Genomic DNA, 70,229 nt, shown 5'->3' with positions numbered 1-70,229 from the left:
TCTGATTTTGATGTGCTAATAGTGAGTTGGGATCCGCTTTGCAGCTTAATAATTTCACTTCTTTGTGTTTTTGCTGCCCGTAATGCCCATACATAGATCCTTAAATAGGTAACAGAGATTTAGGTTTGTTTGGGATACTTCTTAATAGCTGCATGGTTAACTTAGTCACATTTAGAATTTTGATATCAGGTTCTTGAATTATTATCAGTATTACAGTGCAATTTTGTTGTCAATTGCACTGCTAATGAGGCATTGGGTGTTCTTTATTGAAGTTACCCAATTTGCCTAATTTCAATGTGCAAAAATTGAAAAGGGATCCGCTTTGCAGCTTAGTAATTTGTGTTCTATGTGTTTTTGCTGCCTGTAATGCCCATACACATGTGTCAATTTTGTCTTATGAAATTTATCAGGAATGTGAACATATCTACTATTAGAATGTGACCATAGGTTATTGAAGTATTATGATGTTGGTCTAGTCATTTACATTTGCTTTAGTGCATTTGGAGCTCATTTTGGTTTTTGTTTTTCTATTTTTTGGTCTCAAAGTCTTTCATTTAGTGCTAGGATTGACTAGGTATAAAAAATATATGCTTTTGCTGTTCTTTTTATGCCTTTGTTATTCACATGTATTTTATATTTATCAGTCAAGCTATTACCTGCTTTATCTTTCTCTAATCTCTCATAACGGTCTGTGTTGTTGTCTTTTATAGGACAAGAAGTCACTGAACTTGGGACCTGAAAATAATTTGCATGTGGAGGGATTTGCTTTAAATGTTTTTGGAAAGGCAGACAAGCAAGATCGAGCCGGACGAGCAGATTTGTAATATGTTTCTCTTAGCTCATACATTTAGCCATATTGGTCCATTTGACTATTATTGACCTACTCTTTCAACATCAAGGTTCTTAATGGTCATCTTTTTCTGTCATGCCACAAATCTGATATGATGGACCTAATTATTCAGTGTTGGGAAACCTGGGTCATGATAGTGGTCCTTACCTCTGAAATTCTAGGACATGGCATGACAATCATCATTTAAATGGTCCATTTTGACTATTATGGACCTAATTAGTGAGGTCAATTTATGATCGTAATAGTCAAATGGTACTCAAACTAGATATTTATATTTGATTTGCTGGGTCTCTCCAATTTTATGTAATTCGTGTCTATTTTAGATTTTTTTAATTATGTTATGTGCTTGCTTACAGGAATACTGCAAAAACATTTTATGCGGCGAGCATTTTCTTTGAGATTTTAAACCAGTTTGGTCCTCTTTTACCAGATGTGAGTTTCTTGCAATCTAATCGCACATGAAAGCCTAATTTGCTGTTCAAAGTTCAAACAATTTAAGGGCTTGTACATCCTGAACTCGATATTTGTTACATTTATATACATATTATACATTAATATGTATGTAAACTGTATTTAACTTGATGATTTTGATAAAGGAGAAAAATAGATGGATTTATTATTGTGCTTATTCTTTTTACGTGATCCACAGCTTGAGCAGAAACAGAAGTATGCAGTTTGGAAAGCTGCAGATATAAGGAAAGCGTTGAAAGAAGGAAGGAAGCCCAATCCAGGTCCTCCTTCTGGTGATGATGATTTATCAATTCCATCAAGTACAAGTGGCGGAGGCTATGTATGTATTTACTATGACCAGTTTGAGCTTCTAAATAAAGTTTCCAGTAATATTTTTTCTTTTACTTGATCTCTTCAGTGTACCCAATGTGAACAAGAAAAATGTGTCATACTTGATCTCTTTAGAATCCCCATGAAGTAGGTGTGTGAATTTGTTCACCTGTCATGGTCCACTTATTCTTGATAACCATTATGGAACCTTTACGAATTTGTTGTTCTAGTGATATTGTAGCGACTGATGGAACTTTCTAATTCATTCTTGTTTACTGATTCTTCAGCCAAACTTAGATAATTTTGAAAAATCTTAAACCTGTGTTTGTCCTTGCAGGATGTTGGGACTACTGAGACAAGAGCTACTAGTCATCGACCAGAATCTGATAACCAGTCTCCGCACTTCAATGATCAAGTGGATCGCCATTCTACAGGTACGCCACCATCAGCTATGTTTCATGAGAGGACGAACAACCACAATTCTGCTCACATGGGTTCACAGCCTTCGTTTCATGACCCGGTAAACAACCACCATTCTGCAAGCATCCCGCCAACTCCACCAGCTTACCCTTCTGGTGGTTATTCTTCCCATGATTTTCATCCACCACCTCCATCAAGTAGCTCAGAAGAATCTCCATATTCTCAGCCATATCATCAGCCCTACACACAAGAACCTCCTCAACAGCATGTACCACATAATTATCCATCCAACGAAATGCCCTCCTCCTACTCACTTCCCAATTTCCAGTCTTATCCCGGTTTCACAGAGAGCAGTCTTCCATCAGTGCCAACACATTATCCTTCGTATTATCAAGGTTCTGAATCTCCTCATGCTCCACAATCGGCTCCTCCAAGCAACTATCCATCGACTGCCCAGTACAGTTCAAGCAGTAGAAATGGAACCAATTTGGATCCTGCCCCACCTGCCACTCAAGCATATCAGTATGACAGCAATTACCAGCCTCCACCTGAGAAAATTGCAGAGGCACACAAAGCTGCTAGATTTGCAGTCGGAGCATTGGCATTTGATGACGTGTCAATTGCAGTGGAACACTTGAAAAAATCCCTTGAATTGCTGACCAACCCATCATCTAGTCAGTAAGTTATTTTATCTTTTTTTTCTCAATTCCAATTAAAGTCAGATTCCAGTTATGTTTCTATCAATTTGGTTTTGGCTTTTGAATCGTGTATTATGTAAATTGAGTATATATATCTGTACAAAAAGAGTTGAAGTTGGTCATGTTGACATACTGAACGAATGAAGTTATTGATATTCCTCCGAACATGGCCTTAGTTCCGATTTGTTTCCAGCTTTAATGCCTAATGATGCATTGTTGCTACTTTGTTGCTTTTTTCTGGAGATCATCATATCTCACTATGTTCAACTTTAGTATTAAATCTTAAACTTAACTGTATCTAGGTGTCTTTATCCTAGTGGATGGTTCATGGCTTTTGTATTGGAGTTGTGAATCTGCATCTTTTACTATATAAGTAGATTCTGTTTGTGGATGGTATCAATGTGATCACAACCCTTACAAGCCAATGAAATGCCTTTCCTCTTAACTAAGCATTATGGATGTTTACAAGGAGATGCAGATTCTAAGATTATCAATGCAACTTTATTCCAGCTTTGCATTGAATAGTTGAACTAGTGAGCTGCCAGTCGGATAGGCCAAGAAACACCATGCTTTGGGATATTTGGTACCATGATTTTGTTCATCTCATTTTTTTTTGCACTTTTTGAAAAGTTTGTTTGATAATAGTACAAATTATTTCTAACTTATTTTATTCAATTAACTGAAAAAATCATTTGAAATGATAACTCAATTTTTTAACTTGAAATATTTAGACATTAACTTCTTTAATTTTTTTTTTATTTAAGGTGATTTCAAAACTATTCTATTATTGCTCCTTCAGTCCATAAAAAGTAGTCTTGTTTGATTTACATATTTATTAAGAAATTTAGTTTGTTTAATTAAAATGATGCTAACTACCTACTCTATTAAATAATTGATGCATTTATTTTTTAATGTGTTTTTATTAATTAATAATTTAAAATTACTGATAAAATACATTTAATTTTTCTTCTAACTATAAAACTATCAAAAAATATTAATTATCGTTGTTATCAAAACCGTTATCAATGTAATTTAGTTGACCAAAATTAATTTAATTAAGGGCATTTTAGATATTTAGCTAGTTAACTATTTTCTAAAAATGAAAACAAAGCAATATTTTCTCACTATTATTATTTTTATTCGTAGTTCTATTTATATATTTTAATAGCTACGATCTATAAAATTTATATTGTATTATCGTTATAACTTGTGCTTTAAATTTTGATTTTTTTTTAAATTAGAGTGTTAATGCTTTAATTCAACATTCAGTCTTGAAATTTTAATTAATGTATACTTAGTGCTGAGTTTTCACATATAATAAATATTAATTTAATTATAATTGTCACTAGTAATTTTTTTGGGAAAAGGGGCAAATATACCCCTATCGTTGAGGGTATGGAGCAAGTATGCCCTCTTTGAATTTCAGATCTCAATTAAACCCCTAACGTTTTAAAAACAGACCATATAAGCTCCTGCTTTTAACAACGTTAACGAAACGTTAGTTTCCGCCTACGTGGAATGTCCATGTATATTCCACGTGTTCAAAAGGGGGAAAATATGCCCTTATGGTTTAAGACGGGAGCAAATAGGCCCCTATGGTTTAAGGTGGGAGCAAATAGCCTCTTTATGAATTTTTAATCTCGATTAAGCCCCTAAAGTTTCAAAATCAGCATATCCAAACCCCTTTATCTAACATTGTTAAACGAAACGCTCTATACTGTTACTTCATGCCTACGTGAAATGTCTATAACATTTAATATCTCAGATAAAATTTTCCACGTGTCTTATTCATTTTTAAGTTTAAAAGATATTTTATTTTTAAAAAAATTTAGGAATCTTTCAAACTTTTTTCATATAGGGGGCTTCAGACTAATGGTAACATATATTTTTATTTTTATTAAAAACAGTATGTTTGGACCTAGCTGAATTCGAACAAACATATATATGTTGTATTTGTTAGTTCGAAGCGACAAACATAGATATAACGTTGTAAAATGATGTGACAGGGATAAAAAGACGTGGTAAATACGGTGGACAACCAACAGAAAAAAGGAGAAAAGTCGAAGAAAAAAGATATAATATAAAAAAAGTTTGAAAAGATTCCTAAAATTTTATTTAAAATATAAACTGTTTTGAATTTAAAAATGAGTAGGACACGTGAAATTTTTTATCTGAGATATTAAATGATGTGGACATTTCACGTAGGCATGAAGTAACAGCATAGAGCGTTTTGTTAACAATGTTAGACAAAAGGGTTTAGATGTGCTGATTTTGATATTTAAGGGGCTTAATTGAGATCAAAAATTCATAAAGGGCCTATTTGCTCTCGCCCTAAACCATAAGGGCATATTTACTCCCGCCTTAAACCATAAGGGCATATTTGATCCCTTTTGGCCACGTGGAATATGACATAGACATTCCACGTAGGCGTAAACTAACGTTTTGTTAACACTGTTAAACGGAGGGGCTTGTATGGTCTGCTTTTAAAACATTAGGGGCTTAATTGAGATTCGAAATTCAAAAAGGGTCTACTTGCTCCATACCCTAAACGATAGGGGTATATTTGCCCCTTTTCCCAATTTTTTTTAAAATTTATTATTTTAGTATGTTATTTGCTTCTTCTTTTTTACTTTGTGTTTTCTATTTCAACAAACACAAACACAATAAAAAAAATCACCTTCATCAAAAAAACTTATAATCTCTTTTTAATAATTTATTTTATAGAGAGCTCATTATTATCAATTTATCATATTATGTATTTATTCCGACCTATTTTGTTGGTCATATTTTCATTTTTACACATATTACGAATACATTATATATATATATATATATATATATATATATATTCAGAAACGAAGCCACACTGTAACAAAGGTTGGCAATTGTCCCCCTTTGCTCCAATTTTTAATTTATTTTACATGTATTTATATTTATATATGTATATTTAACTCTTTTTATACAATGAATTGCCCACCTTTTTAGTTCGACATTAAATTTTGCCCCCCATTGTAAATATTTCTAGCTTTGCCTCTGGGTACATTTGTTTTCTTGTATTCCTCATATTTGTCTTTAAAATATAATATAGTCAATTATTTCATTAATTTTATCAATTAACCAATATATCAAACTCATTAATGAGGATAAGAAAGAAAAACATGTGTTATTTATACTAATGTGACATTCTTTTTTTGGGACGTCAAAAAGTAGAAAAACATTGACAAACAAAATGAGGTCAATTAAGAAAAAAACAAATTGAATTTAGTTTGACTTTTTAAAGCAATGTAAAAAATTAAGTGCTTAATGTCTTCATCATCTTTAGATCGAATATTTATCCACATTAATGAAAAAAGTTCATCTAGCTTAATTTTACTCTCATCTTATTAGTTACTTGATTGATCATACCTAAGCTCCATTCTTGGACTCTACGTCACCATATATAACATCCTATAAATAGTCTAAAAAAACACCAAACGCTATCATAATTTATCACATAAATCTTAGCTCTTATCAAGAAATGGGGGCAATGTGTTCATGTTTCGGGCATTCAATCCCGAAAAGATTCGATAAAAAGGATACGTACGATCAGAAATCAAGAACGGAAAATACGTATATCAAGAAACAAAAATGTTTAGACCAGCAAGAAATGGTAAAAGATCACAAAGAGTATACTAAAACTCTAAGGGATTGTTTGTTAGCATCACCTTCATTGAACGTTAGTAACTACAAAAATAGAGAAGATGATGAATTGGTACAGCGCCGTGTAATTCTGAAGCCAAACAAGGTTTATCCTTCTTTAACATATCATCATAAACTGGATGTTTCTTCTTCAATCAGAAACACTCAAAGTAAGAAAATGAAAAAAACAGTTAGCTTTAAATTGCCGGAAGAGACTGATATTTTCATATATTATGAATAAAATATTTGGCAATTTGATCCAGTAATTTTGTAATTTTAGCTAGTAAAAGAAAATGAAGGGTCTAATTGATAAAAACATATACTACATTTTTACGATAAAATAATTGGTAATTGGAATTTGAAAAAAAAAATCACGAGATTTTATGAAAATTTGTATTGTGTTATTAATGTGTGTTTGCTATTAAAGAAAATTTTACAAAAAAGTATCTCTAAATATGTATTAATTTATCATAAAGATGAATTAAAATACAAAATTGTGTCTTATTTTTACTAATTAAATTTTTCATATTTTTAATTTATTTTTTGGGTATAATTGGCTAAAAACATGAAATTGCTGGATCAAATTGTCAAGTTATGTGAATTTAATTTTCCAAACTTACAACTTTTAATTTTCTTAGGCAATGAATAAATGTGGGAAATGATTATGCAGGTGGGATGCTTGAAAAACAGTCAAATTTGCATGTAATAGCTAGCGCATTTTGTTGTATTTTTAAATTCAAAAGTGAATGATCAGTTTAACTAATTGAGGCGTTAGTTAGTGATCATCATTAGATTAATTTTTTTAATTTAAATTAGTAACCGTTAAACTTTGATATAGGATGTAAAATAATTACAAGTCAAAAGAAGATTACTTTTCAAAAGAATGAAGATCTTTCCCAATTAGTAACTAAACTACCTATAACTAAAGAATTTAGAGGGAAACAAATTAAAGTAAGTTTTAGTCAATCAACATTGATTACAAAGTTTTGTTCCGACAAACATAACATAATCTAATGGTAGGGATATTGTAATTCCACCAGAGAATTTCTGGTTCAATTTTCCTTCCATTATTATAATAAAAAATCATTAGTTAGAAAGTTTTAATTATATTAACGCCTAACGGTGTCTAAATTTTCCCCATCTACTATTTCAATTTCAGAATTTTAATTTTGCTTAAATTAATTTTTCAACTTTTTAAAAGTATATCAAACAAATACTTTTAGCCGTTTCCTTATCAACAATGTACTACATTTTGAAAAAGTTGAACTACTAATGTAAGAAATAAAAGTTTGGATACTATAAAAAAGTTTAATATTTAAAAGAGATGTAACATACGTATTCAACTGAATATGTTCAATATTCAAAAGAGATGTAACATGCGTATTCAACTGAATATTATTAAACACTATAAACTACTCAAAATACTTCTAAATTTTTGATATCGAATGTTACAATAAAAATACGATATCGAATGTTACAATAGAAATACTAGCACACTCGAATATTATTATAATTAGATAGCTCTAATTACGTATATTTATAGAAAATAAAAAATAATAATTAATAAAAGGTGTAGAAAGCTTTTAATTTATTTAGTTTGGATTCAAGGGTATACAAAGTCACAAAAACCATTAAGTATATATAGAAAGCAAAAGGAAATTAGTAAAAGTAAAGCAACATTTTTTCCTCCTCTTTTTGTACAATATAATACTTTCTTTTTCATACTTCGAAAATATAACATAATAAGAGGGAAACATTAGGACTTTTTTTCTCATATTTTCTTTCAATGTACATACACTTTCTTTTTCTCACCAATTAAGCAAAAGAAAGTGATGCAACTATATGAAAAAATTGTAGTTTTTCTAGTAGCTCTTTAGCATGGCTTGATGCTCGGCGCTCTACTCGTAAAAACAGCTCGTCGCTTAGCCGATCGCCAATGTGGGCATCCACAAGTACTCCCGAAACACTCCGGCAGCTAGTGGCTAAAGCCCGACCCACCTCGGCTGCATCGTCCGGACAATCGACCACTAGAGGGCTGCCTCCTTTAAATACTTCGAGCTTGTTTATGAGAAATGAGCCATTGGCTTCGACCACTTCTCTGAAATCTTGTAGGCTTGGTGCATACACCGGAATATTGAAAGTGTCACGCTTTTCACTATTTATTAGACCCTGCCATTATTATTGCAACATTAGTGATAATTTATTTTATCATCATAATAGAAAACGAGAATCGGATTTAAATTTTTTCAGATCGAGTACAATGTGGGGACAATTAGAATTTGCATTCAGTTGGAACCAAACTAAACCGAACCAAGTCAATAATTTTGAAAATCGAATCAAATTTATAAGGACATGCATCTATTAAATGAACCTATCAATTTGGTCTGATTTTTCTGTTCAATTTGTTCTGAAACTTCAATAAATGTTTTGTTTAAAATTGAACAGAACTCAAAAACCAAACCTTTTATAGTATCAAACTGAAATAAACTGAATATGTTGGTTCAATTAATTCTTAGTGAACATTTATTTAACTCTACTATTACCAATTTTTCTATAGAATGATAATTTTTAGAAGAAAAGTTTTTGTTGGGTAAGTATGATATTAAAATCCAATGAGCTATTGTTTCAATTATAAAAATGAGCCCACACAAAACAAACCCACTATAAATGAAATTATTGATAGAGTGGGATACTTTCAATTTCAACTCTTATAAAATCACATGCATAAAAAACTACATATGAATGAATACCTTATCATAATTACACAGTGAATTTCTGATTAAAGTATGTTGTACTTAGTTGTCCAACATAATAATAAAAATAAAAGTTACTCTCATAATAGTTAAAATGATATTCTTATTTTATAAAAGTTTAAGAAATTTTCAAATTGGCCCACTTTGGCACAATTGGTAATGTACACATTATCAAATTAAATAGAATAATCAAATCGAAGTTAAAAGTTAAAATATTTCAGTTTATTGTTGTTTCAAATTGAAAATAAAATTTTAATTGAATAAAAAATTAATCAAATTCAACTAGTTCACTTTGATTCGATTCATACTAGTTGAGATGTTCGGATGTGTTTTCTGATTTCTATTTACCTATATTTCACTTAAATTTTTTTGGTTTAATTGAAAAAAGTATTAAATTTTAATTAGATTTGATTTAAACCGAACCTATAACCTATAAAAAATGTGTACTCCATTTTTAGCCCACCAGTTTCATTGTTATCTGATAAATAAATGATCAAATAGAATTGTAACTTTGTTGGGTAGTCGCATAGAAGGTGTTTTGCATGATTATGTTTCTGCTTCACAAAATTTTATCAACATATATGTCCTACCAACTTGGGAACATTTAATTATGCTGCCGAAACAGGGGATCAACTTAATGGATGGCTAGATTTCAGTGATGGGAAGACATCAAACGGTTGAGTTTTAGTTTGACTAGGATTAGTAATGACCAATGACATTTCATAATGAGGCCTTATTATTCGAGAACTATACTAGTCTATGTATATAATTAGGTCAAAGGGTAGTTTCATCCCTCAATTTAATAAAGTAGTAAAAAAATTTCAAATTTATTATTTTAACAAAAAATTTACTATTTGTTAATTTTATATCATTTTACAAGTTTAAATTGATAAAGATTATAAACTTTTCTTAATCATAAATTGTAAACTTTGACATTTTTATCTTTTGTCTTAAATTAGAAGATTAGAATAATTTTTTATCGAAATAAATTGAGTTTTTTTTAGCTAAATTAACTTTCAAAAATAAAAATTCAAAAGTGAGCAATTGAACTAGTAAATTCAGTTTTTGTTATTTTATTACGATTTGCACTAAAATTTAACTGAATTTATTATGTTCAAATCAACACGAACCAAACAAGTTAAAAATTTATAATATTAAACTAAACCAAAAATGTCCCTATATTTGATTCATATATCTAATTTTGTTTTGAGAGGTTCATATATTTGGTTTGGTTAGATATAATCATACAATTTTCTACATGTTGATTTGCTTTTGCTTTATGGTCTGCCAAATGGGAAATAGTACTGTACAATTACTCACTCTCAAAATAAGAACAATTTAAAATAAATCAATGTATAGGATAATAAATGATGATGAATTAAATTACCTCTTGCACAAGATCGTCCCAAGCATCCTGATAGTGGGTCCCAAACAAAAGGCCTGCCCCACCTTGGTCTGTGGGGTCCGGCGAAGTTCGACCCAAGCAGACAAGAAACATGGACCCACCTCTCTTGATTTCTTGTGATCTTGCCCTGAGAAATGCTGCCAGGTCACACTGAAACTGAGTCTTGTATGCACTCGCTGTTGACTCAGTTGCGCCATGGATGAACACTTTTCCTTTGTTATATGCACTCGATCTCTTCTCTATCACGCTTTCTGGTACCTATAATACATCTCAACTTGATCATAAATGCATAAAAGTGAATCATTGTTTTATTTTAAATCGAATAAAGAATCAACTCGGTTTTTAAACTTGTAGCTTAAAGTCAAGTAACTCACTCTCAGCTATTTAATCAATTAAGGACTATACGTTTTATTTTTATATTAATTAAGGATAAAACTATATATTATGAAATACAGAGAAACCGAAATGATCTAAATTTATCGTTATTTGCAGGGACGAGAATGAATTATTTGACCTCAAATCATAAATTGAGAGACCAAAATAATCCTTTACTCATATTAAATCTGATAAATTTACTTTTACTTATAAATCTTCAGCAGCTAGTTAATTTATAATACTTTCATTATTTAAAAAAATTTAATGTTTTATATATTAGTATAATAATTTTGAAACTGTTGCTAAGCTAGTATTATTATTTAGGTAGTCAAGAAGTATCAATCTTGAAAATATAAGAGTTTCAGATAACTTGAAAGTAGGTCAAACCAAAAATGGCTTAAAACAAAAACATATGCTTCAATTGACATAACTTCAAATTTAAAGTTACTTTATAAACAAATTTTTACACCCATCAGCAATTTATTTATCCAAATTGGTCTCCATAATAAGGCCGGCACATCTAAGCAATTAAATCTGTGTTTTGACTCTAACTTGCAATATTATATTCACCTATACAATTTAACAGCAATTTACTGTTTTTATACATATATGTACATTATTTTTCTTCTACGCTACCCATAAATTATCTCATTGTGCAATAAATTTCTTGCATAAAGAAGTGGATTTTATTTTAAAAATTAGATCATTTTTAAATAATAAATTATGAAACCTAGCAATCTATAAATATTTATTAAATACTGCATGAAATTAAGAAACTCGTATATACAACGTTGGCTACATATATGAGGCAAAGATTAAGGTAAAACAAAGTTAAAAACACTAATTACCTGAGATAGCCAATGCAAGGAAAATGCAGAATGAAATACATCAATCGATCTTGACGGGAAAAGTCTCCGATAAAAAGATCCCGGAACTCCGGCCGCAAAATAGTTCCGGTGACCACTAGCAGCTAGACACTCTTCCATGCTTCCTCCATAATTAGCCAGAGGTGGAAGGCCTTGAAAGAGAGTGTTGAAGTCATTGCTCGAAAGATCGGAGAAAAAAGCCGAAAACTCGGGCGGGTCTAGTCCGGACGACTCGTATCGCTTGATCATGTGCTTGATGATCACATCAACGATGTAGATTGTGTTGTTTCCAGATGAACATCCTAAGTCCACAACCTGAAACGGAACTTCGTGAGTCCACGAGTTGAGTTGCACCTTATCTAGGGTTTCTTCAAGAAGATGAAGCATGGATCGAGCATGTATTGCCTGCATTATAGATACTTCAATTAGGGTTCACGCACAAAGTTTTTAAAAATAACAAATAATTTATGACTGTCAAATTTGTAACAATTCTTTTTATATAAATTACTACGGAATTGTGATAGAAAATGATGCCATAAAATTTTGTGACAATATTTTCCTTCACAAATTAACAGTTCTAGTTAATGGATCTAAAATATCAAGAGAACCATAATGTCTTAAAATAATAATTAAAAAAAATAATGTTAACTTAATTTACAGGGAACGATAATACGACTACACGAAAAGAAGAAAAACACATGATATATAAATTAAAAAGGTAAAAATTAACCTGAGCTTGTGAGTTATTAGCATAGCTAGACTCTCCTTTACCACCTTTCATGGAAAGCAATTTCTCAAGTTTCAAATTAGACACAACAACGTTGTCTCTTGAAGGAACCATAGCTTTAGTTTTATTTTATGTGTTAGAATGAGAAAAATGTAATGCAAGTTTATAGTTGGAGAAAGGACAATGGGTAGAGGGTTGAATTTATAGTTAAAAAACAGGAGTAGGTTATGTTTGTAATCTTCTTTATTAGGGTAATTATATTAAAAGTTTGTTATAATTAAATTTTAATTGAAGTAATTTGTTAACGCAAATTGAGACTAAATCCACACATGCAACAACAAATTAAAAAAAAGTAGTATATAATAATTAGGCTGGATTAATTATCGCCGGAATTATAAATTTGCCCACTCTATTTATGCTACATACTATAGTAAAGTAGTCTTAATTTGTACTGAATTTGCATAGAATTAAGTATTTTATTGCTAAAAATATATAGTTCCGGTTCAGTTCCGGCCAGTTAAAAAAATTAAATATAATTTTTAATGAAATATTTAGTCTAACATAAAAATGAATAAATATAATTTAAATAATAAATTAGTATTGTTCAACTAATAAAGATAATCTATATGGGTAATGATTGATAATATTAATGATTTAGAGCTATAAGGTAGATATTTGATTAATATATAAATTAAAGTAATAAATGAATTAATATATATTTAGAGCTAATTAGGAAATAGAAAACAGAAGATAAATATTTGATTAACATATAAAAGGAAAAATAAATTAAAATTTATTAACTAATTATAGATATGATTGATAATATTACTGATTAAATCTAATAAAAAAAGACAAACAAATTAATATATAAAAGGACGAAGAAATTTAATAACTAAAGATATATATGGTATGATATATTTAAAATAAATAAATATATATATATATTTATAATTAATAGGTGTAATAATCTTTAGGAGAGATTCTTAGATAGATTCAGTCTATCACGTCATTCGTAGACTAACCTATAATATAATGACACATCATTAAAATGATGGCAATTTTGTAAATTCGTTTATTATTTATTTGCACATTTGAATAGTAAAATTACAAGATTGCCATTAATTTAATAATGTGTCATTATGTGATAGGATTAGTTCACGAATGACGTGATGGACTGATTCTACCTAAGAATTTCTCTAATTTTTAGAAAATAATTAACATCCTCCTCCTAATATTAGGTTAAATATTATTTTCATCTAAAATTTTGATAACTCATTACTGCTCGTTAAATAACTGAACTCTCATTATATAAGGAGGATCTTAGTTAAATGAAACTAAAATATCATAAAAACCCATAAATTTTAAAAACTTATAGAAAATACAGAAATTTTAACCTACCTAATCTTTGGGGAAGTGTAGTAAGAAAATTAAATCAAAAAAAAAATATAGAGATGAGCAGAAAATTAAATTAGAATTAAAACGGTAGAAATTAATTAACCTGAGCTTGTGAGTTATTGGCATAGCTAGATTCTCCCTTGCCACCTTTCATAGAAAGCAATTTTTCAAGTTTTAAATTAGACACAGCAACATTGTCTCCTGAAGGAGCCATAGACAATTTGTTTAATAATTATGTGTTAGAATTTGAGAAAAAATGTAAAGAAAATATAGTTGAAGAGAGTGGGTAGGGCTGAATTTATAGTAAAAAGGAGTAGGTTGTGTTTGTAATTTTGTTAGGATAATAATTATAATAAAGTTTGTTAGTAATAAAATCTTAAATAAAGTAATCAAATTTCATAATTAGGATGATGAAGTGTAGATTAAATCCACACATATGGGGCCTAACATGCAACAACAAAAACAGAAAACAAAAAAGTATATATGAATTAGGCTTGATTACCGCCGGAATTATAAATTTGCCGACTCTATATGCTTACTTGTGGAGTATAGTCTTAATTTGTTGTTTCTAAAGATTTAATTAAAGGATTAATTAAGTAGTTCTAGACATTAATCTTACTTTGACACTCTAAATATATCCGAAACTGAATTTATAGCCTACAATTAAGCTAAGTCTAGAAATATATAGTTAGTGTTATCTTTATAACTATATATAAATACTAGAAAAAAGTAGAACAAGAAGATAAGTGAAAATGAAATTATGGGGTAATTAAGTACTAACTACTACGTGATTAAACATGATAAGTATTAATTAATTATTATTCTAAACTTAATTTATATCTATAACTTTCATTACAGATTAAAAGATGTTAAGATTTTGTATATGTATACAAATAAACAGGCTAAAGAAAGTCAAACAAAAGAAAATGGCTTGAAAAGCATGGTCCAACATTCCTGAAATGAGCAAACAAGCAATCCTTACAGTGGAATATATTATAAAGTTTTTTTTAATGAATATATTATATAATTATCAATTATTCCAATTAGATTGAAACAATAATAATGTTTACCAAATGTATTTTTGCTATATATAATTTCAAATTTTTATATAAAATAAATATAGTTTTTAAATGGGACGGTAGAAATATACTAACTTTGTTATACATATATATTTTACATACTTTATCCATCCATAAAAATAAATAAAATTTATTTTATATATAAGTTTGAAATTAATAAATTAATTACTTTTTAGATTTTATTGACTTTTTTATAGTACTCTTAAATTAATTAATTAAATACTTTTAGTATAATTGTATATTTTAAAAAGTTAATCATTTTTTGAAGTTAAATTTAAATATTTAAAAATTAAATTTACTGTCAAAAGTTTTGTTAAATAAAATAACTATCAATGATGATAATAGTAATAGTATTAATTAAACAATTATAATTAATAAAAAATAAAAACATTTTTTCAGTTTAACTATTCAAATTAGTAATATATATGTTCAAAATACCAAGCTTGTATCTTTACTATACGAAGAGACAATATTTTGCAAATTAATAGTCTTTGGATTCTTTGGCAGATATTAGTTATACTCTCATAAAATATATGGAAATTTTTAACTAATAATCCTAATTAGCACTTAATATGGACAATCACTCTAATAAATATTGTCAAGCAAAAGATGATAATTATGTTTCTTTCTTATTTTATTTTGAAAAAGTTAATGATTAGGAGGTGTCGTCACAACAGTTGAGACCAATAAGCACCCAATATTATAACCTTTTCTTTTTAGATTAATTGTTTTCATGAAGAATAAAAAGAGAAAATCAAATCTAAAATGTTTTTTTTTAATAAAATCAAATCTAAAATGTTCAGACTATATAGTATTGATTAATTTGTTATTTTTGTCATTACAATACAAAAGAAAAAACCGCTATCAAAATATAATATACTTCTATCATTTCATTTAAAAAAATCATATTTTGTTTTACATACGATTTAAAAAAGAAAAAAATCAAATAAGCTTTTAACGTTTAGCCTACGGATTAAATAGGCTTTCAACGTTCGAAAAAGGTCAGATAAATCCTTAAATTTTTTAAATTGTATCATCTAAACTCTCCAGGATCCTAACGTTTGTTAAATCGTATCAACGAGGACACCTAAGGAGGGCTTAAATGATACAATTTAAAAACGTTAATAGTCCTAGTTGAGCCTTTTCAAATATTGAGGACCAATTTAACCCATAGGATAAACGTTAGGGGCTTATCTGACTCTTTTCACTTTTTAAAAACATGAATTTATGCGTTTATATATTTTATTTTATTTTCTTGTTAATTGGTTTATGATTCTACTTAATAATTAAATATCTTGTGAATATTGTTTAAATATTAAAGTAATAAAAATAGTCAAACAATAAAGTTTAAATTAAAAGGTATTAAAATTTAAAGTAAGACTTATTAAAATGGACGGGGGATAATTAATTAACTCTTAAAATTGCAGATGTTAAGAAAATATCAACCTAGTTAAGATAGTGTGTTTCACAGTATTTTTTATTCCGCTATCTTTTTTTAAGATCTTATAATTATTTGCACCATACTATATATTATGAGATAATTAAAGTTATAATTTTCTATTTTATAGTAACTGTTAGAGGGCAATGTCATGGGGTAATGGTGATTAAAGAGGGAGGGAGATCTATGGACTAAAAGCTAATTATGATGCTTAGTTTAATTAGTTTGTTTAAATTTTATTAATTTAGCCATCATCCCAGAAATCAAGGTTGAGTTTGTTATGTACCTAACCCTTTTTTACATTAACTATTATAATAGGGCTTAATACATCATTTGACCCTTAAACTATACACTTTTATTCTCTGAGACTCTTAAACTAATTTGATATTCTATTGGACCTCTTAACTTTATTTTTTGTTCTATTTAACCCGTCAATTGTAATTTTTTTGCCGATCTGACCTTTTTCATCCAACGTGGCAAAAACGCGTGTTTTCAAACGCGTTGAAGCGCGTGAAGGATAATTAAAATGCATAACTTGTTCTATTGAACCCCCGAACTACACTATTTTATTCTATTTGACCCCTGAACTTATTTTATTTTCCTATTGCACCTTCAAACTTTTAATTTTTACCCATTAACCTTCTCAAAAATACAATTATTTAACTTTTATCCATTTAATCTTCTAGAAAAATAAAAAAATATTGAAATTTAGTCAAATAATTACATAATATAACTTCTTGTACATGTATATATTTGTTTACATTTCAATAATGATAAAATAAGTTTTGTCTTTTTAACGATATTATAACATATATAAATTTACTATACTGTGATAATATTAAAAAAAGACTGACTTTTTTAAAAAAATATAATTTTTAGTGTATTTCACGAATTTCCAATTATAAAAATCTTAATACACCAGCTTTTAATTTTTTGCAATTTCAAACTTTTCAAATCAATTCTGAATTTTTAAAATTTGTGTTAAAATTGGAAAACACGGTAAATTTCATGACTTTTAAAGCCTTAAATGATTTTTTCAAATAATATGTAAAATACATCATTTTTTATTTTAGATTAAAAAAAAATATTTAGACTTAATATATTTTTTGACCTCTAACCTTACCTTTTTATTTCCTATGACCTCTAAACTATTTTAGTGTTCCATTGGACCTCTTAACTACTTTTTTTATTCTATTTAACCCCATGTCAGTAAAGCCATGTCAGCAATTTTATCCACGTCATCACGCGTGGTGTGCACATTCCGAATGAGGGGTTAAATAGAACAAAAAAAAGAGTTAAGAGGTGCAAAAGAATACGAAATTAGTTTAGAGGTCGCAGAGAATAAAATGGTATAGTTTAGGGGTCAAATGATGTATTGAGCCATTATAATAGCCTAATTAGTCTTTGTTGGGCTAATGTTGGTACATAGGCCAGCACACTTAAACACTCTTCTAATTAGCTCACTCTCTATCCCCATTGTTTTTTTAAAGTTATTTAAAATTAAATGTTCACCTTAAAGATTTGTAGCGAGTTAAATATATTATTTTAAAACGTCGCATTTTATACTTTAACCTTTTAAAATTTTACATTGCGTTGATAATGATAATAGTCACTTGATAACAAGGCAAATGGACCGACCTCAATATGAGGCACTACAAAGAGAGACATGCATAGTTGAATCAAGTATAATATCCGAATATACAAACCCGAGTATAACACACTCGGATAATCAAATTAGTCTGGCAAACCAAATCCATAACATATTGGGTGTGAGCGGAGTTGGGTTCGGGGACCGCTCGCCCAAGGCTTATGGCTGATTTCTCGATCTGAAAATGGTTTGAAAAATAGAGTCGCCACCTAATTCAACTAGAAAATGCCTTTTAACCGACTAGATAGCCTTACTCACCTCCGGTAAAACTATCGTGCATCAGACCAAAGACTAGGGTTCGTGGACCTCCCCGAGACTCTTGTGCTTGGCTTATCGGTTACCGGCTTTATTTACTGGACATATTCGCATTATATCTCATCTCAACAGTATATGCAGTTCACAGGATATGAAAGCTGCAACAAAAAAATATGAGAGCGGTAAACACGTTTGACGCGCATATGACTTGATTTGGACTGGCATTTGAGGCAAGTAGCAGGTACTCCTAAACATACATCTAACCTTAGAAGTTTCTAGCAAGTAGCATAAGTCTGACTGGTTTGGATTAATTACATGCACAAAGCCTAAAACCGGATGTATAGATGTGATTGATTGATTTTATTAGGTGAGTCTTAAAACACTTATACAACCGTGTATTAGTCCTACGATGTCTAAGTGATGGGATGAAATTGCATTAATGGGCCAATTTTAGGTGATTAATCATTTAACCGGTTATTATATGATTTAGAATACTTTTGGAAAGCAGTAAACATTATCAGCATACACAAGGGACAGTTGGATATACATATAAGGTTAGAAATACTTTTAAACCTCGTTGACTCTGAGTGCTTGGCATTCGGTTCGATTTGACCGTCGGTCCGGTCGGATCTGGATCTCGGTAAAAACACGGAAGTTGACCGGTTCGTCAATACAAAACCATTGGTTCAAACCAAAGTTGATTCGGAGTCCGGTTGAACCTGGAAATCAGTCTGGAAGTTGCCAGTCAAATCAGATCTGGTTCGATGGACCCGGTTGACTGGGCAGATTACAATAGCGGGCTTCAAGTCCCTAAAAATATCGAGTTAAGCCCATTTAATATTACAAACAGATTCTACAACTAAAACAATATTTCTGGAATCAAACTGAGCCTAATTCGGAGTCCGGATGAGCCTGAAAACACGTCCGGAAGTTTGAATCGAAGTCTGCAAGATCTGGGAAGCGAGTTTGGGAGGCTGGGAACGAAGAACACGGCGCCAACTTAAGTTTCCGGCACCGGAAGGATAATGTGGCGGCGCCGCCACCTTATTCTACGGCGTCGCCAATCTGATTGGCGGCAGCGGCACTGCAGGGGCAGCAGACAACAACAATTTCCAGCATCCATTTTTGAGCGTTTTAGCTCGTTTTGAGCCCGTTTTTCATGCAAAACATTCTAAATACGACATGTAAGGAGTATTTACATCATCACAACTATCAAATTGCAGCAGTTATTGAATTAAACATATTATGTCAAATAGGCTTGCAATTAACCTAAACATGCATTCTAAGCAATTTTAGTGTCTGGATTTCTAGATTTAAACATACAAAACATATTAATTCATCTATTAACATGCTTCCTAGTCAATTTTCAAGGCAAAAATGACAACATTGTTAAAACCAGCAATTATGGCAAAAAAATATAATTTTAGCAATTTATAGTAAAATAGCCTAAACATGCAGTCTAAAAACATGAAATCTAGCAATTCTAAATAATCATGGCAAAAAGTGATGGAGAGAAGATTAGAGTCCTCAGAGGTACCGGTCTAAGTCCTTGGCTCGTTTGCCAACGAAGTGGATGTCGAATCCGGCTTCGAATCGGGTGCTTGCTCTGCGTTCTTGGAGAATTAACACGTTCTTAGTTGTTTTTCTGGACCGGAATTGATGTGATTTTGTGTGTGAGTGTGCTACAATATTCGGCTATGCTAGGGTGTTTAGGGGGGATGGTCGGTTTTTCTCTTATATTTTTCTAGGATTTATGTGCCCACCTTTGAATAGGCTGATTAAGGGTTCTATTTATAGTGGTTAGAGCTGAGTTAGGGTTAGTTAGAGGTTAAGTTGATTTTAAATTCTCTTAGTTAGACAGGGTTAGTTAGAGGTTAAGTTGATTTTAAATTCTCTTAGTTAGATTTTTAAATATACAACAATAATCAAAGAGTGTTAAGTAATTTGTATTAATTAATTAATTAAGTGAAAGCTATGTCTAAAAGTGTTATTTGATGCTCAAAAGTATTAAAAACGACTCTTGGGACCCTAAGGGTTTGGGTGTGGTCAATTTCAGTCCATAAGACTTGCAAATTGGCACATAAACGTCTAAGATATAGCAATTAGTCCAATTTCTAGACTTAAATTACAATTTCTTTGGATTTTTATGGCCTGTTTACGCCTAATTACATTTTAATCCTCCAAGTTTGCATCTGTGCATAGATTACGCCTGCTTAGATTCCAGCAAGCAAATCGAAAGCTTGTCACCCGGACGGATTTCTCTGGAAATCATCATTGGACGCTTCAGTTACTTATCACTTTTTACCTGTCTAAAAAATAGGTGTCTATACTCGGACAAACCGAGCATAATAATACTAACCAAAGAAGAGTCTGCTCGGATTGCCGAGCAGAACCTCTCTGATTACCAGGCGATAGACTGACATAAAGTACACTAACAAATACCTTCCATCCCTACACAAACAAAGAGAACAAACAAATTGATGTCGGAGATACACAAACATGTCATTAGTAAACATTAAAAAACCAAGAGATAATATAAAAGGCTTAGGAAAAGCAGGTGAAAAGATTAATATTTTTTTTCTCTCAACTCTAAACTCCCTTTCACTTCTTATTTTTTTTCCCACTTAAACAATTACTGACTTGACTGTCGGAGAGATTTACCGGAATCACCTTCCAGCATCCTTTTAACGGTTGTGTCGTGGTTTTCAAGTGCCTATATTCTGAATTAAAGACTGTCCACGTGATTCATAAGTTATCATCACCCATTGTATTTATCTAAATTACAGTTATACAGTAGATAGCTATTAAACTAGTATATATAGATTTTGTACCAACACCATAGTAATGATTGTCTGAATATCAAATTTTTATATAGTATCAGAGCCCTACAAGGGTTAAACACCTAAATTAGCAAACTTTCAAACAATAGTTCCTGGTAATTTCATGGAATCAATGCATCTTCCTAATGCAAACTTTATTTCTGAATTATCAATCAAACTCAAGACAATAAATTGTCTTCTTCGGCAAGCACAATTATAGCAAAAGTTAAACTACTGCTAATATTATTAATTATAGGCTTAAATGCATAAAAAATTACCAACTTTCGCGTGTTTTTGGTATTTGACACGAACTTTTAATTTTGGCATATAAATACACGAACTATCAATTTTTTGCATATATGACCAAGTTTCCGTTTTAGGTGAAAAACGGTGTCGTTTTAGGTCAAAAACGGTGTCGTTTTATGTCAAAAACGGTGCCCGTGTTATATATGCAAAAACTTAATAGTTCGTGTATTTATTTGCCAAAATTTAAAGTTCGTGTTAAATACCAAAAACACGCGAAAGTTGGTGATTTTTGGAGCAATTAAACCATAATTATATTGACTTAGAATAGAATTATGGTTATACGAATAGTTTAATGCGTAAAAAACCCCCACCTTTTATCATCTTTTTAATCCTATCCTAACATTAAAAATTTATCAATTTTACTTTATTTTATATTTTTTTTTAATTTCAATTGTACCCTGAAGCATAAAATTAACCTTTATTTATTTGACAAAAATTCAAAAAAATCTTCAAAAATGGTCAATTTAATGCAAAATGAATTAATTCAGAAACTTTTAATAAAAAAATGTCAATTTTATCTTTCAGGGTACAGTCGAAATGAAAAATGTAAAATAGAGTAAAATTGGCTGATTTTCAACATCAGGGTAGGATTGAAAAGGGAATAAAAGATCGGGTTATTTTTAAAATATTAGCCCTATACGAACCATATAGTAATAATTTGAACCCAACCAAAATTTTTAAATACGGTTAGGTAAGAATTTGAAAGAAATATCAAGTTCCATTAATGGTTGGTTTGTATGGTACAGTTTTGTATGTACAGAGAAACAAAAAAACATAATTCCATATTAAATATACTAAGTCAATAATTATATATAAAAAATTTATTTTTATATATAGGACGATTATAGGATTATTATGTTAGTGCCCTTTATATTTTATAATATGTAATTATAAATTTAAAAACTATAAAAAAAATTATTATAATTAGAGTACTAGCTAATTAAAATAAACTATTTATAATATTATGTTAAGATGATATTTCAGAGTACTAATTAAAATAAACAATTTTAAATATTTAATTATTATTTAATAATTTAAAGTTATAATTAATGTGAACTACTTCTAATATATTACTATTTTAATTATTATTTAATATTTATATTTTCTATAAATAGGATAAACTATTCCTAATTAACTAGCATTTTAATTATTACTATTTAATATTATATAATTATATATAATTTATAATTATAGAAATAAAAATTAAATAAATATAAATATATAATTATTCTAATTCATAATAAATATAAGGCCAAACCCATCCTCAGGTCCCTCTACTTTTCACCTTTTTTTTCATCAAGTCCCTCTACTTCAATTTGTCGTTTTTGCATCCCTGTACTTTAATTTTATTGTTTTTATATCCTTACACAGATGGACCATCAAGAGTGCGCTACACTCTCCCTTAAATAATAAACTCTGTTAAATAATAATGACAAAACTTGAAAAAAAACCCAGTAATTTAATTAAAATTCAAGGACTAAATAATACATTTCTTCAAAAAACAAGTTACCGGAAATAAAAAAAATTGTTCAATAGTGGCCTTTTTTTCCTCCATTAATGGAGGAAGCACACCTGCTCGTTTCCTCCATTAATGGAAGAAACAAACTGCGAGCAGATCTGCATTTCTTCCATTAAGAAAACACTTATCTGCTCGTTTCCTCCATTAATGGAGGGAACAAGCAGGTCTGTTTTCTTCATTGATGGAGGAAACAAGCTCAGATTCGTTTCCTCCATTATTGGAGGAAACGAGTGGGTCCGTTTCCTCCATTAATGGTGGAGGAAACAAGCTCAGGTTCGTTTCCTCTATTAATGGAGAAAACGAACATACAAAGGCCGCCACTTTCGGTGGTGGCCACCGGATTTATTTCTCTGGAGAGGGAGAAGACCGTGGCGGAATTAAAATACAGACTAAATTTTATTTTTAAATAAAAATTAAATCTTAAAATTAATTAAAATTAATTTTTTTTTAAATTACGGACTAAGTTTTATTTTGAAATAATAAAATTAAATCTCATGCAATAGTTGTGTCATGTCATATTTACCACAAGACAATAATTTTATGATAGAAAATCTTTAATAATTATTTATTTATTATTATTAAATATTTCAATATGACAAAAACCTCCCCTTCAACTCAATTTTTTTTTTGATTTTACATGAATAGTTGGAGCGAATTCTCTTAAGATAAAAATGGATTATGATTTGTTGTATGAATGAACGTGATATAGCATAATTTTTCTTATATGAGAAAAGTTTATAAAGAATTGAGTCTAGTAAAAAAATTTCAATTTATTAATAAATTAAGAGAAAAAAAAAACATTATGAAAAAATGAAGTAAATCTAAGGACCCGGAATCATGTAGTCAATCTTCCTAACTTTGTGTCTTCTCCTTTATGTAAAAGTCTCTTAGTTAACCGTAATAATCGCCGGTTCACGTGATCCTAGGCCGGCCATTATCCATTCTTCTCTTCTTCACCCAATTGTTCTTCTTCTATTTCTCTGCATGTTCCAACTTTTGTAGGCTTTGCTTCTATTTTACTTTTGTTTCTTCATTATGTAGGCCATGCAAATATGTTATCTTAATTTATACCATTTTTAACTTGATATATGAGTTTTGGTAAAAAAAGAAACCTTAATATATGAGTAAATATTTATGATGGACAGAAAACCGATCGAATCAATTAATCGTAAATCAAACCTAATCGATTCAAGAGTTTGAATTTAGGAGTTTGAGTCAAGAAATTTTTTATTAACTTTTTACATAAATCTTTGATTTTACGAATATAGCGACATTTTTTAAAATAAATATTAGTAATTTAGCTATTTTAATATTATTTTTCTAGTTAATACCCTAAATTACCAAAAACAATTATTTCGAATGAATTTTACCAACAAACCGAAATCCATCAATAGTTCTAAGAAATTGTGATGGAATTTGTGACGGATTGGGAGGATGCTTTTAAAATTTTATGACGAATTTACATATTGAAAATAAATTCATATTCATTGTTAGAATCTTATATATATACACATATGTAAAGAATTTAAATATACTCAGTGTACCACGTTATTCGTGCATTAAATGAAACACAAAATTATACAATTAATCTATGTAATCACAGAATTTATCAAGATGAAAATAAATTATTAATTTTTAGTTGAAAATTGAAGTTTGATTTCACTTTATTCAAGCAAACAACAAGGTAATGAAATAAAAAGTTGTGGAATGGTCAAAAAAGAGATGGTGATTAATCTTGTGTATGTCATGTGTTCTTGTCTCTGTTATTTTTTTTTAAAAGCTCTCTCTGCTTTAGTTTGCCACTTTCTTTAAACAAATTTTTAGACTATTTATGAAATGAACCTTCTACCTAATCCCAATAATCGACACAAATTTCTCATGAAATTCAGCTATTTTGTGCCATTGGTAATAATGAAAAAATTCAAGATTTTGTTTCAAAAAGTGCATAATCAAATCCAAGATCTCTCTTATTATTTTGAGCCTATAGATTTCTTTACAAAAGTTTTACCCTAACTAAGCCCTAACTGAAACAAAATAATTGGTACTATTAAATAGAAATAATTGGTAATATTATCGAGTTGATTTTCAAAAAAAAAGTAAAATAAATTACGAATCTTAATATTAATCCGTTCAACTTTATAATTCGAATTTTATAATTCGAAAAACTGAACAATTTTTCGATAAAAGATGTTGATATGGATGTCAGAACAATAAATATGATCGTATATTTCGTCATCCACATCAATTATATTTTTACTATTTTGAACCTTCTTTATATTAAGAAAGGGATAACATATTATATTTGTTCATGACTTAATAAGGAATAACAAAGAATAACAAGAAATAATAAATTTTTTACATTAAGAAAATAATAACAAAGAGTAACAAAATTGAACCGTCTTTATATTAAAAAGGGAATAACAAGAAATAACAACTTTTTTCAAAAATTGTTCAATATTTTAAATTGCAAAAAACCGATGGTTGCATTTTAAATTGTCAATGTGAAAAATTTGTATTAAAATTGCAAATTAAAAAACACGCTAATTTTTTTAATTTATTTTAAACTAATCAAATTAAATAACAATTAATAGACTACTTATATATATATTCCATAAACTTCAAGCAAATCCATGTGATCATGTGATTCTTGATTTGCTACCTATGAATATTCATCTAAATGCATTGAAATGTGACCCTTTATGCCCTATAGCTTGATAGCTTGATAATATATGCATAGCACAAAAGGTCCTTAACTTCCTTTAAATATGGGCAATTTTTGAATTATAAACACCTTATCCAATGAATGGTTTTGTAACACTTACAAGGAACAATCTTCCAATAATCAATCAAGCATAGTAATATCTTGGTTTTGGATTTATCAGGCAAACTTAAACATGCCTTGGATTGGATTTGCGATCACAAAAAAAAAAGTTAAGACATTAAGAAATTAACTTTCAATAGGCTATAACATAGGGTCTACTTATTTTCTACACTAAATAATGTGATTTGTTTCACCCATTTTAACTTCTCCTTTATAAAACTATTTTGGGGATAATGGACCAGTTCACCCCGGAACTTAAATGAAAATCTCATTATTTCTATTTTTTAAATAAATTATGAGTTTACGTATCAAAAAAACACTAAAAAATGCTATTTAAATTTTTTTAATTTAAATTGAGAAGTGAATTAATTAATTTTTTATTATTTCAAAATAAAATATGAAACGATATCTCCAACACATAAATAGTATGAAATTTCCGTTTCCATCTTCTTATAAAAATAATACTCCTTCTGTCCGCAATTGATTATTATTTGACTCTCACTCTCACATATTTTAAGGGAGATTTAGTTTTTCTAGTTAAATTATATTATATATAATACTATTCACCTTCACAATACACTTTATCAAATAGTGATTCAAAATGATATATAAATCCATGTAGAAGTATTTATAATATAAAAATTATTAATTTTTTTTGTTATTAAATTATAATCAATCTAATTTAGTTGATCAAAACTAATTTAATTAAAAATATTTTGTTTAGTAATCTAATTTCTAAAATAAAATTAAATCTATTATTTAAAATATTCAAAATAAAAATCAGCCAATAATTATAAACAGAGGAATAGCAAAAATTCAGACATTTGTTACTCCCTCCGGTCCATAATATTTGTCGCATTTGAAATTTTTTTTAGTCCATAATATTTATCACATTAGAGTTTCAAGAAAGCATTAATTGCTATTTTTTCAAAATCATCCCTAACAATAAATACTTTGTAAGGTTAAAAGAACTAGTCAAACATAAAACAAGTGGTAATTAATATGGACAATTTAGTAAAATTATACACAAATCAAGGCATATTTATTATTTTTTTAATTTATGTGAAATGGTCAAATGCGGCAAATATTATGGACCGGAAGAAGTACCATCCATGAGTATATTGTGATTAATAAGTAAATAATGCTTAAATTTGATTGGATCACAAGGCAAATGAAAGAATATAATCATCCCTCCATTGACATTATATGTTAAACACAAGAAATCCAGAGATTAGGGCATTAATGTGACCATGGTATTGGAATTTGTAGATGTGCATAAAATTTAGGGCTTGGCAGATTTCAAATGATACATTGATTAGATAAGTTGCTTCAATAATATTCATTCAAATAGTAGTATTATTTTTCTTTTCAATCCATTATTTTCTTCTTCTTTTCCAATTCCATTATGCATGTTTTATTTCAAAATTTTTTATCTACCCATGTACAACTTTAGAAACACAAGTTACATATTTTTGTGATTGGTGGATATAATCTCATGCCTATATGTGAATCATCATTCATCCTTATCCATCTTAACATCATGCATTTACTCTATTATTGTTTTCTCTTTTTTAGATAAGTTTCATTACCTCTCTCTTTACCTTATTGTAATTATGTTGTTGTGTGCTCTCCTCTCAATCATGTCATGTGTATATATATACACACAAAATGAATTTACATATTAAAAATTATAATAAAAATATTATGAATAAAGTTTTAATTAATTTAATTCATTAATTTTATAAGTTAACCGAGATAAAATGAATTGGTACATCTAAAATTACAACAAAAATAAAAAATATGTTATTAATAAAAATATACCATTTTGATTGGATGATTTTATAATTTCTGTCAATTATAGGTAAATAATTAATTATAGAGATGAAAGATCCAATTGTTAGTAATAAAATATATTTTAATCACTTAACTTATTTTTAGATAGATTAGTCTATAATAAGAGAAAATTCATAAGATATTTGAGAAAATGTCTCAGTTTTCATCAAAATATCTATGTTATCATTAAAAAAGGTTGTTTTAAAATAATTATAGTTTTTATCCAAAGATACATTTATTTTTCATAAATAATTTAAGATAACAAATAATTATTGTTTTGTCTATTTTATCTTTATTATTTGTTGCTTGGATATAATTAATAGAAAAATAAAAAGTTACTATATTAATGAATCTAGTAATTGGTTCTCCCACCATTCAATTAAAATAGGCAAAATTTGTTTTGCATAAGAAATAAGATATAGTAGTTAAATTGATTTTTTTGTTAAATTTTCGATTATATCATAAACTAATTATTTAAATATTAGTATTATTCATATATTTTAAATACTAGTCGCTTCTTGGCATTAAGAATAAATTCATGCTAATCAACTTTTTATTGAAGGAAATAACTATTAATGATAATTAAGAGAGTATAATAGAAGTAATCAACAATAGTGAATGATAAATTGGTATTTCAACTTAAATAGAAACAACAAGTTTATCTATATCGTGCGATATCCAAAAATTGCAAGTTTGACTATTTTTATAGGACTGAGAAGTTTTATTTTATATTCTTGATTTATTTTTCAATTTCATCACAGTTGTGAATATATTAATTCATTTTATCTTATGTCAATTATAGCGATTCATGAATTTGTAAGAATAAATTACATTATAGTTCTTTAACTTATTTTATGATAAATTAATCCATAATTAGAAATATATCATAAAAAGTGAAGAAATTAACTAAATATGTATAATTGCTAGAAAATGTAAAATTATTAGCCTAACCTAGCATAATTTCTTATACATAATATATTAATTAAGGGTGTTAATTTGGTTCAAATTAAACTAAATCAAACCAAATCAAATTAAAATTAAAAAAAACAAATTTATAAGGATTTAAATACTCTAAATAGAACCAATTGGTTCGGTTGATATTTTAATTCGATTGGGTTTAAATGAAAAATAAACTGATATTTTTTACTTTTAAAACCGAACAAAATTGTAAACCCAAATTTAATATAATGCCATAACAAACTAAATTTATTAATTCAATTTGATTATTTAATTTAATTCAGTCTTAGTGCATAATTATTAATTTCATCAATAGCTTTATCAATATTCAAAAATAAAAGAAAAAGTATTATCATAAAACATACATATTCATTAAGAAAAAGCAACTTGGCAAGGATTACATTTGCAACTCACATATAATTAAACTAAATATAATTATTATCCATTCATAATAAAATTTTAAGTGCATGATGAGTGGAAATTGCATGTCTTGATAGCTCAAGTTATGAGGGAATCACTCCCACAAGTAAACCAAACACCTTCTGCTAATTATGTTTAGGAAGCTACTCATTTGCAAACCAAGTAGACTTTTATCATTGGCAATTGGAGAAAATATTCTAATACTTATTCTAACACCTAATAATTCAAAAGGGAAAAAAAATACTATTATTGAGAAAAATGGAGAAGAACCACTACATCTACAATTTACTAATAATTATTCACAGTACACTACAAAAATTTGACAAATAAATAAAATAATGTAGAGTTGAACTAGTGCCTATGTATTGTACAAGACCGGAGTGTCAAATCTAACAAATCACAGTTTCTGCAGGCCCTATTTGATCCAGGTTTTCCTGTATTTTTCTAGAGAAACGAAGAAAACAAAAACCTCAGTATTAATCCAAGAGGATTGCGAGATGCTAAGATAATGAGCAGTATAAAAAGTAGTATTGTCAACTGAATCGGGAAAATCAAACCGACTCGTTTGATTCGGTTTGAAATATTTTATATTGTTTTTAAAAAGAAACGCCGTAGTATGAAGTGGTAGATGACCTCCATAATTTTAAGGGTAATGTTAAATAAAATCATAAACTATACATGTTTTTTCAATTTAATCACGAACTTTAAAACGTCGTATGCAAAAAGTTCTATTTTTTCTCAGTTCGATGCATATAAAACTCATTCATTGGTGTGATTTATTTGTCGAATTGAGAAAAAATGAAACTTCATGCATACAACTGAGACGTTTTAAAGTTCGTGATTAAACTGAGAAAACATGTATAGTTTACATTACCCCAAATATAAACAAGCCACTTTAATTTTCTTAAATATAGCAATACTTTTCTGCATATTGAGCATGAGTTTTACCTGATCAAAGGAAGCACCCTAAAACTGCCAAAACTTAAGACTTCAATGTGTATCAAAATATATGCATGAATGACTAACTGAAAACAGGTTGAAAAGTTCCTTTGCACTCATCATAAAACCATCTGCAAAAAGAAAATGAACAAAAGATAAACAAAAAGTACCAGGTAAAGTTAAATTTTACCAGAAATAAAACAAGTGGTATAATACATGCTCAGATGCTCTCATTACTATTCTGAAGCTCTGGTTTAAAAAATAAAAATATTTCATAATAATGTTATCACCATTGTAGAAAAAACTTATTGTCAATCAGAAAACAGCATTCCCTTAATGGTCGACAGAAACAGAGTTGAGTGTACTGTGCTTTAGCTCTTGATGTATACAAACACGTAGAAATGCAAGGAGAATAAGAATGTGTTCTCAATTACGCAGTGAAAGCGATTGCCATCTCATGTCTATGCACACACACACATTTAGACGAATGAGATGCAGTTTTTCTCTAGAAATTGTTTGCAATTAAGAGATAAAGAGACATACTTGCATAAAAAGACTGGCCGCGATTCATTTTTACCCTCAGTTTCTAACTGGGTCCGCCTTTCACTGGTTTCTTGGTACTTGGTAGGGGGGAGGACTTCACATGGACCTTCAATCAAGTCAGCCTTTATGCAGTTCTCATGATTAGAACAGTATACCTTTTCCAGAAAACCATGGAGTTAGATTTACATGAAAACACAGCACAATGACACATAACATTTCTCAAAATGCAAATTCAGAAATTAATAAACCAGAACTGAATTCAACCAACAAAATCACTAATTGGAATTTGATATAATTTCTTCAAAAAAGATCTACATGCATGGATGTATGCATACATGAGAGAGAAAACCAATATGATAAACAACCTACTAAGTGTATCCAAACACTCAACTGTGTGCAAATGATCAAACTTCAAGATTAGAGAAATGCAAAGATAATTCACCTCATTGCTTTCAGGGGCACATGGATGGCCAACAGCCTCAGGTAAATCAGCTGGAAAGTAGCATTGACGCACAGTAACCCACTTAAATCCAGTATCAATATCTTCCCACATTGCCTGCAATAAGAACTCAACCCCTCAATATACACAACTCTCAGACAACAACCATCACACAGAATGTAACCACCAAAACTAACTTCTAATGTTACATTCTAGAAATAAACCAACTCCTCTCAAAAGCATGCAGTTCCAGAATTTAATTAGTGTCAGACAACACCACCGTCTAATGCTTACATTCTAGTAACAAGAATCACCATTGCAGTAAGAATAAGATGGAATTATTGGTATATCACTTGCCTGGAGCTTAGAGGGTGTCGGTTTTTCATGACTAGATTTAAAAAGAGCATAATCCTGCACTTTATATGTTACTCCACCAGCAGAACAGGACTCATAAAATGTTTTTCCATCTGCTGCTTTAAGTGCACTGCCGTTCCATTTAACGTTGCTGACACCACTAGAAGACATGCCAGAATTTTTTCTCGCCTCATCATTAGCTTCAGAACTTCCAACAGAATTTCCATGGGCTACATCATGCTCACATTGCTTTACATCTGGTGCTGAAGCACAATCTTTATGGCCTCTAACACTCTCAAACTCATCAACCATACAATTATCCTGACTTGTCTTCATTGGAACTTCACCAGTGTTTGACAGTTCTCTTTGTTCGGTATCTTGTAAGATGTTGGAAGGTATGGAAATTTCAGACTTAATTATCTCAGATAAAATAGCAGGGGACTGTAATTTTGATTCAGAAACTGATCTCTCATCCTGTTCGCGTGATTCAGATACTTGCATTAGCTGAATTGAGCTATCACTTATTGCACTAACAAAAGGAGAATTAGAGACAGCACCCTTTGACATGTTATTTGGATCATTTCCAACACACTTCCCTTGATCCATACCTTTCACAGTCAATGTGATACTATTCGAAGTCATTTCCCTTAGACTATGCGTCATTGAATCAGATGCTGCACATGTGGCACTCATAGGACTAGACAATGCAGATCTGTGTAAATAAGAGCTGCCATTTTCTGTTAACTTCTCTTGATTGACCTCTTGAACTACATTTTCTTTTTTCTCTTCTGATGATGGCTGAGCCCCAGCTGGATTAGATGGCTGAGCCCCAGCTGGATTAGATGGCTGAGCCCCAGCTGGATTAGATGGCTGAGCCCCAGCTGGATTAAATGGCTGAGCCCCAGCTAGATTAGATGGCTGAAATCCAGCTGAATTAGATGGCCGAGCTCCCACTGAATTAGATGGCTGGGGTCCAGCAGGTTTAGATGGTTGATGTCCGGATACATAAGATGGCTGAGTTTCAAGTCCATCAAATGTCTGAAATCCAGCTGGATCACATAACTGTGATCCACCTAGATTAGATGGCTGAATACCAGCTGGATTCGATGGCTGAAGTCCGGCTGGATTCGAACCGTCTGGATTAGATGGCTGAGGTCCGGCTAGATTAGATGGCTGAGGTCCGGCTGGGTTAGATGGCTGAGGTCCAACTTGGTTAGATAGCTGAGGTCCGGCTGAGTTGGGTGGCTGAGATCCAGGTGGAATATGCAGCTGAGGTCCAGCTTGAATATACTGCTGAACTCCAGCCAGATTAGATGGCTGAGCTCCAGCTGAAGTAGAAGGCCCTTTTGGTGGAGTTATACTCCTCATGACACGCCCATATTTAGGTGGCAAAGGCTTTCCATTGCTTAAAGCCAAGCATTTCAAACAATGCCACTCACCACCTCTTGGCATTCCTTTCTGATTCGCAGCTTCTAGACATTTTAAGTGAAAACCTTTCTCACAAGCATCACAAATAAGCACAGTTTCCACCTCGTTGGCAGCAACTTCGCACATTTCGCAAGCTAGAGGCTTACTCATATAATCTCTTGAAGGTGGAGTCCATGTGGGATGTTCAGGAAGTTTTGGTTGCAACAACTTCTGGACAATTTTAGCAATTTCATGTGATTGTGGCTGAGCAAACTTTACACCTTGTACAGGTTGATGTATACTAGGCAAAATTGCAGATGGACTTTGAGCAACTAATGGTCTAAATGCTTGACCTCTTGCAGCTTGAGAAGCAGCCTGTAATGTACCCATGTTAGCAGTTCCCTCATGTGTAGTTTTGGCTGATAGAGGATGAGATTGTAAAGACCGGGGTTGATTTGGCTGAGAATGCATCATTGGCTGACTTGCAGAAGCATTCACTGCAATAAAATAATTTAATAAGAGTGTAAGTATCTTTGACTTGCAAATGAAAGAAGAGCAGATGAAGAAGACAATGTATAAAGTTTTGTTTCACTTCTGAAAGAGGTACATTACTTCAAACCCTCACTTTAACCCATTCCCTCCTCTCTATCCAACGTCTTATGTCCTTCGCATGCACATATGGAAGCATGCACACAGGATAAGGAAAAATTTGCATGCTGAGAAAGCAAAGAATGAATATAGAACAACTCCCCTTGAATCATTACAATTTACAATATGACCTTATGCATATGCAACGAAAAGGTATTCTATGCAGATGAAACCCTAATACATAGTTACTATCATCTCATAAAGTTTGAAAGACACGACTCCTATAATATACAATGATATCAAAATTAACCATAACTTTTGCACTAAAATAATGCACTTTAAATATTCCCAGACACTTATTTTTGCTTGATGACATCTTCCTGAATTATATATGAATTAACCACACTATGTTCAGAAATTAAAACATGATATCTATCAACATAAAAAAAGAAAAAAGAATGGTACTACACCATCATTGCTGGATCTAGAAGTCAAAAGATGCCAAGGAAGAGAAAAACTAGAGGAATACCTTGCAGTTGCGGAGCATAAGAAGTCCCGTTTGATCCTCCCTCTGGTTTAAAAAGTGGTTTTTCAACTCTAGGACCTGCGAACGCGGATGTATCCCTTCCTAGATAACTGCCGGGTAGACCTGCGGAAACTGTAGATGCTCTCACTTCACCAGTGACTGGGTAATAAGTTACAGATGCAGAAGTTGCTGTCGAAACATGCACTGAAGCTGAAGAATTAGGAGGCCCCCCAGATGATAATGGTGGAGCAACGGATTTATCTGATGGAAACATGCGAATGGAATGGGACGGACCACGGTTGTCAGCCACTGTACCAAAGCCTGGCTGTGACATCTGAGATGTATATGTAGCAGACGGTACTGTAAATTTCTTAGATTCTTCCATCTGGGGAGACATAAAAAGTTTGCACATTTTATTGCAACATTAAAAATTAAAATACCATGACCCTAATATAACAAAATCATACAATACCCAACATAATCACATACACAAACACATCAAAAGAAACAAAAAGTTACCTTATTTTTAAGACCAGAGACTCTATCTTTAATAGAAACCCTAGTAGGTCCTCTAAATTGACCCAATCTCTGATCTGCAGCTTTCCAATTAAGCCCTAAATCATCAATAACACGCCGAATTGCACCATTAGCAACTAAATCTCCCGGTTTCAAATCTGTACAAATCTCCACCAACTTTGCCCTAGCTTCCTCCATCAATTCAACCTCAGCTTCCGTCGGATTCTTCCCTCCTCTCATCCCCGCCATCGCCGACAACACCAAAACAATCTCCGCCACTCTCTGCATTTCCCCTCCGCTTTTCGCCTTTTTCGCCAACCGAAACCCTAATTCCTCTCCGCTTCCCCCATTCTCTAAATCCCTCTTTTTAACCTCGTTCTCCAATTGAGCATTATTATTACCGTTATTAACGACACAAACGGTTTCTTCATCCACGTCGATGACATTATTAGTTGCAGGAGAAGACTCCATGGTTAATACGACGACGGATGACGGAGAGGGCTATGGGTTTAGGTTAAAATTTGAAATTTTTGTGACGTTGAAGCTTGAAAAGTTTGGGTTATTTTGGCGGGTAAAAAAATTTAATAAGTTGGTGTTATAATTTGATAATTGAAGAGAATAGAGAATTGAGCAGAGGGAATGATAAATTGAGAATAAGCGTTAAAAAGAATTTGGGTTAATTTTTAGGGATTTTGACTTTTTATAAGGGTTTAAGTGAACCGGCTTGTTTGAGGAGTGAGGTACCCGGTTTATTAGATTGAACCGAAAAGGCAAAGCAAAGTGGATTCACAAATTTATTAATTTTATTTTCGTTAGTGAATTTAATTTATTTTAAAAATGTTATTATGTTGGCATATGAGAAAATAAAAATGTAAATTGTATGTTTATATTTACTTTATTCAAAATGTTGAAAGAACTTTATTTAACCAATAATGATTAGAGGAACACAATTTTTTTGTATTTAATTTTACTTTAAATTATAAATATCTTAATTGGTTTTAAAATATTTTCTATTTATTTTTTTCAAATTTGTTGGTTTTGAATTGAAATTGCATGATGAGTTAATCTAATAAAAATCTTGAACAATTAACTCATATCATAAAAGGAATTAATAAAGTTTGTGGGTTATATAATACTTATAGAATTAAAAATGAAAATTAAAAATATTAAACTTCTAAAGTGTTAATTTTTTAATGAAAATTAGTACTAAAACCTTTATTATGCATATAGCTATAATAAATTTAACCATGCAATATATAATGAGAAATCATAATGAATCGGCTTAATCATTCAAAAATATCTCACATATTTGACTTTTTTTGTTTATGGCGTCTTTTAAAATGTTTATTTTTAGCATATTTTTCAAGTTTTAGTGTTAATAATAGCCATTTATTAAAATTGGAGTGAAAAAAAATTCAAATTGTCCTTCATATTGATTCATGTTTGAAATGTTTTATGATAAAAACATAAAAAAAAGGATCAATTCACCCCTCAACTTGGCACGAAATATCAAATGAGTCATTTTTGACGTTTTTGAGTCAAACAGTCACATAACTTGCCTCTTTCGCCCTAATTAGTCTCTCACACACAAAAAACATACTCAAAAGAGAGTGAGATTGCTAATTAAGCTTATTAATTCTAATTAATCACAATTACAACCTTAATTAAACACAATTAAAATTCCAATTAAACCTAATTACTCTAATTATTTTATTTAAACTCCTAAATTCTAAACCACCGGAAACCGCGACCCCGCTCCGTCACAATCTGATCCCTTTCTCAGAAAACCGCTCCTCAGGAGCAGCGGCTCAGGGCAGATATGCTCCTCCAACGTGGAAGAGCAGATCTGCTCCTCCTTGTTTTCGAAGAGCAGCAAAACGCAGATCTGCTGTTCCTCAGACGAGAAGCAGCAGCTTCTCGCCTGAGGAGGTTGGGGGACAGACTCGTCTGAGGAGGTGTTGGGGAACGGAGGCGGCGGCGGACGGTGGTGATCAGAACAAGGAGAAAGAAGAAGAAAGGAAGAAAAAAGAAAAAAAAGGGAAGGGAAGAAGGAGGGAAAAAGTATAAAAAGATTTTTTATTTTAATTAAAAATTAAATTAGTTATTGAATTTTTAAAAATTAAAAAATGTAATTAAAAATTAAAATTATTAATTATTAATTTAAGAGATAAATAAAATATTGAGGTTTTTTTTTAATTTTTTTTTAATTTTTTGGAGAGTGTAACTCACTTGCTTATCTGAGAGTGGGGGAGGGGTTTTTTGACTGAAAGGCGCAAGTTGCATGTCTATTTGATCCAAAAACATCCAAAATTACTTTTTAATCGTGCCAAGTTGAGAGGTTGAATCGATTATTTGTTCATAAAAACACAAAATGGAACGATATAAAACAATATAAAAGTGAACTTATTTCAGCTCCAATTAAACAAATGGCTCTAATTTAAATTGCAATTGAAAATTAAAAAAAATGACTAAAATTGAACATTTTAAAAAGTTATAGTTGCAAACTAGATCACAAACTTTAGCGTGATTTGCAATTACAACATGAACTTTGAAATTTGGCAATATCTGTAATCAACTTTCATTTTTTAGCAAATGGATGCACCGACCAATCATGCAACAACACGTAACTGTATATTACAATGTCCACGTTAGTGTTTTTTACCTCGGTTTATCAATTTGCCAAAAAATGAAAGTTGATTAATAATATTGTCAAATTTTAAAGTCCGTGTTGTAATTGCAAATCAGGATAAAGTTCATGATTTAATTTGCAGTTAACCCTTTTAAAAACTGCATAAACAAAAAAAAATCAGTGAAATATTTTAAATAATTAAACCTGATGAATTGGTATTTTTTGTTCTCAAATTGCATATTACTTTCACCAGGAACATAACGAACTGCATAATGTGATGAGAGGGACTATAGCCCCCAAATTGCTAATTGTTACACATTAACCCATTAATTATTTTAAAAAAATTCAAATAAATACCTATTTACTACCAAGTATTTATAAATTTAATTCGTACCATATTATAGTCATATTCTAATAATTTACAGACGGAGAGCCCATGTATTGCTAAACTGTACTTCAATAATCATAACCTTTTTTAAGAAAAAAAATTCGTATCCTTTATTTTGTTTTTTTATTTTTCAAGAAATTAACCATTCATACCCTTTTAGTAAAGTTTAACATTAAATAAAATCGCCCTTTTACCTTAATTTCTATAATTATGTACACCAAAAGGGTATAATAATTGGTGATAGTTAGGTCAGTTTTATCATTTTATGCACTAATAAAATAAAACATTTTTTTGTCACTCCCAGCTTAGAAAACATATATACATAATTTAAGAACTTACAATAAATTACCACATCACTGCACAACTTCAATGCTGAATTGAATTGATCAAGTTCTTAAACAAACTGTTTTATTATGCTACATATTTATATACACCTACCATAGCATATGAATCTAACCAATTTTCTGTACAAGCATTGAAGTATCATTAACTACTGATCACTGAGATAATCCCAATGCGAGAACGCGATATTGCTGCAGATCGTCATCTTTGAAGGCTTGCAATGAATTTCAGTATTATGAAGTGTAAATCCATGAAGAATTGGCAAAGGTAATCCCTTCATCATGTGAATATTCATATACGGGATGAATATGGTTTCAAGAACAGCGAAAGCTACCGGCTGCAAACAGTTCACCATACTTTGTGAGATTAAACAAACTAATTATGTTGCAGGGAACTTCTGGCGTTTCATTTCCATTTCTGAAAATGCTTATGAAACTCCGACACTATAATTATAATTTATTTTAGTAAAAAATATTGTTTAGCCATTTTTTGTTTTGGCGTTCCTCGTTTCCGTACTACATAATTGACTAATATACAGAAAACTTGAAACTTTTAAAAACATTGCAGAAGATAACAGATTTACTATGAACGAGATAATAACTAACCCGTATTAGATGCATATGCAGGTCCCCGATTTTACTCCACTTATTCGACACGGTAAAGTTTTTTAACTTTAGGATGCCAACTAGCTTGTTGCTCAAAATATGAAGAGAACATGAAGTTTTAACTACCTGCACGAACAAAGAGCACGTATGGAGTATCAAGAACATCGTATTAGTAGCATTCTGCTCCCACGAGATATAGGGCGCATCAGATAATCAAGAAACGGAAAAGGCGCGAAGTTATATTCAAGCTCTAAACATTCAATTTCAGCGTATGGCCAAAGAGTAGTAAAGGGTAATGGAATTAAAGTAGCAAGAGAACAACATACCAACGATACACATGCAACTGCTATAGCTCCGTTCACATCCAAAACATTGACGGTCACGTCTAAGTAAATGGTGGTGTTGATATTATTATATAGAATTTTTATCTCTGGTGGAGAAGTTAGTGATATGTTAAGTGTCATAAGATCGTTCGGATACTGCTTGTACAGTTGAGGGTATATGAATCTCCATGTCGATGTGTTTAAGACGGATTGATTCGGAAATCTATCCACAGTCCAATGCATATAACCTGCCTGACCGAAAAAATTAGATGAAGAACTGTTAGATTAACTGCTTAACCACAGCACAATAACATTTTTTTAAGATAAGAACTTACATTGAAGTATACAGCTGCAGCTGTATTAAAAACGTCTTCATGTAATGAAATTCGAATCATCTTAGCCGGACATTTTGAGGAACGAGAAGCTTGTATCTTTCCATATTGATCATAAGGAATGAAAACATTGTCCAGCGCGGTGAACAATCCATTGATATCAAATTCAATGGAAGAATTAGTCAGCACAGGATCACCCACAAAAGTAACATTCATTGCAGAAACATGATCTACAGAGTACTGCTTTGGAAGCGAATGCAATCGAGAGTCGAGTTTCGATATCCCTTCTTTGATCTTCTTGGAAATAGCTTTTTCTATTGCAGATGCTATTGGTCCTTCAAAAGCATCTACTATCCTGGAAGATTAAGGATGAGAATTGCAGTAAGATCACATCTTGCTAGGGGTGCGTAAAAACCAAACTACACCGACCGAACCAACAAATTTGGTTCGTTTTGACATTATAAAAAAGTCCAGTTTTCAGTTGTTCGTTTTTGGAAGTAAAACATATCCAATTCATTTTTGGTACAAAACAAAACTGAGCCGAAAACACCAACTGAAACGACTGGTTTGGTTTAATTCAGTTCGAACCGAATGCACACTTATTCTTGAAACAACGGGTTCTCAAAGAAAACCAGATTATAGGAAAAGAATTGCTTACAATTGATAAAGCCAAGATGCTCCACCATCCAACTTGATAGACATATCTTTCACATTACAACCACAGTCCATCAGAGACAACTTAAGAGTTCCATCTTCTTCTCTTAAACTAACAGTAACCCCAACTTCCATATCTTTAACCTTTGCACAATAACAATCATCAATCTCTATACAGTCAATTCAATACCAAAAATCAATGACATAGAAACAAGACAATCAAGCATAATCTTTTAAAGTAAACATCAAGACAACTAATTATGCAGGAACAAGGCGAAACAGTGTTAGTTTAAGGTTTCATTCCTTAAAAATAAATTTCCGTGTCCGAAATGTCAAGTTTCCGACACGTTACTGAAACCGAAAGCCTTGTTGATCGAATGAAGTTTCCGTGCTACTTAGCGTCCAATTGACATGATTTCAATTTTCTATAATTGAAGCTCAATCAATATAGAAACAAGAACACAGCAAACCAAATTCAAAGCAAATAAAGAAAAACCAAACTAAAAAAATACCTGAACAGAAGCAGCTCCACTGCCGGAAATAACCACCACCCAATTCTTGTAAGAATATTTCCAATTCATGGTCAAATCAGCAGTAGCACCTAAAACAGCTAAAGAAATACCATCCTCTCCAGTTTGAACAGAAGCAGAGCCGATGCCAACACTATTTATTCTGATGTCTGAAAGAACAACGTCAACTTTTCCGATAGCTCGGATTTTCTTAGACTTTTCTATATCAGGCAAGTCCAGTGGAATTATGGAAGACACTGCCTTTTTTACTAAAATATCCTTGGCGATACCTTTGTTGGATAAAATAACAGAAATGAACCCTTCATCGGCGGATTGAAGATGGGTGGTGGTGGTGGTGGTATTCGCAGGAGCAAGAATCAATAAAAATGATAAAACCAATAAATTTAAGAAGATACCCATGTAATTAAATCATCCAACGGATCATGAAAATCAATCAAAGCAGAGAGTGAAGAACAAATAAAGGGTTTATTAATGTTTGTTTTGGAGTTTTGTCCATTATTTTGGCATATAGCTTTGACTATTGAAGATACTTCGGCTATAAATAAGAACCACACGTGTGCACTGTGCGTTAACAAAACTTACCTGTGATGTGTTGCTTTGTCTGGATTGAAGCATCTAAGAACAAGATTCTTAGTACATGCCTATGAGTTTAACAAATTAATGTCCTCTTTCTCTACTCATTACAACTTTAGTTTATCTTGTGCTTAAACTTTCAACTAATCTTTTTTATTCCTTAACTTTACGTTTCTAATTTATTCAGTTCCTAAATTTCTATTTTATTAAATTTTTAATTTATCCAGTCCTTGAACTTCCATCTATTGAGGATCTGAAAAAGCAAATTTAGGGATCAGACAAAACCAAATAGAAATCTGAAAAACCAAATTTAGGGACTAGACAAAACCAAATAGAAGTTCAAGGACCATATAAAATAAAAATGTAAAATTCAATGACCAAATAAGATAAAATAGAAGTTCAAAGATCAAATAAACTAAAAACATAAAGTTCAAAAACCTTGGAATGTGTTAATCATTTTTTCTAGAATTTTATATTTCTTTTGTGTTGCATAGATCTTTTGGTAGTTGAATGTCTTCTCTGGGATTGCAATTTTTTTTGGGTATTACGGTTAAATTATAGGGCAAAAGATGCTCTACCAATATCAACGGAAAAACATTGCAAGCAAATTACGCATATGAAAGGAGGTGACAATAAATAATGGCATAGAGTAAGGTATGCAAAATTTGAACCAAACAAATAAATTCAATTCAGTTCAATTTAATATTAAAAGAAAATGATTTTTCAATTGATGACATTGTACAAACTGGACTGACTAGTTTTTTTTTCAGTTCAATTTGATCTTTTTTGTTTTTCTTTTTGAGTATTTTTAATTCGATTAGAATCAAATTGAATGCACACCCTGGCCAAGAGGATAAAGCACAACAAATCTGAGAGCTTACACTTGTTCCGTGTCCACTAAACAATCTTCCATCAAATGAATGCAAACCAAACCCTCTTTTACACCACCCTTTTAATCTATACCCAAATAATGTTTCCATGATTGACTTGGTATACAAGAATACTATCATCAGAGACAATAAATAGCGGCAATGGAAGTGGAAATTCGAAAAAAATCAAACCCGAGAGATCAAAGTAAGGTCCTCCGGGTTGTTTCAAGACTCGATCACTCGGTTATACCACTCTCGAATTCTTCTGCTGTTTGCTCCAGATTTTCTTCACTATCCACACTGTAGTTGTTCTTTGCGATCAATAAGAATTGTATTTGACGATAAAAGGCTTTGACATTGTATCATAAGAAGTAATCAGGTGCCGGTTTTTTGGCTGGTGCGCCTCTTGATTCCTGCACGTAAAAAATAAATCAGGAAATGTTAAATAGAACAGCTAATGCACACATACAAGCCATATACAGTCAGCTTTTTCAAAAAACAGATCATGAAGGAATTTGTGCATTTTTCAGCCACTATAAGATGGCCAATAAGATATATTACCTATCCAGCACAGTAACTAGTTTCAAATAGAGTTCCTAATATTCCAAAATGTTTTGAAAACTGATATTTATGTTGCCATTTCCTAATTAATTAAATTTAGAAAACCTGATTCTTCAAATGAATGGTATTTCATTCAATAAAAAAAAGCCTACTACAAGTCTGCGCAGATTTAGGTTCCCTTCATTTTTTTCTTATTTACCATCAAACTTAAATTTCTCATATTTTTCCCTCCTTTTCAATGTATTTCACTCCAATAATGAAACTTGTATTATTTCTAGCAAATGATCTCAATTTTTAAATTAGAAACTAATCATAGTTGAATATAATTGATGATCATTTGCTTGTAGATATGAAAAAACACTTTATTTTATATAAGAATTAAAACCTATAAATATAATACTCTTGTATTTTTATTATTTACATGTTTCAGTTTTTTATATTTTGGGAAATATCGTTTCCGTTCGCATTTGTACTTCTACCTAGTATATTAGCAATGTGGATAAACTTTCACGCTGCCATGGTTTTGCAGCTTAAAACCATCAGATATCAGAATAATTTTGAAATCATTTCTCAGAATTGTACAAACCTGTGGAGCTGCATCGAAAACACGAAACTTGCTGTTCAAGTTCTCATCCAACTCAAGAATTCCAGCCACATTACCACATCTGCCGCAAATCCAGAGAAACCTTTAGTCTAAAACACTAAAAACAAATACAAGGGAAGAATTGTATATGGTGCATTACCTATAACAGTAGTTTGGAGCCGACCAGACAGTAACTATTTGGTTATTGAACATCCATTTGTATCCTTCCATTACCAATTGATGAGCGCGGCATATATAATCAATATTGTTTGCATGGTTGAAAGATGTGACCACACTGCAGCCAAATAGAAAACCAGCACCACGTGGACTCAAACCCCAACCATCTACAATATCTTCAGGATCAGACCAGAGAAGGTCACACATTGCACCATCATGAGGTACCTCTTGCTTTCTGTCAATAGTTCGGATCTGGCAAGAGAACCCTATAAGTTATTTACTATTTATAACTTCAAAAGATATATGTCAATAATCATGATGCATCATCCTCTAACCTGATCCAATGTTGATATGGCAGGAGAAAGACCACCATGAACGCTAAAAATGCGGTTTTCAATGAGAGCTGATAAACTGTAATCAACCAGGAAGAATATTATTCAGAAGTGTTTAGCTTCTTAGGAATAAATTTAACACACATGGGAAAATAAAGAATAAGAGAAAGAAAATGGATTCGTTTACTAAAATATTAGATAGCATTATTTTCCATTGCAGTAATAATAAAAAAGGCAACATATACAATTTTGAAGCCCAATACTTATCACAGAATTCATTAGTTTCATAAAATAAAAATCATGCAGTATCTATTTATCAAGAATTACTTTAAGAAAATTTTCACCAAACCCATGACATTACATAAGTAAATCGAATATGTCTCCAACCAAACCGCATAAACAAATCAAATCTAGGACACCAGCCAGTTGAATGATATAAATGGTATTTTAAGTGTGATTTCATTAAAGCAGCAAAACTGACTTGTTAACCTTTAAAACTCAAAATCGTACACCAGTCACACTCATCAGACAGTAAGCTTCTCATACAACAGAGAATCTAAATCTAGAAAATGATTTTTTGCCAACATGAGAAAAATAATACATTTTTTACCTATTACAGCCCTCTATCTGGAATTACTAAATTGGTCACCATGCCAATGAATGAAAATCTTTCCATCAACCAAGAGTCATGAGATTAATAAATCACTTACAGTTACTAAATTGCACACATGGTTAACCACATTCCACAAAATTCTCCCAAGCCCATAGTCTTTTACACCATTCAACCTTTAATAACACAAAGGAACCCTGAGTTTTATCCAATCAGCATTGGCATACCTTAAGTAATCAAAAATGTCTGTGCAGTATCTCCAAACATTCACGGAGCCATATTTACGCAGGCATTCATCGTAAAATCCATAAACCTGTATATAAAGTATTAGCTGATTGACACCTCAATGAACAGAAATGTTTATAAGAAAACCAATTAAAATGTAGAACCTGTGTTATCTGGCGGCTCTCATGGTTCCCTCTAATTAGAGTTATTCTATCTGGGTATCTAACCTGTTGGATGCAAATTGTTAGTATAAGACCCAGAATTAGTTCTTGCAGTGATAAGAAACAATGCTAAGCTAACTACATAAAACATCAATAACTGGATGAACAGGAATAGAGGTTTAAAATATAAGATAAACAAATGCTAAAGATATGATATTTAAAAGTCAAGTAAGAAAACGCATAACTAAAGAGCTCATGCCAATGCTTCAAAGAAAGTAACATATTTAAGGTTAACATGAAGACCATATGATAGAATGATAACATGGCGAACTCAGAAACTCGCATAGTTACAATTTATCAGTTTTGGTTCAGTCATCAGTCCTGCATTAAAATAGTGCTCGTTATCAAGTACTCATTATGAAATTCCCCAATTTCCTTCCTTCCTTCTATAATATCATACAACATTTCCTGAAATCAAAAGCTACTTTTTAAGGGAGCTTCCTAACCAGTAACCAGTAACCAGTAACCACCACATGTTAAGTTCAATTCCTTGTAATCTTTCTATTCTATCACTTTCCACAAATCTTTGCAAGACAATCCCAAAAGCCTGGAATATTACCAAGAATTCAACTTGGTCAGTGGATTCAGGTTCCACATCTGCCTATCATTCTCCTATCAGATTAATGATAGTTTTAATGGCTTCCAAAAAGTCTAGAAAGCTAGGAGCAATAACATTTTAACACAGCCATTGGCTTCATACAACATTATCAATGTTGCCAAAAACAATCAAACAACACAATTTTCAGTGCAAACATGAATTGAACGACCATGCTTCTACTACACAAGTTAAATTGAATAATTCAACTAAAAATTGCAAAGAAAACTACATCAATAGCATAATCATCCAGACATAAGAATAGTACCTTAAGAGCAAGTAGAAGCAGAAAAGTCTCGACGGAGTAAAATCCTCGGTCGACAAAATCTCCAAGAAACAAGTAATTAGTCTTAGGGCAATCCCCTCCTACTTTGAAAAGCTCCTTCATATCATAAAACTGCCCATGGATATCTCCACATATCTACTCACAGCAACAAAAACCAAAATTAATATACAGTACAAATTCCAATATTTATTAAACAGTAGCACACAATAAAGAAATTTCTCATAATATGACATATTAAACAAGCCAGAATTCAAGGTTAACCGTTAAATTAGATTGAACCAGCTAAACCTAACAGAATGAGCTCAAAAAAATTGAAAAAAATAAAAGAAAAATTAGAAGCAGAGTAACGGATTGAGAAGATTAACCGTGACGGGAGCATCAACACGTTGAACGTTGCTTTCTTCGACGAGGATTTCCATGGCTTTAAGACACAGAGCTTTCACTTCTGATTCTCTTAATGGCTCGCATTTTTTTAGCTGCTCTATTTGTCTATCTAGGTCTGACATTTTTTTTCTCCCTGAATCAGCAAAAACAAAAACCCTAATTGGAATGAATTTTTACAGAAAAATTGGGGATTTTTGAATCTCGAGATAATGAGTCATCAATAATTAGTATGTGGTATACTGTTTATTTTCCTTTTTTGCTATAGTACCCTTTTATTATCTGATTTTCCATTTATTCCGATTGTATTTATTCTATTTACATTTTCGCCCACAGTTACTGTTATCCTTTGTCTTTTTGCTATGGTGCCCTTCCATTTAGGGATGGCAATGGGGAGGGGATTCCCCATTTCCCGTGGGGACCCGCTCCTAATGGGGCGGGGAATCCCCACCAATTACCCCCATGAATACGGGGATGGGGAAAAATCATTCCCCAATCATGGAGATGGGAAGGGGACGGGGAGTATAATCCCCACCCTATGGGGATCCCCATCCCCGTCCCCATGGGGATCCGATTTATATTTATGTATATTTATATTATATTATAAGTTTTAGTATGTTATTTATAATTTTAAATAATTTAACATAATTTTTTTTATTAGTTTCCATTTAGTTATAAATATATAATATTACAAAAGGTAATAGTATTTTTTATAATGATTTTGTTTTCAAATATCTTATGAAAATAATAAAATTATTTATAAATTATATTTAATTGTACGGGGAACGGGGATCCCCATAGGGATGGGGACGGGGATGATTTTATCTCCGTTAATTAAATGGGGACGGGGATGGGGATGGGGATGGCTTCCCCGTTCCCACCCCGCCCCATTGCCATCCCTACTTCCATTGCCTGTTGTTTCATTTAGTATTTACATTTTCGCCACAGTTCTTTTTGGTTGTTGCTATATTTCCTCTTCTATTATCCAAAATTTGAAACACACTATTTTATTCCTTGCAGAACCATGTACTCAACACATATGATTTTGAAACACATTATTCTGGTTTTTAGCTTGTGGGTGGGTTTATATAAAATAAATTGATACATTTTACCAATTTAACATAACTTTTCAAAATAAAATAATTACATTTATTCTAATGTTTTTTAAAGCTCTTGAAAAGAAACAGAAAATATATTAAAATTGATATTAAATATTAAATATAATATACTGAAAATAATATAATATATTGACAAATATATGTTCACGAGTATTTTTTATACGTTCGGAAAATATGAGAGTTGATATTATTAGATTTATTTCGAAGAATCCAAGCTAAATTGTTAAATTTGATTTATACGAAGCCGGATTATGAAATTAAAGAAGAGACGACCCTTTCTTTGTAAATAATATTCAAATTATTACATGCATTATTAATTTAATTGTTAAACAAAAAAATAATAATTTACAAATGAATCTAGCCCAAATATTTAATCATCCCAACAACAGCAGAATTCTTTTAATAAAAAACCAAGTCTAATCTCAACAAACAACTCTACAAGAAAATACTACTAAATCATAGTAGTATTTTTTTCCACTACTAAATCATATATAATATAGAAATCTAATCTGAAATGGACTTTTTGATCTCAATACCTCCATATTGACCAATTAAACCAAGGTGTCGTTGACTAATTTTAAGTAGTAATGATGTACCAGATATAATGAAGATAAAAGAATCATTTTCATCATATTTAATTATCATTGGATTAAGTGTTACCCATTAATAAATAATTATCTACATGCTTATACAATTGAGGGAATGAAAAAAAACATTTTCATAAATTTTAATTTAAACAAAATATGAATTTAATTTATAAAAATTATTATTAATAGATAACTACTATTATCCATTTTTAATTATTTCTTCAATTTAGATAAATACTACTAATCTTAAAATTTAATTATCATAGATAATTCTCATAAGTTTGTAATTTGTATTAACTATTTATCTATACATTTTCATCGGTTTTTAATTTATATAATTATTTATATAATTTAAAATTATTATTGTTATTATAAAAGTTACTATTTATATAAAAACTCATGATCTTAATTAATGTAAATTATTTATTTAACTTTTAAATTATTGATTTATTTTATTATAAAAATTATTATTATTAGTGCATTTTCACGTGTTTCTAATTTGTAAAAATATATTTTTTAATATATTAACTATTAAAGATAAACTGTAGTAATGAGGCTTAATCATTAAAAAACAATTATAAACTTAATCATTAAAAAATACCTCATTTTTTTTATTTATGACTCCCCTTTCAAAAAAATTAAGTTTGACTTGTTTTCAATATTTAATTTTAATTATAGCCATTTGTTTATATTTAATGAAAAGAATATAAATATGCATTTTTTATTGCTTCGTATTGTTCCAATTTATATTTTTATCATAAAAAATATCAAACAATTGAAAGATATATTTGAGCTTTTCCCCACTTTGATTTAAACAAATGGCTATAATTAAAACTAAAAAAAATAGGCTAAAATTAAAAAAAAAATTAAAAGATGATGTCATATATGAAAAAAGTCAAAAAGATAGTATTTTGAAATGGTTAAGCCGAATAATAATTTATATGATACTATAAATTTTATCAATGTTATATACCCTGGTTAGATTAGTTTAACTTGCAATATAAACTGAATATACCTTGAAAATTTTGAATTAACAATTGAATCCTTCACAATGTATATATTATAATATCACTATTCCAAGGTAAATAACGCAAATATATAGTTGCTTCTTCCCAAGTTTTAAGCATTAAAACGAGTCTAGACAATAAATATACTGATGTATTTAAGATATTGACAGCACAATAGACATTTAGTAAAAGAGAGTAGCAGCAACCCTCAAGAATTATAAGTGCAACATAACACATTTTCTTGACAGTATACTTGTTCTTTACACAATTGCTTAACAGCTCAGCAACTCCACCATCTTCATTTCACTTCACACAGCATCAAATTAAAATAGGCAACGCCAAACACAATGTTCCAACATGAAACAATAATAGAACGGGCCGCTTACACAACATGCCTCGCAAGAAACGACGAGCTATGTTACAAATATTTGATCAGTAAAAATATGATGACAACCAGACCCACAATGCCAAGAACAGCCAACATCATGCACAAGCAGGTGCATCCACCCTTCGTGCGCTTATTCAAAATGGCCAGATTCTTCTGCACTCGCTGTTATAGAAATGCCCATGAAGAATAATAAATGTAAACTCCATTATGAGACATTGGATAAGATCCGGGTGTACAGAAACAAAAGAAAAAGAACAAGTACAAAACAAAAATATATTGCATCACCAGACCACTCAACCCATGGAACAAGCACTGGATTGCCGCTTTCTCTCAGTAACTTTCAGTCATAACTTCAGCAGAGTCACTAAGACTCATCTAGTGATTTGTACCACGGAATACACTGTCTAATTTCCGGAAAGATTATATAATGTTAACTTATAGCACATGATTCACATATGGAGCTAGTAGATCATAATGTGAGATAGTACTGCAATATTGTTTTTCTAGTCGCACTATGGATGGAAGAAATTCCCTAAAACACGAAACAAGTTACCACTAGATGAATAATTTTTCACGCATCTGTTGCATGTATAACAAATAGAATTTGACCACTAATGATGGTGAGGCCAACGTGCATAAGATTTCGAAAGTTACAATGATTAACTTGCCGGCTAGGACCTAATAGGCAGGATAATCTGGATTCGAACATATAAATTTCTATTAGGTTGTGTGTTGGACAGGTTGTCATTTAAAACGAAGGTCTTCAAAGTTGCCATAATAGTTTTATGTAAACTATTTAACAGGATCTGATATTCAAATGTTTCTTTTCCTTTTCTCCCAAACAAGTTTTAATTTTAAATTGTATTAATCAAAATTAAAAAAGCGAATACATCCATTCCTTGGCTTTTAATTTCTCATATCTAATAAAAAAATTGTTCCACTAGCTAGGGAGTCGAAAAAGGAAAAAATCATGTGTGCTAATCTCTTATTGTTCAACTGAAACTTTACCTTAACACTTAACAGCAACCAGGTTATATCCTATTATGTATGCCTCACTATTCTTCTAAATTTACACCTCAAAGATCAAAATTATCAACTAAAACAACAAGATCAAGCTTATTTAATTTCCACAAGTCTCATGCTCAGAGTGCTAGTGACTTTTCTGTCCCAATTTGCTGCCATATTTAGCATTACTGTCCAAGTAAAATAAAGGGCTAGGAAGGAATATGTGTTTATAGAAGGTGAGAGTTTTACCCGTAAGCGGGAGTCGGTAATATCCACATGTTCGTCCAAGTCATCCTGCACAATGAGATAAAAAATCATAGAGCTTTCGCGGTCTAGCAAAATTCAGCTCATTAAGTATGTGTTGCTGGACTAACCAAAGATAAACATGAAAAGCAGGGAAAAGAAAATAAATGTGCATACATATGAAAGTGAAAAGAGAGGGAAAAACATACAATGAGCCTAGTGTGAAGATAAAGTTCCTCATTAACAGCCAATGCAATATGTTTGGTACTTATCACCGTCTCTTCCAACTTCTCAAGGCCCTCATCTTGCTCTGTTACAAAGGCAACAATTATTAGAATCTGTACTTGCAGGTTTCTAAGAGATAGTGCAGCCTGTAAAGTGAATCAACAAAAAATAGCAACTTGCCTCTCATAATTTGTCGTTGAAGACCAACAATGCCATGGTTCTCCAGACCTTCAGTTCTGCGCATGGGATCATCTGCCTTTATTTCTGGACCAAACAAGCTATCCCTGTTGGCAAAGTTCGACATATTCAATGTCGAAGCCATCTGGTTTACTTTTGTTCTCAGATTTGCAACCATATCTTTGCGACGGTTCATCTCTTTCTCTGATCTGTGTATCAAAATGGAAGCACCTAAAAATTTGAGATAATTGCAGTAACTAAAAATCACTTCTGCCACATTGAGCACATAATATGAAGTTATCAAAACAAAACACCTATAATGATAAATAACCAAACGGCAGAAGAGCTAAAAATAAAAATTACCTGTACAATGAAAGGAAAGTATTCTTTTTTAAATTATATGACACGAGTTAAAAGTTAAGACAGATAAAACAGAAGAACCAGTGATATCATGCACACAATAATAAACCATAGTGAATAAGATTTGAGATTCAAGTCCTAATATCTCCACTCCTGGCATAGTTATGCCTGTTCCACTGATAGAACTAACTCAGGACATGAACTTAATCTACTGGTATGAAATTTGGTGGCCGGAATTAAACAGTTCGAGTTAATTAAATTTTACCTAAATGACTGGCGGTGATATATATAAGAATTAACATCACAGCTGAATTTAAGATTATGCATAGGGATCAGATATAGAGATACCACCTAAAGAATAACTCGAGTAACTAGTGGGAGTGAAACAAAACTGTCAAAGCAAAAACGGAGAGTCGATCATGATTTCAGGTTTCCTATGCACAAATCAAAAAAATGCCTAGAGGCGATAACATTGATCACAAAGCAGCAACACCACAAATGTTAGCACAGAAAAAGTATACAGAATCATCGATTAAGAAAAATTGCAGCCAACGAATGAATCACTCACATTTGCTGCTTGCCAGGAAGCCTAGTCAAAAGGGACTGTAAACTATCAAGCCTAGTCCCTAAAATTGTGATCTTTCTCCGAATAGCAGACGCATGACGCTGAGTTTCAGGTCCTGATGCCGGAAAAGAGCTCCGTTCCGAAATCATACCATTAATGTCATCTGAAAGCTTAACAGCTTCATTATATTCCTTCATCCATGGATCCGTCACAGAAGCTGCCATCTTTTTACCCTAAAATTACAACAACAACAAGAATCAACAGTTGCCAATTTACAATATAAATCATACATAAACAATAATAAAGTCATGAATAAAAACCCCAAAACAAAAATTGAAAAATCAATATAAAAAAACCCTAGAATTGAGATTGTTTTCACCATTTAAACATGCCACCATGAACAAAGAATATAAATTAGCAAACATACCAGGTAAAAAAATGAAGAGCTGTTGATAATCGGGATCGGATGATGATTGATCAATCAAAAATACAGAATTGGAAATTAATTGTTTTTGCTTTTTAGTATTTGACCACAATTAGTAAATTATTAAGAATTAGAATCGTGTGAGGACAGGGATTTTGATGATTGATCTAATACGGTGCCGGATCGTGACAAAATTTTATTCTTTTCCTAACTAAAATAAAAAGAATTAATATGGGCTGTGTCTTTTCCTAACTAAAAAAAAAAAGAGAACTCAATAGTCAATACACAGCCACAGAGACACAATCCGGAAGTTATCAGCAAGTCCGACTGATTGTTGCGATAATTTTGCGATCGATCTCGATCTAGTGTTTGAGTTTTTTTTTTTTTTTTTCAAGTTTGATTGTGAATATTAAAGTTTGATTTTGAAAATATTTTGCTCGTGCATTACCCAAATTTACAATTGATAAAATAAAAATAAAAAATAGAAAGGGTCATTTGGGGAAAAAAATTCTAATAAAATATCAAATGTTTACCGTTTTTGTCCGTCATAGTCAAATTTTAAAAAATTGATAGAGTTAGCCTATTTTAACATGTTTATGATCTTTTGTAAGTATTTTTTGAATCGAATCGAATCTTAAGTTCGCTTCGTCAATGTGAATTGCTTGGCAACACCCTTCATCCAATCAAACCCATGATAACCGAATTTAAATTAAATCTCCAAATCGAGTTAATTAATTTTATTATTATAAAATTTATAAATATTAAAATATTTTGGATATTTTCTAATTAACTTATTATAAATTCAAATTAATTTAATTAAACCGGATTTTATTCCGAAATAAAATTCATTCAGAAATTTTTGGCACCGACATCATTCACTCCTCTCGCCGGCTTTTCGCATTTTGATTATTCCTCCTGCCACCACTCTAGCTTTTAAATTATTTATTTTTAAAAATTAAATATTTGTTATCATATTTGACACTTAATTTAAATAAATTTTTAATATTTTTTAAAAAATATTAAAAAGCTAAATTATGTGTCAAAAATAGAAATATTGAAGACTTTTCTTCAAGTAAAAAATCTCAAAAACTATTTAGAAAGTCTAGAAAATAATTTAGCTAATTATTTATTTTGGCCAATTAGTTTCTGAATTTACATGTATTTACGGTTTATGCATTCTACAATTAACCCTAAAAAATCAGATTCACACATTCACCCTCTAATAATTTCAAAAAATTAACTAAAATCACCCATGCAAAATCGATACCACATTTATACATCAATGTTCAATCTAATCTACCAATCAATGTTTACACAAATACACAGTTAGCAGCAACATCATCAATTTAACCCTTTTTATTCATCAGTATTTAACATTTTTGCAAATTTAATTCCTTTTGCGCTTCTCTTAATAACTGTATTCAAGATTTAAAATTGAAGCTAAAAAATTCAAAAAGAATGAGTATAGTTCCCAAGGAAGCAATTGAAGTAGTTGCGCAGAGCATTGGAATCACCAATTTATCTGCAGATGTTGCCTTAGCTCTTGCACCTGATGTTGAGTACAGAGTTCGTGAGATTATGCAGGTTGGTTCACGAATTTTTCTTTTTGTAGTAAAATTAATTGTCTTTATTAATTTTCAGGCTTCAAATATAGTGGGTTTTTGATGGGTTTTGTGTTTGAAGGAAGCTATTAAATGTATGCGCCATTCTAGAAGAACTACTCTCACTGCTGAAGATGTTGATAGTGCTCTTAGTTTGAGAAATGTTGAGGTCAGTGAATTGAATTCTTGCAAAATTTTGTCAATTTTCGTCGAAATTCGTTGTTTCTAAAGCTTTGCAGAATTGATTCTAGCAACCTAGGTAGCACAGACACTTCATTCAATCGATGTGTCCCGGTCAGAAACATTTCGGACACTTGACGTTTCAAACACAAAACTTCATTTTTTACATAGGAAAACTTAAAATAATACGGTTTCGCCATGTCCGTGTATCCCGTTCCCCATGTCCGAGTATTCCGTTTCACCGTGTCCGTGCATGAGCTTTCTGAACAGTGGAGCTGGCCCAGTTTTATTGAATTTCTGATTTTCTTTTTTGAATTTTGTGGCAGCCGGTTTATGGATTTGCATCTGGAGATGCGTTGAGGTTTAAGAGAGCGGCTGGACATAAAGATTTATACTACATTGATGACAAGGATGTTGAGTTTAAAGATGTAAGGAGATTCTAATGTAATGATGTTGAAGTTAAGAAGAATGAACTGTGATTCTTGTAATTTTCATTTTATTGTTTTGATGTTGTGTTTTTAGGTCGTGGAAACTCCTTTACCAAAGGCGCCTCTTGATACATCTGTTTCAGTTCACTGGCTGGCAATAGAAGGTGTTCAGCCTGCAATTCCAGAAAATGCTCCTGTTGAAGGTATGTTGCTATGCTCAGGTTTATTATTTGCAAAATGAGTAAGAGATTGTGTGACTTCTTGCCAATTGGTATGTCATATGCTCCAGATTACAAATTTCAGTATTATTGGTTGTGAATTCTAGTATCACGGTATTCACCGACTTTGTCTGTATTTTGGAAATTTTTAATGAATGTAGATCAGATTTGTATGTTTGATGGCCCACTTGAATTTTGCACTCTTTCTGAATTAAGTACTGTTTAAGTTATACCTTCTACTTCAATGGTGCTGTTTAACCTCGGTAGAGATAAGTCTTAAGGAATGAGAATCAAATAGTAAGCAGCATTGTGTTTGTTTACAGCAATAGCAGTCCCCAGTGATGGTAAAAAGCCTGAATATAAGGAGGATAGTCTTCCTGTTGATGTTAAATTACCTGTCAAGCATGTATTGTCCAGGGAACTTCAGGTAAGTTCTACCAAATATGATCTATGTCTATTTCTGACCCATAATAATGCTTGTATAAACAATTAAATAACAGGATATTTTTATTGTTTCCTTTCAGTTGTACTTTGACAAAATTACAGAGCTTACAATGAGAAAGCCTGATTCTATCCTCTTCAAACAAGCTTTAGTTAGCTTGGCAACAGACTCTGGTCTCCATCCTTTAGTTCCTTATTTCACATACTCAATTGCTGATGAGGTGGTCTTGAAAGCTTTTGATTGCCTGTTTTTCTTGCAGTTTCTTATTTTTTTGGGGGTTTATGTTCTTTGACAATGACTGCAGGTTACAAGGAATTTGAATAATTTTTCAGTCCTGTTTGCTTTGATGCGTGTTGCCCGAAGCCTTCTTCAGAACCCCCACTTACACGTAGAACCCTATGTAAGTTTATTGTAAGCTTAAGTGAATCTAGATACTCATGAGTGCCTAGTCAAGGTATCAGTTGAGTTTTTATATCATACTTCTGTGCTTCCTAAGCCCTTCGCCAACTACCAGCCTACCAGGTTGTTTTAAGACACGAGCTGGTTGGAAAGTGCCTATGCAATAAACTATAATTAAACGGCTCTTTCGTATATCTTCTTATTTTGCTTTTCCTCTTGCTCTCAGCTACACCAACTAATGCCATCTCTCGTTACTTGCGTGGTCGCGAAAAGGTTGGGGAATAGACTGTCTGACAATCATTGGGAGCTAAGAGACTTCTCAGCAAACCTGGTTGCTTTAATATGCAAAAGGCAAGGATTTTGTTTCTGTTTGTTGAATATGCACAACTCAGTCTAGCCCAGGGTCATGAACTTGATTAGCGGTATTCTTTCATAAGTGGAATCTTTCCAATGAAAGGATACTGATTAGACAAATAATTCTTATTCTTGATGAAAAATAATTCAATGTGTAAAGTCTGGTAAATTTTTGAGTTTCTGGTATTGCACAATGTAAATTCTGATTGTTTTTGGAGCTCTTCAAACTTTCTGATCCATCCCATGGTAATTCCCGTGCTTCTGCATTTATATAGGCATTGATGAATACCTGATAGGTGTTGTGCATCTTGTATCTTCCAATTTATGCTTGAGAGAATGGCTTACCTGATCTCTATACTATCTTTTGGTCCATCAGCTTTATGTGCATTCTTAACAGCTTTTGTCTTGCAGATTTGGGCATATTTACCACAATCTTCAGCCACGTGTCACTAGGACTCTACTTCATGCATTCTTGGATCCTTCAAAATCATTCCCTCAACATTATGGTGCAGTAAAAGGATTGGCAGCTTTGGGATCCAATGTGGTATTCCTCTTATCATTTTCTTATAGTCTCATTTTTAGGGGTGGTTATATATACTCCCTCCGTCCCAAATTGATAGGCACTATTTGCATTTTCTTTGTCCCAAATTATAGGCAGTAATTTATTACTTGAATGACTAATTGTCATATATACCCTCATTAATTATAGTTGAATGCTTTGAAAATAACACAAAAGATGCTAAAAGACAAATTTGCTACTATAATAAATGAGGGTAAGTGTGGTATTTGTTTATAAATTTACTCATTTTATCTTGATAAGTACAATTTCTTAAGACTTGTGTTTGTCCTAAACTGCCTATCAATTTGGGACGGAGGGGAGTATGATTTTTGCTCATTCTTCAAATTTTTATTTTTCTGGTTTTCAGATCTTCCTATTTTTTTTTAATTTCTCGCAGGTTCGTCTTCTTATCCTGCCGAATCTAGAGCCATATCTGCTGCTTCTTGAACCAGAAATGCTTCTTGAGAAGCAAAAGAATGAGATGAAGAGACATGAAGCTTGGCGTGTTTATGGAGCCTTGATAGTAAGTCCTTTTTTCCTTTAGATTGATAAACTGTTTGTGTAGTTGGATTTTCTGTTGACATGGCTCTGCTATTACTAACCTACAAAATCCTCAGCTTGCAGCTGGTCTATGCATGCATGATCGGATCAAGAGGTTACCCGGTATACTCATGCCACCGACACATGATGTCTGGAAGAGCAAGGGAAGAGCTGGGATTAAAATGCCAAGTATGATTTCTAATTATTTTCCTTTCTGAGAAATTATAAATAATAAATACTTGTCTTTGCACACAATGGCTGGTTTTACAATCCTGTGTCTGAAATCCAATGCGAATGGTTTCTTCTGTGGGTGGGTGTTCCCGATTCTTCATAGACATCTCTTGTGCATGCGTATGTGCAATATTTTACTTCTGGATGCCGGGATTCTCAATTTTTTTAAAGATCTAACTATCTAAGCCTTGCTCAAGTTCTTTAGGATGTTAAGGGATAGTATCTGATGAGGCGCTGCACCTAACACCAATTGGTTTTGGCATGGAATCAAACATTGTAGAGAAATAACATAAGTCAATAGTGATTCCTTTCTTATACTTTAAAGTTAGAAAGTTGGCATAAGACTGTTTAGCATTCACGTTTATTGCAAGATACAAGGCATTGCGCATATGGTTTGGAGATTGAGCATGTTTATTTGATCTGAATATCATGTGCATCTTTTTTTAGGAAAAACTCATCTTAAAGTCCTTGTATTATACATTTTTTATTTAAATGGTCCTTGAAAATTAATTGAGATTCATCAAGTTCCAGTAATTTTATATTGTCAATTAATCAATTAACAAGTCCCGTCTTAACAAAGATGGAGCGAAATGAAGATATTATAACTTCGAGTTGTTAGTTAACGTCCACAATTTACAAATAAACAACAAAAATAACAATTACACGTCATTGAGAGATTATGCTTTGATTTGATCTTTCATGATGTTAAAATTATGTTGCTGCTGATGATGTGTAAATTAATTCACTAACCATGCGTGGTTGTAATATTTTCATTTTTGTTAAGAGGACTTGATAATTGGAAAAAGAAAGGTACAAGAGGCACCTAATGAATTTCAATTGATTTCTGAGGACTAGATAAACAAAAAAGCGCACATTGCAGGGCCTTGTGATGGGTTTTACCATTCTGTTATTAGTTTTGTTTATTTTAATGCTCCGACTATATTGCAGACATAGTTTTACCCTTTTTAAGATAGTACTAAATTGCATTATGTATTCCTGATCCCTTCTTCAATTTATTGTTTGTCCTTGCTTACGATTAAATGAAGATAAAAGAAAAGCAAGCACAGACAATCTAATGCAGCAACCACCACTCAAAAAACTAGCAACTGACGGTCCAATTGGTGTAATCCCAATGAACTCGATGCACGTCGATATGCAAGGGGCAACCGGTAAATATCAAACAGCTGTGGGGGCTTCTGGCATGAACATATCATCAATGTCTCGACAGTTATCTAGCGAGAACATGTCCGGAAGGGATATGGGTCAAGGAGTGTCGAAACGATCAGCTGGTCTTGCGCAGGCTTGGAAAGAGGACATGGATGCAGGACTATTGTTGGCATCTTTAAACGAACTATTCGGCGAAAGTATGCTCTGCTTCACTCCCAAGCCTGAGTTGTCTTTTTTCTTGTAATTAGTTCAGACTAACAATTTTTGTTATGATATCTTTGTATATTATTTGCTAAATTGTTTTCTCATTATTTTAGAATAGTCTGTAGTATATCGTAAAGAAAGGTGTACAATGGATTCGAAGATAGTATAACAATCTTGAGTTACAACTCCATTAAGACTGCTATATTAATATCATGCCTTCCTCAAATTTTAGTACCCTGTTAAACTTTTTATTAATCAAATCTACAAAATATTTTAAGGGTGGCCGCTCCTGCTGCCTATTGAAAAACAGAACTATTCGAATATTCTATTCATTTGTTACAATTTTTAAGAATTTCATTTCAATTTGGTTCTTAACTTTAGAAAACTGAAATATCAGTTTTTTTTGAAGTAGCTAAAATGTATAATAGCTACCAAACTAAAATTTATCCCTCTAATTTGATTTGGTTTCTATTTTTTTGGAAAAACCAAATGATTTATAGAGAACTCACTTCTTAACCGAACTGATTTATCCCTCTAATTTGATTTGGTTTCTATTTTTTTGGAAAAACCAAATGATTTATAGAGAACTCACTTCTTAACCGAACTGAAAACCAATGCATACCCCTACTTAAAAGTTGTTGCATGAATGAACATCAGAACGAGAATGATGCAGAAACCAGTTTGCAGATATATTACCCCCATGGTTTTAGCAATGGAATGCAGAGTGTAATGTTTAAGCTGGAACAAAACTGAATGATACGATTTGAAATTCACAATAATACACAGGGCAATTGCAGGAGGAGAAATTACTCACACCTCTACTTCTCTACTCAAATCAGTAAAACAGAAATGGAGTTACAAAAAAATCAAAATAATTATCAAAAGAAGAGCCTTCTTGGAGGTGGCGACGATCTAGAAGGCACCGTGGAAGGTGAGGTTGAGGACTTCAGATTGCTCTCTTGGCTTCCTGCCATTCTCTCCAGAAGTTTGGCAGCCTTGGGATCTGCTAGAAGTATCTTCTGAAATGATTGCGAAAAGCCAGTTGCAATAATGGTTACATGAATCTCTCCGTTATATCGGTCATCCACAACAGCCCCGAATATTATGTTAGCAGATGGATCCGCTAAGCTTGTAACGACCTGGAAAGTTTATGAGCATATGCAAATATCAATACAAGTATGGAAACAAGAACGGAAAATAACGACAGAGAGATACAAGGCTCAACAACTACAGAATAGTTTCACTTGTTTTAGATGCTTGAAAAGCAAGAATAGTAATATAATGTTTTCCTTTAAGCTTCAGGTTATGGTCATTCATTTTCTCAATGACTTCAAAGACGTAGAACAAGTTTGATGTGATGTATTTCATTTTCCACGAGGAAGTCTATGAACCAAAAGGCATTGAAAAATACCTGGGACACTCTGTTCACTTCCTGCAATGTTATGTCTTTCCCTCCTGTGATGTTATAAACTACTCCAGTTGCTGACTGAATTGATGAACCGATCAGGGGAGCCAAGGTTGCTTGTTCAGCTGCTTCTTCAGCACGATTTTTGCTAGAGGAAACTCCAACTCCGAGCATTGCTGTACCAGAATCCTTCATGACAGCTTTTACATCTGCAAAATCCACATTAACCAGTCCAGGTATCTGCAAAACAAGAGAATGGTGATTTACAATTTGAGCTGAAAAGGTTCAGTTTGTATAGACTGTAATTAGGATGAACTCGTGAAAAGAACCATAGCTGCCAAAACATAGACAAAAGAAATTGTCGCCTTAGACAACATACAACATTCCTTTCCTGATTGAAAGAGAAGGGTAAAACAGGGCGTGGCCCTTGTATGCATGAAACATGAGAAGAAGTTTAAATCATTTCCAGCAATGAGGAATGGGGCTACTCTGGAAGAAGACGTAATAATAACTAGTCATGAAAATGGCAGAAACTAAATAACAAAAGATTAACTGATATTGTCATAGTCCACAATTTTTTTTAATTTTTTTTAAAAAGTTACTTCAGATGCCAAAGCATGAAAAAAGTGTACAGTTCAGTGTTCTAACTGTGATAATATCTGAAATTCCTTGCACCCCTTGGCGTAGAACATCATCAGCAAGAAGGAAAGCATCCTGAAGGGGTGTCTGCTCATCAGCAATATCAAGTAGCCGGTCGTTGGGTATCACTATGAGAGTATCGACATTTTTTTGTAATTTCTCGATAGCCTCTAACGCCTGCAAATATGCAACATGGTATAACTTTACTCTGAACAACATAAAAATGTATAAATCAAAAATTATAAATTGCAATAACTCATAAGCTCAAAAGTCTAAGCTCCTAATTCACACTAGACTATATAGCACAAAAACAAATATGCTAAAAAGAGAATCGGAAAAATAATATTTTTTGAAAAGAATAAGTTATAAGCGTTTCAAAAATAAAAACGAAACGCCAAAAGATAGAATTCGATAAGTTTCTGTGCAACATAGACACTAGGGGAAACATTTAGTCATCGAAAATAGCACCTCATACGCTACACGTATACTAATCAACAGTTCCACTAGCGGAACCAAGACTTAACCTCTAGTCCACCTCTACCTCCAGCAGTCCTGGCTTAACCTCCATCCATCCTTGAATTCACTATAAATCCAACCTCATTTTAGTAAAAATTTCCAACGGCAGCCTGAACTAGAGCCTACTCTAGGCTCAAGGTAGATCAGCCACTAAACAGTTCATAAATATATACGTCATGCAAAAGGATTTAATCCGGCAAGCATATTTAAGAGATTTTAGTCTATGAAACCACGAAACGGAGAACACTTAATTAGAAAATAATCTAAAAGTTCCCGAATCTCTATCATTTTCATAGCACTGCACTGAAATTGAACAAACAAACATCTGAGTTTAAAACCAACTATATAGCAAAGCAAGATACTTACATAGCACTAGCAAAACTGAAGCTAACCTGTAGTGATCGCTTACGCCCCTCAAAACTGAAAGGATAAGTAACAACACCAACAGTCAAATATCCAGCATCCTTTGAAATCTGAGCTACAACCGGGGCAGCACCAGAGCCCGTACCTCCACCCATGCCAGCCGTAATGAAAACAAGATCAGAGCCCTTAAGAGCATTCGCAATGGCATCTTTAGACTCCTCAGCCGCCTGCTCCCCCAAAAGCGGGTTCCCACCAGTACCTACAGTCCGCATCAAAGAAAAACCTCATAACACAAAGCATAAAAAAGAAACAGCAACAAAATCAATAACGAGAGACAAACAAACAAACCGACCTAGTCCACGAGTCAAAAGCTCTCCAATCTGAAGCGGGTTCTGAGCAGCAGACTGTACTAATGCTTGAGAATCGGTGTTTATAGCATAAAAATCAACACCCTAATTTCAAAAACGAAAAACAAAAACAGAATTAAAACCCAGTTAGCACGCACATAAAGTTTAAAGCTTGGATGCTAAATTAACATTATGAACCAAAATAAAAATGTGGGTATGGGTTAGAATTACAAAATGTGAACAAAAAAGTAAAGTCGGGTTTTAGATATAAATTACGTGCAAACCACTGCCAATCATGCGATTAACAGCATTGTTACCGCCACCGCCAACGCCAACTACTTTAATTTTGGCAGACTCAACAGAGCTAAAGGAGCAGGAAACAGCACTATAACTGGAAAAATGGCGTTTAGAAACATTACTACGCGTAGTTCTATGGGGAAGAGAGAGCTTTTGATGGTGAAAAGAAGAAGACGATGACGCATTTGGGTTTGATAGAACTTGAATTTGAAGTATTGCCATTTTTTTTCGTTTCTAATTTGGTTGTGTCTAAGTTTTAGAGATTTTATAGTTATTGAGAAAGAAATAGAGAAAGATTGGGAATTTTTGTTTTGTTAGCTGTTATAGTTAGGGTTTTAGAAATTAAAAATCGGATTTTTAATTTTGTCGAGTCATTTTCTGCTTTCTTGCTGCTGCTGTTGCCGCTGGCTGTTGTGGCTTCATATTTCCATCCAAAAAGATTGGGTGGACCATTGATTCTAGCTTTGGCGCTTTAGTTCCCAAACGCTGTCGTTCTGAAGGTATTTTTTAAGGTTTCTTTTTATTGGTTGGTTTTGTATGAATATAAAATGAAGATTATTGTATTATTTGTTATGAATATAATGTGAATATGGTGTATGACAAAATTACCTATCCAATTAGGTGAAAAAAATTTCAACCCTCCATTTTTGACATGTATGTAAATGCATTAATTATATGGTGGGTGAAATTGCCTATAAATAGGTTTCCATCCATGTAAATTTCACAATTGAAAATACTCATCAAAGAAGTAAAATTCCTCCTAAATATTTGCTCTCTTGTTGCATTATTGAGTGATCACTAATTATTAATTAGTTTAGTCTATAAGCATTATCTATATTATCGTTAAGTTTATAACATGTTATCAGCACGATCGTTCTATTAGTTTACGATTCTCTAATCCAAGAAAATTCGGTAAAGTATTCCAAAGGTAAATCTCTAACCTTAATACTTGTCTAATTATTTAATTAATGGAAGGTTATACCTCCTACAAATTTTATTTGCTTAATATTTAATTTATTATGTTTATATCTATGTTATTAATTTTTATATGGAAGGCTAAGCCTCCTATAAATAATCATTTGATACTTTAATTTTAATCGTTGATGCTTGAGTGGTAATCCCCTTGCTATAAACGATTTTATTTAGTTGGCACTATTAGTATAAATATACATATTTTTATATCATAATTAATTTAATTCATTGTTGTCTTCATCTAAATAATTTTATTCAAAAAAAAAATATATAAAATAACCTAACGGCTACATAACGGTAACAAACGGCTATATAACGGTAATAAAACGGCTATATTTTTCTCTATATATACTCACTTTACTATTTATTTTCACTACACAATTTTTCATCTCTTAATCTTCAAAAATTCAAAAATGAAGCTATTTTGGATTATTATTATTATGTTACTTAGTTTAATACTCATTGGTATATTTAATCTTCCGTGGGAAGAATTTTATTTATATTTAGGTATTTTTGTATTTATTGTTCTACCTTTATTAGTTGCCGCAATAATTGTTGATTATGCATATTTATAAGCCAAAATATGATGGTTGTACTTGTTTGTTTAATCTTGAAAATAAATGATTATTATTTCTATGTTTTTATCGCATAAATAAATATTACTTCTAATTATATTTATTTTTCATGTGATAGTTTAATCATGTCAAACCTTACAAAGCTTGAATTTACGGCACTTGATGTATCTGGAAAAAATTATCTGTCATGGATACTAGATGCAAAAATACATCTGCAAGCCTCAGGTCATGAGGACACTATTAAAGAGGGAAATAATGCCTCTACTCAAGATCGTGCAAAAGCAATGATCTTCCTTCGCCATCATCTTGATGAAGGATTAAAAAATGAATATCTCAGTGAAGATAATCCACTTGTTCTCTGGAATAGTTTAAAAGAACGCTTCGACCATCAGAAGACTGTAATTCTTCCAAAAGCTCGTTATGACTGGATGCATTTAAGATTGCAGGATTTTAAAAGTGTTAGTGAATACAATTCTGCAATATTCCGAATTAGCTCAAAGCTAAAATTGTGTGGAGAAACAATTACTGATGAAGATTTATTAGAAAAAACATTTTCCACTTTTCATGCATCTAATGTGGTACTCCAGCAGCAGTATCGTGAGAAAGGCTTTAAGAAATATTCAGAGCTGATTTCTTGCCTTCTAGTGGCTGAGCAGAATAACGAGCTGTTAATGAAAAATCATGCGGCACGACCCACTGGTTCTGCTCCATTTCCTGAAGTAAATGCGAGCGCATATAGATCTCATCGTGGTCGTGGTCGTGGTCGTGGTCGTGGTCATGGTTATGGTCGAGGTGGAAATAATTACAACCATATCGGTCATAATAACTCCTTTAAGCATAAGATTCACCACCAGAAGTGGGATAAGAAAGAGGAGAAACAAGAAAACAAGAACAATGGACAATACAAATATCAAGTGAAAAATGTCGATAGTAAATGTTATCGATGTGGCATGACTGGGCATTGGTCGCGTACCTGTCGTACGCCCAAACATCTTGTTGAGCTTTACCAAGCTTCCCTCAAGGAAAATGGAAAGAATATAGAAACAAATTTTGTTTCTGATGATGATTTTGACCACAGTCTGATGCATAATGACTCTATAGACATGACACATTTAGATGTTTCTGATTTTCTTGAGAACAATAATAATGAAAACTAATCCAGCATGTATTGTAATGTTTTTATTTACTTATGTATTGTTATGTTATTCTATAATTTCTTATGGTGAATTTTTCTTTGTTTGAATTAAGAAGCATATGGATAATTCTCAGCATATTGTTTCGTCCAAGTTCAGTAATGAAGACATATGCCTTGTGGATAGTGCGACAACCCACACTATACTCAAACACCAAAAATATTTTTTAAATCTTAAAAGATGTCAGACAAATGTCAGTACAATATCTGGTAAGGTAAAATTAATTGAAGGCTCCGGAAGAGCTATTATTCTATTACAAGGGGGAACTATACTTACCATTAATGAAGCATTATTTTCCCCCAAGTCTCAAAGAAACTTGTTAAGTTTTAAAGATATTCGTCTGAATAAATTTCATATTGAGACAGAAAATGATGATAATATGGAATATCTTCATATTACAACGAATGTTTCAGGTAAGAAACATGTAATTAAAAAATTACCCACATTTTCTTCTGGTTTATATTATACATATATAAATGTGGTCGAGTCACATATGGCTGAAAAGAAAAAGTATTGCGATGCTTCAATACTAAAATTATGGCATGAAAGATTGGGTCATCCAGGATCAATAATGATGCGGAGAATAATTGACAGTGCACAAGGACATCCATTGAAAGGTGAAAAAATTTCCCAAGTAAGTAATATGTCATGTACAGCTTGTTCTATTGGAAAATTAATTGTGAGACCTTCACCGGCTAAAATTGAAAATGAATCACCTTTATTTCTTGAAAGAATTCAAGGTGATATATGTGGGCCAATTCATCCACCATGTGGACCATTCAGATACTTTATGGTATTGATTGACGCATCCAGCAGATGGTCACATGTTTGTTTATTATCAACTCGCAATGTTGCATTTGCAAGATTTCTTGCTCAAATTATTAAATTGCGTGTTCAATTTCCTGATTACACAATTAAAAGGGTAAGACTTGATAATGCTGGTGAATTCACATCTCAAACATTCAATGATTATTGCATGTCTATTGGAATCACAGTTGAGCATCCTGTTGCACACGTACATACACAAAATGGTTTAGCTGAATCTCTAATTAAGCGCCTTCAGCTTATTGCTAGACCATTAATGATGAGAACTAAGCTACCTATCTCTATATGGGGACATGCTATATTACATGCTGCATCATTAATTCGTGTTAGACCTAGTGCATATCATAAATACTCCCCATTACAATTAGCATTTGGTCAAGAACCAAATATTGCCCATCTTAGAATTTTTGGTTGTGCTGTATACGTGCCAATTGCACCACCACAACGCACAAAAATGGGTCCTCAAAGAAGATTGGGAATATACGTTGGTTATGTGTCTGCATCCATAATTAGGTATCTTGAACCTTTAACAGGTGATGTTTTTACAGCACGTTTCGCCGATTGTCATTTTAATGAAGAAGAGTTCCCACCATTAGGGGGAGAAAATAAACAATCAGATAAAAATATTGCATGGTGTGAACCTTCATTATTGCATCTTGATCCTTGCACAAAACAATGTGAAACAGAAGTTCAAAAGATTGTGCATTTGCAAGCTGTTGCAAATCAATTACCTGATGCATTTACAGATACAAAAAGAGTGACTAAATCATATATACCAGCAGTTAATGCCCCTGCTAGAGTTGAGATTCCAAAAGAGAATTCTGAAAATAAAGTCGCTCATGAATCAAAGACACGCCAGAAGCGTGGAAGACCGATCGGTTCAAAAAATAAAAATCCTCGGAAAAGAAAAGGAGCAGACAATCTCGATCATGCTAGCAAAGAGAAAGGTGTTCCTGAAGAAACACAAGATAAAGAAAATACTCCAGAAGAGAAAATAAATGAGGTTAACCAAGGCAATGCCCCAGAAGAGGATATGAATGTAATTAATCAAGACAGTACCCCAGAAGAGGATACAAATGAGAATAAAGAAGAAATCTCAATTAATTACAATAATACAAAGATTGTGTGGAATCGAGACACAATGGAAAATATTGACGAAATTTTCTCTTATGCTGTTGCATGTGATATCATAAATGGAAATGAGGATCCCGAACCGAGATCGGTTATTGAATGTCAAAATAGACATGATTGGGATAAATGGAAAGACGCTATGCAAGTTGAATTAGAATCTCTTAACAAGAGAAGTGTGTTTGGACCTATTGTCCTCACACCTAAAGATGTGAACCCGGTAGGTTACAAATGGGTCTTTGTACGAAAATGAAATGAGAAAAATGAAATCACAAGATATAAAGCTAGACTTGTTGCTCAAGGCTTTTCTCAAAGACCTGGAATTGATTATGATGAAACATATTCTCCTGTCATGGATGCAATTACATTTCGATATTTGATCAGTCTTGCAGTTTCTAAGAAATTAGAAATGCGTCTCATGGATGTTGTAACAGCATACTTGTATGGATCGCTAGATAGCGATATTTATATTAAGGTCCCTGAAGGATTTAAAATGCCTGAAGCATTAAATAGAAAACCCAAAGAAATGTATTCAATCAAATTGCAAAGATCTTTGTATGGGTTAAAACAATCAGGACGCATGTGGTATAATCGTTTAAGCGATTATTTGATAAATAAAGGCTATGTGAATAACCTTATTTGCCCATGTGTTTTTATCAAGAAATCAACATCCGGATTTGTGATTATAGCTGTTTATGTTGACGATTTAAATATTATTGGAACAGACAGTGAGATCAATGAAGCAAGTGTGTACTTAAAGGAAGAATTTGAAATGAAAGATCTTGGAAAAACCAAATATTGTCTTGGTTTACAAATTGAACATATGCACAATGGTGTATTAGTGCATCAGTCAAATTATATAGAAAGATCTTAAAACGTTTTGGTATGGATAGAGCAAATCCTTTAAGTACTCCTATGGTTAATCGATCACTGAATGTTGAAACTGATCCATTTCGTCCTTGTGGAGAAAATGAGGATATTCTTGGTCCTGAAGTACCATATCTCAGTGCAATTGGAGCACTTATGTATCTCGCTAATTGCACTCGTCCTGACATATCCTTTTCTGTCAATTTATTGGCAAGATTCAGTTCAGCTCCCACGAAGAGACATTGGAATGGAATCAAACATATATTACGTTATCTTCGTGGAAGCACTGATCTTGGTTTATTTTATTCTAACGATTCAAATCTAGAATTGATTGGTTATGCAGATGCAGGTTATTTGTCTGATCCTCATAAGGTTAAGTCTCAAACTGGATATGTATTTACAAGTGGAGGTACTGCAATTTCTTGGCGGTCACAGAAACAAACAATTGTAGCCACTTCCTCAAATCATGCTGAACTTATTGCATTACATGAAGCAAGTAGGGAATGTGTGTGGCTTAGATCAATAACACAACACATTCAAGAATCTTGTGGTTTTCCAGTCCATAAGAGTCCAACTGTTCTATACGAAGATAATGCTGCATGTATAGCACAAATTAAGGAAGGATACGTCAAGAGTGACAGAACCAAACATATACCTCCAAAATTCTTTTCATACACTCAAGAACTCATAAAGAATCAAGAAATTGACATCCAGTATGTTCAATCAAATAACAATTCATCTGATCTCTTCACGAAGGCACTTCCTACAGCAACATTTAGAAAACATGTTCATAATATTGGAATGCGCCATCTGCGAAATACATGAAGGATAATCTATGTTGCAATGAGGGGGAGAAATTACGCACTGCACTCTTTTTCCCTAACTAAAGTTTTTATCCCATTGGGTTTTTCTTTAGTGAGGTTTTTAATGAGGCAGTACGACATAGCGTACTTTGGAACAAACATTTTGTCATCCAAGGGGGAGTGTTATGAATATAATGTGAATATGGTGTATGACAAAATTACCTATCCAATTAGGTGAAAAAAATTTCAACCCTCCATTTTTGACATGTATGTAAATGCATTAATTACATGGTGGGTGAAATTGCCTATAAATAGGTTTCCATCCATGTAAATTTCACAATTGAAAATACTCATCAAAGAAGTAAAATTCCTCCTAAATATTTGCTCTCTTGTTGCATTATTGAGTGATCACTAATTATTAATTAGTTTAGTCTATAAGCATTATCTATATTATCGTTAAGTTTATAAAATTATTGTCATTGATTCGATTGTTGGAAATACTGTATCATTGAAGTGTTGAAAATTTAAGATAGATTAAGACGAGCTGAATTTGATTGTTGTAACAATCAATTGCATCAGATGACACCATTACAACCAGCAATGATTTAAACTGTTTCATTTTCATTTTTTAAATTGCTTCTAAAACTCTGAAACTACGCTTCTCAAATCAGTATTTTTGTTCTCCTACGAGATAGACTGTCATTCACATAACAGAGTGACCGAGTTGAAAAACATCAAACCCAGAAAAAAGGTTTAAGCATCCCGCCTGAACCTTGGACTACTAGTACTAAGTAAATTCACAAGCATACTCAATATTGCTAAATCCACAAATGTGTTAACTGCACTAATTCTCATCTTCTTCAAAAACCAAATGTACTCACTTCTAACTTTTATTTCATTCAGATTACATATTTGTACTCTCAGCTGTGATAAAATAACAGTTCAATGTATTCAAATTGAATGGGAGGTCAATAAACCCAAGTAAAGGTGACAAAAAATAAACCAATTCAACGTTGACACGGATAAATATTACACACGGACCCGAAACGAGATACTGAATGATTCATTACTCTTAAACCAAATATTCCATGCTGAGTGATGCATAAGATACATTTGTTGGTTTTATCAATAAAGTCCACTTATGCTTTTCAAGTACCATCTTCATTCGCTTTCGTTTAAGATTGGAACAATGAGCGGTTTCATCTGTGCCATATATACAATAGCCCACCTGACAACAAAAGAGGGAATGTAGTATCAAGTAGAAATTAACTACAACTTTATGTGGACGTAACGTGTTCTCAACTTATTAAGCCCAAAACAGAATAACACAGCAGGCCAGGAATACAGATTCTAATATGCTATATACTATTTTAATTTAAATGCACTCATAGCAGTTAGATGTAGGGTTAAAACAAAAACTCAACGGCCAGCTGACACTGAATCATCAAGTAAATAAGCAAATAGAATCCAATCCATGAATGTTAGAAAGAGATGAAATAATGTAACAAAAACTTATGTATACTTTGAAAGGAGATCCAAAGCATTATCATGTCACGTGTACTATACAATCACTCTATTTTCCGAATTGTTATTCCAAAAAATCTAGTGAACTACTGAACTCTCACTCACTATGAAAAAGCAGCATATCGACATATAAAAGGTTCCATATTAGAATAAAGCAAAGATATAGGTCATTTTCTAACTGAAATTCTAAGCAGTTCTGCTTCGAACATGATGCAAGTTTGATGTCAAAGCCTTTTCTATAACAGCGGAGAAGCAGAATATTCACACATGCAAAAAGCCCAATAATTACAAGATAAAACTAAAACATTTCAGTTTATTTTTCAATTATACGACCACAATTATGAAGTAAGGAGCCTGATAGAGAAGTGACTTTGACAAGGGATAATATTCTTCACAACCCAGTTTTGGATACAGTTTAAGTAAACACTGTTCTTAGCAGTTAAGATAAGTAAGCTAATCACATGCAAAAGAGCAATTTTTCCAACAGAAAGGGATATAGTTCTGTCTAAGATTTCCCGTTTCTCTAGAGGGTTCAATTGCATTTCCGGCCTTCCAAGTGGTCCAAAACATTGGGAAGAAAAAGCAGCAAAATCAGTATCAACACAATTTCAGTAACCAGCATGTACTTGGATCTCAGTAATACCTTGATTAACGCGTTTATTTATATGAAAAACTAAATCTGCATCGATGCCAATTCATGCTATTTCACTCACTAGACTACAAACCAAATGATCAAAACTAATAAAAACAGTTGCAAAAGGTAAAACTTACATCATCCAACAG

At 31.8% G+C, this 70,229-nt stretch overlaps 10 protein-coding genes across 12 annotated transcripts in view; 3 read left to right on the top strand and 7 right to left on the bottom strand.

The window, feature by feature from the left end:
* LOC126669748 (protein HOMOLOG OF MAMMALIAN LYST-INTERACTING PROTEIN 5) overlaps positions 1–2,913 on the top strand; it is a 4,494-nt gene extending 1,581 nt beyond the window's left edge. The window contains exons 3-6 of the mRNA XM_050363295.2: positions 711–820; positions 1,207–1,282; positions 1,500–1,640; positions 1,968–2,913. Of these exons, the coding sequence (XP_050219252.1) occupies positions 711–820; positions 1,207–1,282; positions 1,500–1,640; positions 1,968–2,732 (1,092 nt within the window). The 3' untranslated portion in view covers positions 2,733–2,913. The remainder of the gene's footprint in view (positions 1–710; positions 821–1,206; positions 1,283–1,499; positions 1,641–1,967) is intronic.
* Positions 2,914–8,028: 5,115 nt separating this feature from the next.
* On the bottom strand, positions 8,029–14,190 carry LOC126669449 (indole-3-acetate O-methyltransferase 1). Of its 2 annotated transcripts, none has more exons than XM_050362916.2 (4): positions 14,051–14,190; positions 11,808–12,230; positions 10,567–10,842; positions 8,029–8,595 (listed from the first exon to the last, which is right to left on the bottom strand). In XM_050362916.2, exons 1-4 carry the CDS (start codon positions 14,159–14,161, stop codon positions 8,242–8,244), a joined length of 1,164 nt encoding a protein of 387 aa, XP_050218873.1. In that variant the 5' UTR covers positions 14,162–14,190; the 3' UTR covers positions 8,029–8,241. The 2 variants fall into 2 exon arrangements, with proteins under 2 accessions (XP_050218873.1, XP_050218871.1); XM_050362914.2 differs by lacking the exon at positions 14,051–14,190 and adding an exon at positions 12,556–12,731.
* Positions 14,191–29,303: 15,113 nt separating this feature from the next.
* On the bottom strand, positions 29,304–35,026 carry LOC126669207 (uncharacterized). 2 transcript variants are annotated; one of them, XM_050362612.2, is made up of 7 exons: positions 34,358–35,026; positions 33,842–34,223; positions 31,321–33,221; positions 30,967–31,080; positions 30,525–30,679; positions 29,991–30,112; positions 29,304–29,486 (listed from the first exon to the last, which is right to left on the bottom strand). In XM_050362612.2, exons 1-6 carry the CDS (start codon positions 34,823–34,825, stop codon positions 30,064–30,066), a joined length of 3,069 nt encoding a protein of 1,022 aa, XP_050218569.1. In that variant the 5' UTR covers positions 34,826–35,026; the 3' UTR covers positions 29,304–29,486; positions 29,991–30,063. The 2 variants fall into 2 exon arrangements, with proteins under 2 accessions (XP_050218569.1, XP_050218571.1); XM_050362614.2 differs by having other exon boundaries at positions 29,304–29,476.
* Positions 35,027–37,716: 2,690 nt separating this feature from the next.
* LOC126668072 (putative BPI/LBP family protein At1g04970) lies at positions 37,717–40,823 on the bottom strand. Its single transcript, XM_050361291.2, has 6 exons — positions 40,140–40,823; positions 39,632–39,771; positions 38,977–39,328; positions 38,645–38,893; positions 38,319–38,444; positions 37,717–38,050 (listed from the first exon to the last, which is right to left on the bottom strand). The coding sequence occupies exons 1-6, from the start codon at positions 40,554–40,556 to the stop codon at positions 37,862–37,864; spliced, it is 1,473 nt and encodes a 490-aa protein (XP_050217248.1). The 5' UTR covers positions 40,557–40,823; the 3' UTR covers positions 37,717–37,861.
* A 761-nt stretch (positions 40,824–41,584) lies between these two features.
* LOC126668073 (serine/threonine-protein phosphatase PP-X isozyme 2) lies at positions 41,585–45,803 on the bottom strand. The gene is made up of 8 exons (XM_050361292.2): positions 45,555–45,803; positions 45,172–45,324; positions 44,252–44,314; positions 44,090–44,175; positions 43,256–43,331; positions 42,904–43,172; positions 42,747–42,825; positions 41,585–42,012 (listed from the first exon to the last, which is right to left on the bottom strand). Exons 1-8 carry the CDS (start codon positions 45,693–45,695, stop codon positions 41,962–41,964), a joined length of 918 nt encoding a protein of 305 aa, XP_050217249.1. The 5' UTR covers positions 45,696–45,803; the 3' UTR covers positions 41,585–41,961.
* Positions 45,804–48,413: 2,610 nt separating this feature from the next.
* Positions 48,414–51,933, bottom strand: LOC126669486 (syntaxin-52-like). Its single transcript, XM_050362968.2, has 6 exons — positions 51,673–51,933; positions 51,249–51,478; positions 50,324–50,529; positions 50,128–50,228; positions 49,925–49,969; positions 48,414–48,832 (listed from the first exon to the last, which is right to left on the bottom strand). The coding sequence occupies exons 2-6, from the start codon at positions 51,467–51,469 to the stop codon at positions 48,701–48,703; spliced, it is 705 nt and encodes a 234-aa protein (XP_050218925.1). The 5' UTR covers positions 51,470–51,478; positions 51,673–51,933; the 3' UTR covers positions 48,414–48,700.
* Positions 51,934–52,853: 920 nt separating this feature from the next.
* On the top strand, positions 52,854–58,226 carry LOC126669993 (transcription initiation factor TFIID subunit 6-like). The gene is made up of 12 exons (XM_050363647.2): positions 52,854–53,253; positions 53,353–53,439; positions 53,777–53,878; positions 53,973–54,081; positions 54,420–54,523; positions 54,621–54,758; positions 54,843–54,938; positions 55,164–55,288; positions 55,703–55,835; positions 56,248–56,373; positions 56,468–56,579; positions 57,668–58,226. The coding sequence occupies exons 1-12, from the start codon at positions 53,128–53,130 to the stop codon at positions 58,030–58,032; spliced, it is 1,623 nt and encodes a 540-aa protein (XP_050219604.1). The 5' UTR covers positions 52,854–53,127; the 3' UTR covers positions 58,033–58,226.
* A 493-nt stretch (positions 58,227–58,719) lies between these two features.
* LOC126669964 (cell division protein FtsZ homolog 1, chloroplastic) lies at positions 58,720–61,978 on the bottom strand. Its single transcript, XM_050363613.2, has 6 exons — positions 61,539–61,978; positions 61,268–61,367; positions 60,945–61,174; positions 60,046–60,213; positions 59,404–59,637; positions 58,720–59,131 (listed from the first exon to the last, which is right to left on the bottom strand). The coding sequence occupies exons 1-6, from the start codon at positions 61,779–61,781 to the stop codon at positions 58,871–58,873; spliced, it is 1,236 nt and encodes a 411-aa protein (XP_050219570.1). The 5' UTR covers positions 61,782–61,978; the 3' UTR covers positions 58,720–58,870.
* Positions 61,979–63,231: 1,253 nt separating this feature from the next.
* On the top strand, positions 63,232–64,263 carry LOC126668114 (uncharacterized). The gene has a single exon (XM_050361330.1). The coding sequence runs from the start codon at positions 63,232–63,234 to the stop codon at positions 64,261–64,263; it is 1,032 nt and encodes a 343-aa protein (XP_050217287.1).
* Positions 64,264–68,778: 4,515 nt separating this feature from the next.
* Positions 68,779–70,229, bottom strand: part of LOC126666672 (V-type proton ATPase subunit e1) — a 2,027-nt gene continuing 576 nt past the window's right edge. Inside the window, exons 2-3 of the mRNA XM_050359508.2 lie at positions 70,218–70,229; positions 68,779–69,150 (exon numbers count right to left, since the gene is read on the bottom strand). The exon at positions 70,218–70,229 is cut by the window's right edge and continues 36 nt beyond it. Of these exons, the coding sequence (XP_050215465.1) occupies positions 69,084–69,150; positions 70,218–70,229 (79 nt within the window). The 3' untranslated portion in view covers positions 68,779–69,083. The remainder of the gene's footprint in view (positions 69,151–70,217) is intronic.

This window comes from Mercurialis annua, linkage group LG2, assembly GCF_937616625.2.
Source record: "Mercurialis annua linkage group LG2, ddMerAnnu1.2, whole genome shotgun sequence".
In the NCBI taxonomy this organism is placed as follows: Eukaryota; Viridiplantae; Streptophyta; class Magnoliopsida; order Malpighiales; family Euphorbiaceae; genus Mercurialis; species Mercurialis annua.
This window is presented reverse-complemented; position numbering and strand designations above follow the sequence as displayed.

Bases quoted from the DNA above. Each gene is read 5' to 3' on its own strand.
- LOC126669449 (XM_050362916.2), bottom strand. From the start codon at position 14,161: ATGGCTCCTTCAGGAGACAATGTTGCTGTGTCTAATTTAAAACTTGAA. The intron at 12,231-14,050 runs GTTAATTAATTT...TCTATAATGCAG, and splicing joins CCAATAACTCACAAGCTCAG to GCAATACATGCTCGATCCAT. The intron at 8,596-10,566 runs GTAATTTAATTC...TAATAATGGCAG, and splicing joins GGGACGATCTTGTGCAAGAG to GGTCTAATAAATAGTGAAAA.
- LOC126669207 (XM_050362612.2), bottom strand. From the start codon at position 34,825: ATGGAGTCTTCTCCTGCAACTAATAATGTCATCGACGTGGATGAAGAA. The intron at 34,224-34,357 runs GTAACTTTTTGT...ATGTCTCCCCAG, and splicing joins TCTCTGGTCTTAAAAATAAG to ATGGAAGAATCTAAGAAATT. The intron at 30,113-30,524 runs GTATGTCTCTTT...TTCTTTTTGCAG, and splicing joins CGGCCAGTCTTTTTATGCAA to ATGGTTTTATGATGAGTGCA.
- LOC126668072 (XM_050361291.2), bottom strand. From the start codon at position 40,556: ATGGGTATCTTCTTAAATTTATTGGTTTTATCATTTTTATTGATTCTT. The intron at 39,772-40,139 runs GTATTTTTTTAG...TATTGTGCAAAG, and splicing joins GTGGAGCTGCTTCTGTTCAG to GTTAAAGATATGGAAGTTGG. The intron at 38,445-38,644 runs GTATGTTGTTCT...TTGTTCGTGCAG, and splicing joins CAGTTGCATGTGTATCGTTG to GTAGTTAAAACTTCATGTTC.
- LOC126668073 (XM_050361292.2), bottom strand. From the start codon at position 45,695: ATGTCAGACCTAGATAGACAAATAGAGCAGCTAAAAAAATGCGAGCCA. The intron at 44,315-45,171 runs GTACTATTCTTA...TGCATCCAACAG, and splicing joins TGCTTCTACTTGCTCTTAAG to GTTAGATACCCAGATAGAAT. The intron at 42,013-42,746 runs GTTTGTACAATT...TTTTACGTGCAG, and splicing joins TTTTCGATGCAGCTCCACAG to GAATCAAGAGGCGCACCAGC.
- LOC126669486 (XM_050362968.2), bottom strand. From the start codon at position 51,469: ATGGCAGCTTCTGTGACGGATCCATGGATGAAGGAATATAATGAAGCT. The intron at 50,229-50,323 runs GCAAGTTGCTAT...CCTTTGTAACAG, and splicing joins TCAACGACAAATTATGAGAG to AGCAAGATGAGGGCCTTGAG. The intron at 49,970-50,127 runs GTATGTTTTTCC...CTCATTGTGCAG, and splicing joins ATCTTCACACTAGGCTCATT to GATGACTTGGACGAACATGT.
- LOC126669993 (XM_050363647.2), top strand. From the start codon at position 53,128: ATGAGTATAGTTCCCAAGGAAGCAATTGAAGTAGTTGCGCAGAGCATT. The intron at 53,879-53,972 runs GTAAGGAGATTC...TTGTGTTTTTAG, and splicing joins AGGATGTTGAGTTTAAAGAT to GTCGTGGAAACTCCTTTACC. The intron at 54,759-54,842 runs GTGGTCTTGAAA...CAATGACTGCAG, and splicing joins CATACTCAATTGCTGATGAG to GTTACAAGGAATTTGAATAA.
- LOC126669964 (XM_050363613.2), bottom strand. From the start codon at position 61,781: ATGGCAATACTTCAAATTCAAGTTCTATCAAACCCAAATGCGTCATCG. The intron at 61,175-61,267 runs GTCGGTTTGTTT...TGCGGACTGTAG, and splicing joins GCTTTTGACTCGTGGACTAG to GTACTGGTGGGAACCCGCTT. The intron at 59,132-59,403 runs GTATTTTTCAAT...TAAACTTTCCAG, and splicing joins AAGTGAACAGAGTGTCCCAG to GTCGTTACAAGCTTAGCGGA.
- LOC126668114 (XM_050361330.1), top strand. From the start codon at position 63,232: ATGTCAAACCTTACAAAGCTTGAATTTACGGCACTTGATGTATCTGGA.